General features: G+C 40.9%; 3 protein-coding genes and 1 long non-coding RNA gene across 6 annotated transcripts; 1 reads left to right on the forward strand and 3 right to left on the reverse strand.

The window, feature by feature from the left end:
• Positions 1 to 2,831: 2,831 nt before the first annotated feature.
• On the reverse strand, positions 2,832 to 7,680 carry LOC111586713 (uncharacterized). Its single transcript, XR_002748010.3, has 3 exons — positions 7,172 to 7,680; positions 6,213 to 6,708; positions 2,832 to 5,333 (listed from the first exon to the last, which is right to left on the reverse strand). It is a non-coding gene; the product is annotated as an uncharacterized LOC111586713 (long non-coding RNA).
• A 3,971-nt stretch (positions 7,681 to 11,651) lies between these two features.
• Positions 11,652 to 13,045, forward strand: zgc:153044 (uncharacterized protein LOC751678 homolog). The gene has a single exon (XM_023296495.3). It carries the CDS (start codon positions 11,754 to 11,756, stop codon positions 12,297 to 12,299), a length of 546 nt encoding a protein of 181 aa, XP_023152263.1. The 5' UTR covers positions 11,652 to 11,753; the 3' UTR covers positions 12,300 to 13,045.
• Positions 13,046 to 14,388: 1,343 nt separating this feature from the next.
• tgoln2 (trans-golgi network protein 2) lies at positions 14,389 to 20,585 on the reverse strand. Its single transcript, XM_023296493.3, has 4 exons — positions 20,384 to 20,585; positions 17,298 to 18,592; positions 16,379 to 16,462; positions 14,389 to 16,289 (listed from the first exon to the last, which is right to left on the reverse strand). The coding sequence occupies exons 1-4, from the start codon at positions 20,445 to 20,447 to the stop codon at positions 16,284 to 16,286; spliced, it is 1,449 nt and encodes a 482-aa protein (XP_023152261.2). The 5' UTR covers positions 20,448 to 20,585; the 3' UTR covers positions 14,389 to 16,283.
• A 6,068-nt stretch (positions 20,586 to 26,653) lies between these two features.
• tcf7l1b (transcription factor 7 like 1b) lies at positions 26,654 to 59,259 on the reverse strand. Of its 3 annotated transcripts, none has more exons than XM_023296492.3 (12): positions 58,351 to 59,255; positions 58,133 to 58,205; positions 57,892 to 58,019; positions 40,147 to 40,230; positions 32,393 to 32,528; positions 31,735 to 31,837; positions 31,075 to 31,158; positions 28,899 to 29,042; positions 28,604 to 28,766; positions 28,399 to 28,506; positions 28,167 to 28,218; positions 26,654 to 27,566 (listed from the first exon to the last, which is right to left on the reverse strand). In XM_023296492.3, the coding sequence occupies exons 1-12, from the start codon at positions 58,534 to 58,536 to the stop codon at positions 27,085 to 27,087; spliced, it is 1,743 nt and encodes a 580-aa protein (XP_023152260.2). In that variant the 5' UTR covers positions 58,537 to 59,255; the 3' UTR covers positions 26,654 to 27,084. The 3 variants fall into 3 exon arrangements, with proteins under 3 accessions (XP_023152260.2, XP_054867615.1, XP_054867616.1); XM_055011640.1 differs by having other exon boundaries at positions 28,604 to 28,763; positions 58,351 to 59,253; XM_055011641.1 differs by lacking the exon at positions 26,654 to 27,566 and adding an exon at positions 27,576 to 27,946 and having other exon boundaries at positions 58,351 to 59,259.
• Positions 59,260 to 72,089: the final 12,830 nt, after the last annotated feature.

Raw genomic sequence — 72,089 nt, forward strand, 5'->3', positions numbered from 1 at the left:
CACCAGCTGGTGGCTACAGTTTTTGATGAAATACATGTTTTGTGAGTTGCATCTCTGATAGAGAGATATAAACACTTTTTGGAGTGTTGTTTCAGTGGAGTTTGTAATGGTGTTTGCAGGTTTAATTTTGTATGGAGTTGTGTTTCTGACCTGTGTGGTGCTCTATATCTCTTCCCAGTGGTAACCAGTGGACATCCTTTGACATGAAATTACAGGTTTAAGTGTATTTGCAAACATATATACAGCATATACTCTTAAAAATGCCAGTATTGCACATATTGCAGGCCTAAAATCCAACTTGTTTCCGATAAATAGAAAACCTCAGCTATGTTACAATCACGTCTTCGTTGGAACTACACAAGCAGACACAAACAAACACATACTTGCAGGGAGAGCAATCTCTGTTCAGCCCTTCAACTATCGTTGAGTGGATTTACTATTTTAAACTCTCCGCTGATTACAGTGCCACAGAGAGAAATACTTCCCAAGCTCGGTTTTTCTTCTTCCTCGCCATCTTTTACAGCATAGAAACAATTCCATTGGCGGCACTGAGCTGTTATTCCTCCCTGTGATGGAGGCTCTGGTTACAGAGAGCTGCTTTTTGGATCACCCACACAATCACACTCATCCACTGTGCTCCGACATTCCTTATTTTACTGAAGGAAAGGGTCAAACAGAAACAGATAATTGGTAAAATCTCAAGAAATTCTGAGACAATGAGATAATTGTGGAATTGCGCTGTTTTGGCTCTACGTCTCGCTTTCGTCTCTTTCTCCGTGGTGTCCAAGTCCCTGCTAACCTGAGCGCTAGTGTGTTTTCCAAACTAACCATTCAGTAGAGGACATCATTAAGCCGATTAATGTTCTTCATCCCAACATACCTGCCTTTGAACTGTTTTTTTGTGTGATATTTAAGACTTTAAGTGGAGCCTCAACGTTCTGTGAGGGGTTTTGTGTGTGTTAAGACTCTGCTCTCTGAGCTCTGTGGTGAATTACAGCTGACCCATGAAGACCCCAGGCCCCGCTACTCCTAGCTTTGGAAAATCCCGTCATCTGGATCACATCGGGCTCAAATGGGGGGCAGAGCAGAGCCCCATCTGTCTGACAGGAGCAAAGGAGGAGGACGCTGGAATGAAGGTCCACTGCAGTGAGTGTGTTTCTCTCCATCGCACACATAAACCTGTTTGACATTTAGTTGGAGTATAACACAGCCAAAATTAATCAGGGATTTTTGTTATAAATGATGGAAAAACTTGTCACATTGGCTATCATTGTACATAAGAGGGGTCGCTTCGGTGGATCTAATGTCACTGGTGAATGCAGTCTAAGTAGCTTGCAATCCCCCAAAATACACAACAAAAATGACCAGAGCTTTGTATATCAACCAACAAGGGATGAAGCAGAAAGAAAATTGAAAAATTAATCTCATTGCAAACATATTGTATGTCATGCAATGTCTCATAGAGAACTGTCAAATACATGTACGCTACCAATCAAAAGTTTGGACACACCTTCTCATTCAATGTTTTTTATTTAATTATTTAATACATTGTAGATTAATACTGAAGACATCACAACTATAAATGAATACATATGGAATTATGTTATAAACAATGAGGTGTTAATCTTCAGTATTAATCTACAATGCAGAAAATAACACAAATAAATAAAAAACATTGAATGAGAAGGTGTGTCCAAACTTTTGACTGGTAGTGTACATCAAAACAGTGCCATCTTGTGACCCTTGGGATTAACTGTGGATATTTCACAAGAAAGACACTCTAATACTGAACTTGTACTCTGAAATGCCGATGATATCTTCCCATGGGCATTGCTAGACAGTGTATCACACCTCTATGTGGAAAAACACCTGTAAACACATAGAGCAATACTTTAAAACCCAGTCTGTTCCAAAAAATACGGTTTAAATTGAATCAGAAATAAGAGTTTTGATGGCAGTAAATGTACAAATAAACAGGAAACAGTTTGAAATTATTGCACCATCACAAACATTTGTCTCCCAGCTGGAAATATTAGCAAAACATCCAATAATCCAATGGTGGAGCTCAAATTGCATCGAAAAACATCAAATCCTCCAACCTGATGAGTTGCTGCCCCCTGCTGTAATTCTGCCTCCATGAAAACTTTGAAAACCTCCCATCAATGTGGCTACGAGTAGCAGGACAGCATCGTTTTAGAGTTTGTGTGGACTCAGGCTATTTTTTTTTTAGCTATAAACATGCATAACACTTAAATGCACTTTAAAAAAATGCTAACTCTTACAGCTGTGATGCCAAAACATCTTCATTGTTAATGAATCGCAGACATTTTGTGGATTCTTACTTTTCGTTCATTGAAAAATTCCTCCAAAATCATGACCTCTTTCCAAGGAAAACCATCATTGTCATTCTAGACCCAAACAGTTCAGGGACACAGTTCAGAATTTTGATACTAAATACAAATGGCTAGCCTCCCAAGAAAGCATATAATCCCCGTTATCACCCTCAAACTGTTTGTTATTAAAGCCTTGTAAATTGGTTAGGCGCCGACACAAACGTGTGTGTGTGTACCGGGGTGTGTGTTTTCAGTTGGTCACAGCTTGTAAACAGATACAGTAATCATGCTTCAGTATAATTACAGCAATCAGGAGTGGGAAGCTGTTGTCATTTACTTTATATCCCAATAGAAATGAAATACCTGGTAATTTTCTGGTTGAATGCAGAAAACAAGCTCCTGGACAGCATTTTGTTGCTTTAAATGCTTTCCTGCATCTTTAGTATCGAATGCTGGTTACAAACTTTACTGTAAAAGGCTCAGAAAAGAAACAGCATGTTAAAAAAAACAGGCTTTATTTCTATCTAAAAATTGTTTATAACAACAATAAAGACAACTGATAAATGAACAATTAAGTACAAAAATAGTCATGCACATTGATTTAAATGTTCTTTACATGTATATTTCCATACAGTTTGTCGTTTTTTACATATATCCCGAAGCTCACCAAAGCTGAAAGAATCTCTGAGGATAAACCTCTCTAAATATAACTGCACTGGTATGTAAATTATGGTTTATGAGCACAGATTCAGGTGGTCACTCAACCAGTTTGGAATTTGTTTCCATTCCCACTCCTATTCTGTACAAAGACACACACACGCCTCTCACTCACACACACATTCAAGCATAACTCCTATAAACTTAACCCTGTTAGTACATTCAGTAAGTGATGCAGCTGCTCAGACTCAGGGTGCCTCACTGATTCTGCCACTGAGCACAGAGTTAGTGATTCTAGTTAGTTTTTGTTAGATTATTAGTTTATTAGTAGGTTAGTTTGTTAGTTTTCAGAGAGCCGTTAGAAGCTCTTCGGGTTAGTAGCTGTTAATTTAACATTTTATATTCATGTATAAGGACTTCTACTGTTCTTAACAAGACTGCCCAGTGCTAAAAACAAACACACACTTGTGACACTAGAAGGTGTTTTTGGATGAAAGCTTCCATTGTAGTGTCATTGAATGAACATCACTGGTACAGTAAGGCATGCTTTGATCTACTTAACGCTCATCAAAGAACACAAAGATGTTAGTAAGAGCAACAGGTGGACCTCTGCAGCCTCACCACTGTTAGTATCCACACCATAAGGAGTTAGTATCGGAGCGTAGGTTTGCTTGGCTTCTGTCTCACTGAGCTACCTGTGGCGACAACAAGCCAGGCACTCACCTGCGAAGGTTGACCACACAGGACACACACAGACACAAAAAGCTGGTCTCTGAAGATGTGAATTTATCCTATGAAGTGCGGTGGGTCGAAATCAGATCATAATCAGTTTAGTAGAGATTCTTCTTCAGTGTGTGGTCAACCCAGTTTGACATCAGCAGCTCTTACCGCTCCTCTTTTCTTCTTGTGGTTAATAACTTTTTCCTCCCCAAAGTCCTGAAACCCTTCTTGACATGCACACAGGAACATTTTTCATTCATTTTCTTCTTGTATAATTGAACTAAATTGGGCATGTCTGAAAGAAGGATTGCAGGATCATGAGAGAGGAGTATGTGCATCAGACTGCGGCATAAAGCAGAGGGTTAGTTAGTGGGTTAGAAATGCCAGCCATCAGCATTCTCATTACAGGTTAGTAATCCTCCGACTGTTAGCAGACATTAGTACTGTTAGATATTAGTGAGATACGGTTAGTAGAATTCACACATGGGTAAAAAGCTATTTACACATAATTATTAGCATTTGCTGTAATTTACTTAAGTGTTAAATGACGGGGCTGTAGTCATCAGGGCAGCTTAATTTTTGCCAGCAGGCATCATTTAGAAAACTACACACCATTAATTTCCAGCACTATTCCTGTGATCTAAATCACAGGAATAACCGGCACTTCAATGAGGCTGTAACAAATGCTAAGAATCATTTGTAAATAATGTTTTATCCCTTATCTGGTACATCCAGAGGCTGAAAGAATGTATTTAAAGTTGGAAAGTATGAAAAAAAATCACTGTAAAAGCAGCTTATAGCTTCAGCTTCAGCTTCAGGCCCAATACAAATACATTTTATCAGACTGACATGATACACATGCACACATACTGGTACAAACACATACACAAATCAAGTACATGCAAAGAAACACATGCACTCCCACAGACATCCCCAACCCCACACACACACACACGCTCACACACTACAGTAAAAACACATGAGTTGTGAATAGTAATTTAAAAATAGTTGGCATCACACCCAGTCTTAAGAGGTTTCAAGACAAATGAAAGCATACTGTGTGAATCACACATTATTATAATGTGAGAAAACTACTCATTCTCACAGTTTTGCAGCTTTTTTTCCTCATTACAGGCTTCAAATATCAGAGCTTTCCAGGTTTGGATCTGGCAGACACAAGACAGCATTGTTAAAACAGCATTTCTAGTGAAACACGTCTTCCACAGACAGAAGTGATCAAAGTGTTAGAAGGAGTAACTAAGGTAACAGAGTGAAGAGGTCACTGCACTCAGCAGCTGAAGAAAACAAGTGTGAGAGGTGTTCTGTGGCTACAGTGTCTGCTTTTGATCAGCAAAAATAAAAGAAAAGGAGAGGGGGTGGATGTTAGTGTAACTCACAGCCAAGGAAAATATATATGTTTTAGAGGCGTAGGAACAAAACGCTGCAGCAAACGATTGTTGAACACCGCCTTCCTGCTAAATCTGACCACAATGACAGTGACTACAAAGCAGTGCAACTTTTAAGTTTTCACTGATACACAAAAGCAGCAGAAGTCGTCTCTTGTTGGGGAAACGTGGATTCTCTTCCTCTGACGGCAGCAGTAATGGCACCATGTGTCCGTCACTGCAAGAGAAATAACATTACAGGGAGTAAAGGAAAATGCAGTAAATACAGTGAATGATGACATGGTTTTTAGATTTTACTGAGTCCTACCTACCATCCTGTTGGTCTCTTTTACATCACATGCTGTTAAAAACATTCTGTCCCGCTCTGACAAACATGCAGATATTTCCTTTTCCAGGATTATCCTGCATAATGTTGAATAAATGAATCCGAGAAGCAGATTATGCTAATCTGATTTGGTCATGGTCTCCACTTTGAGGATGGTTTATCTCCCCTCTTAGCCATAATCCTGGAAAGGATAGTACAGTAGCATATAGCAAAAAAATATGCCAGTGATTTAACACATAACTAATCTGCCGTGTTCTATCTGTTCCTCATTTATCTGCACTCTCCACCAGCAAGGAAGCTTAGTACACATGCACAGGGACACATACTGTAAGTGGGCAATACTGAGTCCATAAAAACTGCATTTTATATTCATCTAGACCTATATAACGAGTGCTGAAGTTTGCTGTAGTGGGGCACTTATTATTATTATAAAACATTTTATACAGTTGGCCAGATAGTTTGGAGGGGACAGTATGTAAATACCAAATAAGGAATAGTGGTCAGTTTGCATATAGTTGCTAATTAATGACAAAGCGTACAAGAACAAAGAATAAAAGGTGATTGAATCAAAGGATCTGGCAAACAGTTGCAAAGAACAAAAGGTAAGAGAATTATGAATAGCAATGGTAACGGAATGAAGGAGTGACTCTAGAAGGTATCTGTGGCAATCGATGTTCTATTTCTTCACCACGAGTCACTGTGTCAAGCGTAAAAGTGAATATGAGGCAAATAAAAGTCACAGTGGTGTAAATCTACAGAGAGATCCTGTACCAGAGAGAGAGGCGGCATGGGAGAGGGCGATGGAGCGATGCCACCAGGAGCACAATGAGGTCCCGTCAAGCCCCGATCTGCTTTTTCGTCAGTGTAACTGGAGAGGAACACATAACACAAAGCAGCAGAAAAGTGGGACGCAACCCAACTGTCCTCCCAAAATACCCCGAGGATTGCTTGCTCTTTCATTTTATTGTTTCTCCTTACAGTTTTTTTTATTCAACCTGAGACAAATGAGACTCAAATACCCCCAAAGCTAAAAGATTTAAGTCACTTGAGATCAGCCTCATTTATATCAGTTATCAAACTAGCTGAGAAATGCTATTAAATTCTTCATCTGATCTGAAAATTACCCTCCCTGGTGATTGTAATAAAGATAATCCAGCCTGTACACATAACCTGTCCTGCTGTCGGCTCCCATTTGGATCCTCCCATGAGTCCTGGCTGGTGACATGGTGGATGAATCCGGTTCATGCAACACTGACCACAAGGTTACCTAAAAACCAAAACCACACTGAATGAGTTGCTGGTGTTACTTATAAGTTTTGCTTTAATTTTCTTTTGCAATGCATGGCATACTTTTCCTGATAAATACCTAGAAAATTAAAGAAATTCACAATATCTGACACACAAATGAGTACAAAAATAGCACAGTGGCTACATTTTGCACTGGATCTGCAGATGACAGACCATCTACTGCATGCAGCAATGCTGAAGCAACAAATCGTGTAAATAACCACTAAATAATAGCATTTCTATAAACATATCAATATTCATAAACCCTGCAAGGTTGAGGGGAGACAGTCTACTAGGCCCTATTTTTGCAGGATATTAAAACAGACAATGTTTACCAAATCTAACAACAGATCAATGCAATTTAACAAGTCTGACTACTAAATAAGGTTGAATGTAAAGGAAGAGCAGAATAATTGGAATTAATAGGGGTTTTGTCCTCCTACCAGTGATCTGCTGTTCCACATGCATCTGTCCTGCAGCATCGGATACATGGCTGTTTCTTCGCCTTTTTCTTCTTCCTCCTCCTCTTCTTCTTCTTCATGGTGATTTCAACCATCTCAGCCTGCACATCCCCGTCGTGTGAGTGCCAGTGATCTCGGCTGCAGCACCGACTCGCTCTACCGTACACGAGCCGCGTCCTGCAGCCTCCATGGCCGCCGAGCAGAGGAGGCAGATGTGGGAGTGCCAACAACAGCTGCGCACTGACGGGAGTCCAGTCCGGGCAAAACGGGATAAAGTGGAGACGGAAGCCTCGGGACAAAGACCGCGAACCGGAGGTATTAATGAGCACAGTGACTTCTTTGACTGCGCAGATCTGAATTAATCGGCGCTCTCGGTGTCCAGCTGCTGCTACAGGTTTATGCTCTTTTGTATGCGCACCCTTCATCCACCATCTGTGTTTCCTGGGCAACCAAGGGCTGTCTGCAGCCTCCACCAGCTAATGCACCGCAGCCACCCCCAATCCAGGAACATTACAGTAGTGTGCTCTATTTTTGCTTCCTGGAAGGATATTTTTTTCCCATCTTACTTATTCATTTTCTCCACATGCATAAACTGTTTTTTATTCTTTTTCTGCTCAAAGTGCCAAATCTTACCTTTAATTTGAATAAGTGTAGGTCAAAATTTAAAGAACAGAGGGAGATATAGCCCCTTCAAACACACAGTGGTTTACTGTTCAGCCGCTCAAAATAATTACAGTGGCTGAAGGTTTGTTTTGTGTCCTTTCAACATTACTTTCTGCACAAAAGAGCCGACACATGGCTCAGAGATGATTGAGGGATGATAAATTGAGTTGGAGAGAAAACGTGGCCATGTAAACAGAGATTATGCTGAATAACAACAAATCAACCACAGATACATTCTAATTTATGATAATAATGATTTGCATTAACAGCAGTGGCTTACTCATCAACATCACGACTAGAAACTCACAGTTTTCATCTCAAGATGTAAATCCCTGCTAGGGATGAAAAACCGAAAGGTGCAGCTTGAAAATACAGGCAAAAAGAAGCCAGTATTTCAGGAACACAGTTCTATGGTCTGATGGAACAAAATCAAGCTATATGAAAAGGATGGAAAGAGGAAAGTAGGGGGAAAATTAGAAAAACTCTTGAGCCAAAGCATCCTGCCTCATCTGTCAAACGGTGGTGGTTCTGTTATGGTTTGTGTGGCTGCCAGTGGAACTGACGCATTGGCATTTATTGTTGATTTCACTGCTGACAGAAGTAATGCAGATGTTCGGGTTAATGTACGCTAACATTTAGCCAAATGCGTCAAAACTCATTGGACAACATTTCATCATTCAGTCGGACAATGATCTTAAACACATGGCCAAAGCAACCAGAGAGTTTTTACTGGATGAGGAGGTGGAATACCTTCAACTGACCGAGGCAATGGTCTGATCTAAATCTGACTTACAAGGCAGACAGAAACCACAACGAGCAAGTTAAAGTGTCTGCTGAACAGTTAGTGGTTAACTGTTAGAGAGAATCACCAAGAAAGACACAGAGCGTTTGGTGTTGTCTGTCAAAGACTTTAGAATGCCATCGATTGCTCAAGGTTTACCACACAACATTAATAATTATAATTTTGTTGAATTTCACAAAACTTTGGTCACCCTGTGTTTTCTTCCCACGCAGTTCTTTCTACACTGACATACATCTATTCTAAGTAAAGCAAAAAATGGGTATTGAATGTAGTCTAAAATATTTTATTTTAAAATAAATATACTTAAGCAAAGAGCCTAAAGAATAAATGTGTAACTTTTGAAACATTTACAGTCTTGACTGTATTTTAACAGCAGGAAAATACACACTGACACTTTCTACATGTAGTTGTATTATGATGAGGGATTTACAATGCTGGTTTTCATTATTATCAGTGCGAAAATATCAATAAATGTTCACTGAAACATTTAGTTTCATACTTGATTGTTCATGTTGCAGATAATGTTAGCATTCTATTGACTTTTTAAATGTAATATTATTAATACTGACACATTTTGATCATGTATAAATCCAAACACAAACATAAACACCAATTGCACACACAGGCACACACACACACACACGCACTGGAGGGAAAACAAAGTGAATATAATAAATCAAGAACACTAAAGGTCACAGCGGCACATATCATCCACATGTGATTTATATTCTAACTGAAAATAAGATCATGCAAACATTTTCTGAAGCATAGAAGAAGTAGATTTGTTTTGAGGTTTCTTCTTATTTTTTGTTTGTTTCTTTGTTGTTGTTTTTTATGTGTTAGATGAGCTGAATAGTGAAAACTGGCCAAAATTAATCAACTGGAGGGTAGTTCCAAAATAAATGCAGCAATGTAGCATCATTTGATATACATTTATCACAGACTGGAGACACAGAGGTGTAAAATGTATCTAACATGACATTAAAATGATAAAAACGGTGAACTTTGAGCTGAATTAATCTGTGTCTGTTGTTTATTGAACAACTATTGAAAAAGGGGAAGTGCAGTCCATATTTTATCTGGCAGCACAGCACTGATTTCCCTTTTCTAAGCCATCTTCATACAGCTGACAGATACAGAATCCCTGGAAAAATAGTCACAAATTCGGTGGTAACTTCAAACTTGCTGGTGAGAGAAAGCAATTTCAAAAGAGGATGTCTCAAATGGGAGACATTTTTTAAGCTGCATATGAGAAAAAAAATAAAATAAAATGAGTGGGATAGATTGGACAATAATCTTAGCTGAACAAAAGATGTATACTTGTTAAACAAAACTTACTTCAGTTATTGTACACACTTGGTAGAAACTATGTGGTCCACACTTACCTGGTTTGATAGCAAATATAGGATTTGTAAAATAAATGTAAGACTGACAGTGAGGAATATGGTATAACTAAGGACATTGTGACATATTCAAACTATGTTCAGTTTTTGTTAACTAAAACTAGACTAATTAAATGACTAACATTAATATAAAAGTTAGTGAAAGGCCCAAGATTAGTGCTAAATAAAAACAGGTGGCCTACTATTAACATTGTATGTGTATCTGTACCATTAACATGAATGCAGACAGTGGGAAACAAGCTAGAATACTTGAAACAATAATAAGCATTTTAAAAATGACCTGATTATACAGACCATGTTAAATCTTAAATTGAAAGTATTATGAATTAACAATTTGTCTGTCTCAATATTATAAATATAATTAACATTACTGCCGGGATACACACACACACACACACACACACACATATACACACGGACGGACGGACAGATAGATATAAAGATATAAAGATATAAAGATATAGATATAGTTCTATCTTTAGGGAACACAAACAGGAATCTTAATTAGCACTACAACTATTTCTGTTACTGAACAAAATGCCTATTCTAATATTCTAAACAACTAAGGTGACAGTTTCAAATTGTTCTTGTCTCATCACTAAAAGTCCACATCTAAAGATAGGCAGTTTTATTAATGGAAAACAGAAAAATCAGCAACTCTCAGCATTGAAATATGGTGCTGGAAATATTTGACAATTTACTTTAAATAAAATGAAAATTAATTTCCCACTTCAACTGACAGGGGTCCTAAATCTAACACTGTATTCAACATTTAGCATCTGGCTACTGGACTGATAATGCAACCAATTAGTTTTGGCATTAGGCTACATTAAGGCCCCATCTACACAAATGACAGTCTAAAGTCTAAAATTACTCTGCTATTATTAGGTCCTATGGTTATGTAATCTGGGCTGCTTTAATGAGTCTGTAACACTAACTACAACACATGGCTGTCACTATAAATCAAAGATCACACTAAAAACGGATATTGAGAGAAATGTCTTTAACACTTAGATAAGTGGGTCAAAAATGACCCAGTGACGTTATTTTCTTGCAATATCTTGGTAATGATGATCATTTCATATTCCAGGTATTTTCAAAAAACATGTCTTTAATACCATTCCATTTAAATTTTTAGGTTACCTTTTGCACTTTTTAAGTAATATTTGTATTGCTACCCCAAGCTCTTAATCACTGATAATATCATACAAGAGGTGTTGCAGTGAACAAACTTGTGGGAAAAGAGTGGAAAAATGTCAACAAAATGGATGATGATGTTCTTCTTTTGCTGTTCTGTGTAATATTCTTTTTCAATTATCAAAATATTCAATCTGTTATAAGTGAAAAATAAAAAGATTTCAAACATGAAATCATTCTTATGTGGACAAAAATACAATACAAACAACAACACAAATTATTATTCTTAACTAAAACGACAAAAATGACATGAAAACACACTGATTCTTATAAGGGGCATTTTTGACCCACTTATGGAGGAGTGTAGGGTCCCATCACTCGTGCATCTAAGAGTTAAACATCCATGATGAAAACCCCATCCAGCTGGGGGCGGCACAGTGCGCACTCATACAGTTTTGTCCTTTCTGAGTTGCCGTATCAGTATAGCAAGCCGAGCCGCGGTTCCTCAACTTTCAGCATTTAGTTGGAGAACTGTGCATGTTTGAATTTCACAATATTTATGCATAAATCGAGTCCTGCGGGTCTGTCAGGCCTGTGCCGAGTCACCGACCATCTGTACCTGAGTAACCAGAGAGCGGCTAACGATGCCTCCCAGCTCACCGACAACAACATCACCTGCATCATCAACGTTACCGAGACCAGGACCAGCAGCTCCGCTCCTCCGGGGCTGGACTACATCCACATCCCCGTCCCGGACTCCCCGCTGTCTCCTCTCAGAGATCACTTTGACGAGGTGGCGGATAAAATCCACACCACCGCGGAGAGCAGCGGCCGGACCCTGGTTCACTGTAACGCCGGTGTGAGCCGCTCCCCCGCCCTGTGCATGGCCTACCTGGTGAAGCACCGCGGCCTGACGCTGCTGGAGGCCCACAGGTGGGTGAAGACCTGCCGCCCCGTGGCCAGGCCCAATAACGGCTTCTGGAGGCAGCTCGTCCAGTATGAGGTGGAGCTCCGTGGCTGCAGCTCCGTCCAGATGGTGTCCTCCTCCATGGGGGAGATACCAGACATCTATGAGGAGGAGGCCAAGAACATGGTGCCACTGTGAAGCTGCTCTGTGACATGTTTAGTCAAGGGTTCCCTCCGGGCTTCCGTAGTAATCACCAGTGGTAGAATTACATTTTTAAATACTATAAGTGCACTTAAAGATCTCTTTCAGCTATGTTTGAAAATATATCTAAAAAAAAAATATTGTATTGATTAATAATTTGTGTCTCACGTGTTGTTTTTTCAGTTTAAAAGAGAATAATTTGATTGGCTAAAAAGTATTTAAATTGCCTCTAAGTCTGCACCCTCTTTGAAATAAGATAAGATAAACTTCATTGATCCCACAGTGGGGAAAGTTCACCGTTACAGCAGCTCCAAAAGAGAAAAAGTGTAAAGGCAGTACAAGAATAAATTAGAAACACACAATGCAAAAACGTAGAGAACATTACATACACAGAAAGTGATTTTTTTTTTTAAAGAAGACTATATACATGAGGATGAAAGAGTTATTGCACATAAGTGGTATGCATATGTCAGGGGAAAAATGCAGCAGTAACAGAGGTACACCAGTTTATAAGGCAGCATTGTAAAGTCTGACAGATGTTGGAATGAAGACTCCTTCTTACACTTAGGGTGTAACAATCTGTCACTGAAGACGCTTCTTAACCCTCGTGTGGACCCGTTTTAAAGTTTGAAAATGTGGAAAAAAATATATATATTTTCACAGTGAAACTTCTGATGTCCACATTTTCAACATTTTTGGGAAATGTTTGAACTTTTTTTGGTGGAAAAAAATGTTAAAAATGTTTCTTAAGAACATTCACAAAAAAGTCAACCAAAATCCAGGTGGATTTTGGTTGATTTTTTTTGTGAATGTTCTTAAAGAAAATATTAGAAGTTTTACTGGTATATATGTAATCACTTTAAATATTTTTAGGACTTTTTTTTGGAAGATTTTTACTAATTTTTTGAAAATATTTACAAGAATTTTCTTGCCAAATTTGGGGGATTTTTTTTTTTTAAATAATACTTTTAAGGGAAACATTTAAGGAATTATTGGAATTTTCTTCCTGAAGATTTTGCAAATTTTCAGAAATTTGCGGAATTTTTTTTGCTGAATTTTTGGATTTTTTTTCAGACAAGGAAACAATATTTTTGGTGCCCATAAATGAAGACAGCAGGAGGGTTAAGGAGTTCACAGTCTGATGCATCTGGAAATAATGGATCACCAAACTCTGTTGCTTTAAACACCCCTGTTATGGAAATTCTGCAATTTTGAGAAGAATGAGGAGGCAGACTCAGATGGCTTAGGTTGAGAGTCAGGTTTACTGACGTCAGGAGAAGTGATACAACAAAGCAACACGTTCATGTAAGCATCGCCAGCATCAGTTCTGAGGATTCCCTTCCACCTTGGGTATATAAGGATTTGGAAGGAAAGCCATATTTAGACCACAGCTCAGTATGGAGACAATTTGTCTGCTCAAGAACATCAACTAGACAATATCTAATCATAACCAAGTCATGTTTTAGCACCGCATTTGTCTTCGCAGCATCTGCCTTTCTCAAGGCCATATTAAGGACAAAGAGCCTTAACATGCTTACAGCCTCAGTTTGGGAGAAGCAAATAGGAACAAGGGTCAAAAGTGATAACCTGTAGGATAATTTGAGGTGACCTATAGGATCTACAAGCTACAGCTACAAGGAAATACCTCAATGAGGGGAAAGAATAATTTTCTTTAACAATCCCCACCAGCTGAAATCAAGTTTTTTGTTTTGTTTTCTAAAATCTTGTTATGTTGATATGGTGTGTTTGATATGCTGCTGGACTGAGTGAAAAATGCAGTGTGGGATTATTTCCTCCCTCAAACTGCAGCCCACTGATGACAGTCTCAAAAACACAGAAGCAGACATGCTGGGTTTCATGTTACAAACCTGAAGAGTCAATCCTCTCCACTTACAGGGTGCGGCTTTCTGCATTATCATTATTCAGAACTGGGCTAAATGTGCATGGCTGAATTACTCCAATGTTAAAATGTACTATTCTGGATTATTTTTATATTGTTGTACTGATACTTTAAGTACCTTATGGGACTGTATATGACAGTCAAATCACTACAGCAACTGAAGGCAGTAAAGAAATCCAACTCGTATGAGGCGAGAAAGTACAAAAAGCCTTTATTTTTAGCTCTCAGCCAGATGTGCAATGATATATTTGAAGGACAGCAGTTCAGGTTTATGGACAGTCATTTTGAACAAAGTGAAATAAATACCTTACTCTGAGTTATTTAGCTCGATGGTCATGATGTTTTCGAATTGATTCTGGTGCCTAATTTCACTGAGAAAAACAGGGAATGTCTTGTAACAAAAATATATTATAAAAATGCTCAAATTTCTTCGCAGATTTTTCCATAAAAAATATATTTTTAAACCTAACATGAACTTGCTTCTTCCAAGAAACAACGGAGTTATTTTACTTTTTACAGAACCGTCTTTCTGTGACCACCACCGGCTACAAATGGGGTGTTAATTATTGAAAACAGGCACAATACAAGAGCAACACACTGAATCACAGTAAAACCATTCACTATTTGGCACAAGTCTGTCATCACTGAACAGAAGCACACATCTAGTCTAGAGGAAAGATGAACTCTTATGTATTAGTGGTCAAACCAGACACTCATTTTTTTCCCAACACTGCACTTCAGTCAAAACTATTGACCGTAGGCCATTTTCCGTAAAAAATGTAGGTTACCCCAACCAACAATTCAGACTAGAGTTGTTATGCAAAGCATCAAGTGGTACAAGCTACATATGTTCATCCAAAACAGGAATAACTGGCCACAAGTGTCAGGCAGCCACAAATTAAGAAGACTGACAGTTTTCATGAAATAGAACATTTCAGTAATTCTACCACAGACTTCATGACAGACAGTATGTAAAAATAAAAAAGTTTTACATGCGTAATCAACACCCTAAGAGAAGCTTAAATTCAACTATTTAGCTGTATTTTAAAGGAATATAAGAGATAAAACTCGTATATGTATGCTAAGTAGGAAGCTACAGCTAGCAGCCCATTAGCTTAGCAAAAAAGCTCACAGAAGCTTAAAGAAATGGTGCAGCACGTGACCCCTTGTGAAACTGCTTGTTGTTTTAAAACTTGTTTTTTAATGAGTTAAACCAAACGTATACTACATATTTATTACCGACATTTAGCGGTGCCAATTTTTGCTACCTTCTGACAGAGCCAGCTTAGCCGTTTACCTATTTCCAATCTCTGCTAGGCTAAGCTAGCTGGCAGCTGTTGTATTTGCCAGGCAAATATAAGTGGTGTTCTTTTTTTATTATTTAATTCTCAGCAAAAATTAAACAAACATGTTTTAAATTGTTAAACTACTAACTAAGCACAGATGTTACCAATTTAGTTCTTAAATAAACTCTTTAAGAAGCTGGAGTGGGTGGGCCCAGTGCTAGCTAACATCTCATTTGGAAAATAAAGGTTGCTATTACATTCATTAGACTACAACCATATGATTGTGAACAGGAGTAGAAACCCCACTATGATACTTCTGCACATCTAAATAGAATCTCGACACATTTTATAGACATTTAAATAACTTCAAAGAAACAGCACAGGGCCAGAATTTTACATATAGTCAAATGGCTTGTTTCAGTACAAAGTGCAATCTCTAATATATCCTACAAACAAGACTAGAATTTAACAGCTAATTTGCTACTTAAATATCCTGAGTCAGGACCTTAGTCAGGCCAAATTACAAGATTGCCTAAAAAGTGGAATAACGACACAAGTGCAAAAATAGCATGCTCATTTTACCCTCACTGCATCTCACTAATTCCGTCAATAAGGCAACAGTGTCATCTGCATAGTCATGCAATAAACATCTAAGGGTACAAAATAGAAGAAAGTCCATTTAACACAAGGTGAATTCAATGCAGAGTGCACCAATAAAATATTTAACCAGGATCCACTCTCTGTCTTCTTTCACACCGAACAGTGCATTTAGCTGCTCCAGGCAATGGCTTGAGATCACATCTGAAAGAAAATAAAGAATTCAACACATTAAGAACTAATTTGTCATGAAACACAATGAAGGAGATAATTTCTTTACATCAGCAACTTACATGCTGTTCCAACTTCTGGTAATCTCCAGATTTAGGTCGACGTGTGGATCTGGATCTCTTTCCTTCCAAAGCAAAGGCAATTATCTGGGAGGAAGAAAAAAAGAGAGGGAAAAGGAAATTGGAGAGTTTTCCACCAGTTAATTTGTTGTAGGAAGCCTGATCTACAAAACAAAGACTAATTAGATTAAACATGTAATCAATAAAAGGCCCATGCTAGAACTGAATGTACCACACAGTACTGGGCAATTAAGTAAAATATTTTGTAAAAGTGGCTTAAACAAACAGACATTTTGATAAATGTTTCTTTCTAGCCTGAAGTTAAATGAAAATAAAACCACAATGTGCTGTATTTACACTTCCTAGTAGGCTGAATTTGGCAATGGCTTTCCCCAACTTGCAGTCTTAAAGCTAAACTGAGGGAACCAGACATTGAATCTATCTTCTTTTCTTACCACACAGACAAATAAGCAACACTGATCTTCTCATTTAACTCTTGGTAACAAAACAATACCCAAACAACCTGTTCTTTTCAGGTGTCGTGTCTTTTCTTAAAACAGGAAATGTGCCTGCAGTTCACAAGCTGACCGTATATTCCAAATACTCACTGTGGGTACATGATGTGGTGTGAGCTGTTTTCTTTTTGATATGTTTTTGTACTGTTAGGCTGATGCAGAATTACTGTAAAGCTGCCTAGCAAATATTCATATACCTAAGTTACACAATACTTCAATCATCCCTCTGCACACTGGAGACCATACTGAAATGATCTACATCAGAACTTGTGCTGGAAATTCCACTTCCATCTGCATTTGGTGCAACAAGAACACACTAGACAAAGGTACAAGACATGAAACTCAATTATGTGTCAGTGGAAACAGGAAGTCAGTTTCAAAGTGGTCTTAGCAGCAAACAAAAGTACCTTGCGCTTGTTGTGGTAAGTTATGTAGAGGACTGCCACCAACACAGCCGTAGAGACAAGGTAGGCAAAGAAATGACTGCTTTCTGCTTCATCCTTTAGGCCAGACTGGTCATACTTCGTGTTCCGTCCTGTATTGCTTTCATTGTTATCGCTGTCTCCTTTCGTACCTTCATCTTTAGTATCCTGTCCTTCTGGATTTTCTTTTATAGCATCCTTTCCTTTTGTATTTTCTTTTTTATCATCCTTTTCTTCTGGATTTTCTTTTTCAGCATCATTTCCTTTGTTAAATTTGTCTTCAGCATTCTGTCCTTCAGCATTGTCTTCTTCAGCACCTTGTCCATGTGCATGTTCATCTCCTTTAGCATCCTCTCCATGTGCATGTTCATCTTCTTTAGGACCCTCTCCATGTGCATGTTCATCTTCTTTAGGACCCTCTCCATGTGCATGTTCATCTTCTTTAGGACCCTCTCCATGTGCATGTTCATCTTCTTTAGGAACCTCTCCATGTGCATGTTCATCTTCAGCATCCTTTGTTTTTACATGTTCTTTTTCAGGACCCTCTCCTATTGCATTGTCTTTTTTATCACCATTTACGTTTGCATTTTCTTCTACATTCTCTCCTGTATTTTCTTCTTTCTTTTTTTCATTGGCATCCTTTTCTTCTGCCTTTTTCTCTCCACCATCATTTTCTTTTGTTTTTTGTACTGTATTTTCCTCCTTGACATCATTTTTGTCATTGACGTCTATGGTGGATTTTTTTCCATCCAACTCCTTGGTGTCGGTTGGCTTTTCAGCCTTTCCATTATCTTGTGCCGTTTCTGGTTTGTGTACAGGATCCTGATCAGTGTTTTTCTTCTCTGTCTCCTCATTCTTCTCTTTCGTCACACTTGCTGGCTGTTTGTCAGTCAAACTTTCCTGCTCTTGATTCTCACTCTTTGATGTCTTTTCATTTCCATCCCCTGCCTGGCTTCCTTTGTCTAACTCCGCTGGTTTACCGTTTTCTGTTTTGTCTGCCTCCTTTTCGTTCTTGTTTTCGTCAGGTGGACTAGCTGGTTGGGCACCTTTTTGCTTCTTATCATGAATTTTGACAGCAGACTTGGGAGCAGCTTGCTCTGCAGGTTCACTCTTTGTTCCCTTCTCATTATTAACAGGTTTTGTGTCAGATGGAGCTGCTTGTCCATTTGCATCTGCTAATTTTGTTTTTTTCTCTGCTAAACTGGATTCTAGTGGTTGATGGTCTTTGTTAGTTTGCGGATCTGAGTTGGTTTGATCATTCTTGTCTGGAACTGGAACCCCTGTAAATAAAAGCAGTAATAGTATCAACAGTGAAGTAGAATTTAAATAACACAGAATAAAGTGTCATATAACAATTAATGCCATCATCATTGTGGCTCTGAATTCTGTATTAGTGACCTACAATAGACACATCTGCTTTTTTGTCCTCATTACTTTTTCTTCCTCTTCTGCAAATTTTAAAATACTAGTTTCTACATCTATTTCAGTTAATAACGTTTTCTGTGTTCTTCCCCAGCTTCCCCCATATGATTAAATTAACTCAGATTATTTGTTTAGACAATTAGATCATATGATGCAACAAGCATCATAAATAATGAGCTGTAACATTAAGGCAGGAAGCCCACACACACTGGAAAACTAATGTGGTACACAGGGTGAACAACAACAACTGAAATTCAGTCATTTTTGTGTTCTGTCTATCTGGTATGACACTTCATACCACAGAAGAGTAATACCACTCATTTTGTAAGCTTAAGTTACTAAATATTTATTGTTTAACATCATCTTGCTTTTTTAATCTCATTTAAATTATAAGGTCTTTCTGTGCAATGTAATGCAATTCCAATATTACCATTCTGCCTTCTCATCTACCTTAACAAAGCTTTCTGGTGGCACGCTCTGAAAATGTCAACAAAACATTATAAATTCCATAAATGTAATAAGAGTCATGGCATAGGTGTTGTACTAGACCGGATTTGATTGTAAAAGAGTACTTTTTGCCACTGAGTGTGTCAGTGTGTGTGTCAACCCATGTGACACAGAGTATACTATAATTAAGTCTAATACATCTACTCATCAAGGCCGGATTACCATCAAGGCAAAGCCAGGAACAGCCCCATGGACTTGGTAATGTGAAATTTGAAAATTTTAGGTTAATGCTTTCGATTACAGCCTGCGACTTACAGTGAAATGAATTCAAATTATCTGTGTATGGTTAGTGTTTAAGCACATAACATACCAATATATGCTTGTATGTATAAGGAAACAAGCTGGTTTGCCACTCTGCATTTGAACAATCAGTCAAAGACAAAGCAGATTATGTACCTACACGAGACCAATTTCGAAATTTGCGTTGTGGGAGTGGCGCAGAAATAACTCTTGGATGGACCAGTATTACAGGTTGGGAGAATTTTATGCACCAATTACAGGCACCGTTAAACGAGCTTCACAATTTAAAAACAGGATCTAAATAAGCATCCACCATAATCTATTAGTTAGAAACTTATACTATAAGTTTGGATTTTTTTTTTTTTAAATGAAAAAAACATGTATATGATCTAAAGAGTTGCCTTTATATCTGAAGAAGGGTTATTTTGTCACATTGAACATTGATTTTTGTCACAACTAACAGTTAATGTGGGGGAGACACTAAACAGACTGAGGCCTGTTAATTTATGACTTGTTCATTTTGTGCATATTCCTGACTAAACTGGAGAGTTCCCAAAATGTCAGACTTAAAATAGCAAAAACTAACAAGAAAAAACAGCAAATTAATTTTCTCACTTCACTTGTATATAGCTAACAGTCTAATACAAAAAGCATGTGCAGTGAAAGGCTATTTTTATATTGTTTAGACATCAGGGACATGGATTTTGTCAAGACTGGTATTCAGTGAGTCATAAACATATCAAATGAACTGATCTAATTTTCATTCAGTAAAGTTCAATCCAGTGCTTTGCCTTTCTTTTCCCAGTAAAAGGAAGTGTCGTTGTGCAATATGGGGATTTGCTACATTAGCTAACAACATTTGTGTACAAATGACCGTCTAAAGCAAATAAAACTGCACTCACCTGTGACCAGACAGCCACACAGAAACACTGTGATCAGCAGGAGAGAAGTCCGCGACATGTTCATAGTGTTTACACGCAGCAGCGAAACAGCAACGAAATCCGTCTAATTTAATCCGTCTCTTGATGCTCTCACCGCAATCCGCGTTGACAAATACAGCTCGACACAACGCAGGGCTCTGTTAAATCCTGTTCCTGCTTCCTAGTATGAAGTGGCCTGTTCTTCTTCTGCGCGTGTAAACACAGAGAGGGAGCCGTGCTGCCCCCTAGAGGTAGAGAGTTTACATTACATGCACAAATCTGTAAAAACATTTTTATGGGTCAATATATAATTGAGGGACTTTTGAAGTCCATGGTATATATCTTGCATGCATTTTTATTAAGTTTTTTAAAAATGCTTTTTGATGTTCATTATGATCATGTCTTTAAAATTCTATAATTGTTTATTATGGAAACAATCACTTATTAATAAAAAAAAAAAAGACTGGATATCTAAAATGTCAACTAAATAACCCTCCGAATTTAATAACAACCACCTTCTAATTGGCTAAACAATAATAAAATGAGCTTTTTCAAAAATTATTTTGATTGTGTTCTTTTTATTAAGTTGAGATAATCGTGACAGATATTTCTTTTTTGCCAATATATCAAATTTTATATGGAAAATAACAAATTGTATCTGTGTCCATGAAATCAGTTTCACCTCTCAAAGAAGTGTGTAAATTCCAAATCACATGACCTGCTCCACGTGATCTCATTTCCTCCTGAAGAAAAGACTGGATAGACTCCAAGGCTTTCTTAGTTGTCTAATATAAAGTAGTGTGTGAGTCAAGTGTGGATTCATTGCATGTCAACAGATTTACTACAATATCTTTATGAATGACTTTCAATTTCAATTTTACTCAATTCATTAATCAATATAATATTTTAGAAGAATCTTTCTCTAAAAATGTCATGTGGTGTTTGGTTATAGGTGGTCATGTTGATTTTTACTATGTTATAAAAAGTCCTGCAATTGTATCTTGACCCTTATACAGTCTGGATTTTTGTTGATGTGTATTTGTTAGAGCAACCAATGAAACTAGAGACATGTCTTTGTATGCATCACAGATTATCTGCTTGATTAATAGGGAACAATACTGCAGGGTCTCAGCCTTGGTATGTGTTCAAACCAGGTAAAGTAGTATTTCAAGAATCCTTTGCAGGATTTAATCACACCAAAACTCAAATGATCGGGCCTTGATCCCAGTATTTACACTTGTTTTCAGAACCTGTCACAACCCTCTTTACTGGATGACACTTTGACAGAACAACTGTACTTTAATAAAATAAAAATAATAATAATAATAAAAATAAAAATAATAATAATAATAATAATAATAATAATAATAATAATAATAATAATAATAATAATAATAATAATAATAATAATAATAATAATAATAATAATAATAATAATAATAATAATAATAATAATAATAATAATAATAATTGGATTTAGCTATTTCATCTTGTCATATTGCATGCTTAGGATCTCATTTATTTTTTGTGAATTTGTTTTCCAGATTTGTCTAATTTGACATTCATTTTATTGCAAAGCAGCTTGTAATTTGTTTTTGAAAAGTCTTGTATAAGTGAAGTTGTTATTTTTAGTAAGTACGTAATGCTTTAAAGGCAGTTCAATCGTCAGGTGCCCCTAAATCTATGCAAAGGTGTATGGTTAACCCTCAAATGGGAACAAGTTTGATAAGTCAAATTAAGTCAAGTCTTAGTCATCTATATAGCACATTTAAAACAACAGCCATTGAGCAAAAGTGGTTTCCAGTACGTTGTAAAAAGTGTATTTGAGCTGTACTTCAAGTAAAGTGCATTAGTGAATTTTTCTGTTTTAATTAACGCAATTTTCTTTTGAGTATTCTATCACATTGAATTAATATTATGTCCTTTTAAATTGGTACTCTAATTTCAGCAAAAAATGCGAAATAAAATTTTAAAAAAATGAAATAGGTTCAATACTTCTTTAGCATTATGCAACAGATGTCATGACATCCATGTTTTATTTTTTTTTTCCTGCTGCAACTCAAGTGGCATTTTTCTGAGTAGGTTTACAGAGTAAAGAAAAGTTAAGTCTAGTGGCAAAGTCATGTTTTATATTTTATGTTTGGGTAAAGCAAACACTTAAGTTGGAAAAACGTAAAATTTAAAATTAAAAAAATTCAGCTTCATGTTGCCAATTGACGTAATTCATTTAAGTTGGTTCAACAATTTTCTATTTTCACATTACAAATGTGCCTTAAAAGTTTCTATAGTATATGTATAAATTTCATATTTACCACAAAGTTAAGGTTGAAATAGGTCTAACAGATTGCTTGCCGACTTTAAAAATTAAGGCTAGGACCCTACAGCATAGCAAGGAAGAACTGAAAGAATCCAAGGAATTCCTAGGTGGAAGCATATTTGTGACAGTTCCCTTTAAACAGAAAGTGACCTCCGGCAGAACCAGGTTCAGGGACGGCAGTCATCTGCCTGAACCGGTTAGGGTTAAGGGGAAAGGGGAGCAATCAAAGGAAAGCAGTGACAAACAAACAATTAACATGATGACATAATGCTGCACAGGGTGGTGGGACTGGTAGCTGCAGATGTAGAAGTACCTGACTGGATGCCTGCAGGGAAGTGAAGGGAGAGAACGGATGAAGAATGAAGTATGAGAGGGAGACGACACAAAGCTGATACCATGAAATAGTCTATATAAATGCACCAAGGAGGTGACTAGAATCACAGAAACCTTTAATATAAACACGTGAAAAATGTCAAACTATGAAATAAAACTGATACAAAGCAATTAAAGCGAGTAAGAGTGAACATGAGCAATGCAGGTTCTTCGGTTGTGATTTTACATTGTCAATGCTGGGACAGGATTTAATTTGAACTGGGGGACTGTTCCTTGTCCTGGGTGCAGTAAAGATCCTTGTTACTTGTGATTTTCAGGCACAAATGAGGAACTGACAGGAGTAATCATCATGATGACCAGCTCAAGTGGGTGTGAGGCCTGAAATGGAAAGTACAGTTCACCTGTCTGTAATTCCTAATGGCTACACTGTCAATAGTTAGCCTCAACGTAATACTATTTCTTGCCCTGTGGCAGCTCATATTGTCTCCACGTGTTATTAAAATGCTCGATGTATGGGTCATTAAAACAGTGAAGATGCAAAGCGTCTTCTTCCCTTTTTCAGTATTTGTCATTTCCTTCACACATGCCTCACATTTAGCTATTTGTAAGTTTTTAAGGAACCTCAAGTATGAGTAAAATGAGGCATTTTTGCAACTTAGTTGAGCAATCTGTGTTGGTAAATCAATGCTATAGACAAGGCGAGGACTTCCATATCTGCATCAGTTGACTGGCACATGTGAAAACAAAGGGAGACATAAATATTTGGACCAGACTCATAGACAGAACCTCCTGTAGGGGAGGCTGACATCCTCCAATTGTTCATAAACCTCCCATTATATTCATCTGACCTGAAGCTGTTCTAATGAAGATTCAAAAGTTAAATTTACTATTATGAAAAATGTCTTTTTTTCATAATGATCCACCAGAGTGGGAGTGGAGAAAGTAACATTTGTGTCACTGCTGCCACCCACGGGTGAAGCGCTGACATGACGTGGATATTTCCTTCACATGTTGTGTCAGTATTTGACCTTATCAGCAGATGGCAGTATTGATATGCAGTGCAATTGAATAAAAAGAAAAGCACCAGATTACTTTCTCTGTGTTATTGTAAGCAGTTCCAAAAAAAAGCTATATCAGTTAGCCCATAACAACCTTGAAAGCTATGAAAGAGTTTTGAACAAACACCATTAAGTGAAGTCACTAAAACCTCACAGTCTTTCACCATGATTACTCCAGCAGCAGCATTATAGACATCACAATTGGAGGTGCGCTGCGGCTTTGGAGACGAGATAATGATCTAAATGTTAATTGGAGGTGTTTTACATCCCAGCTGGATGTGGCAGACCTGTGGGCTCTTGTAATGAATATGTCTTAATTGTGCCAGGCTATTTGACATTTGAAAAGTCCGATGATCCCTCTCATTCTTGACACCCATTTGCATTTCCATCTTTAAGGTCAAATGGGTATGAATAATACATTAAGGAGGTTCTTAAGCTCACAGTCAGCCATACCTGCCTTCACAAAGGCACCAGCTGAGTCTGGCTAAGCTCAGTGAATGTTACAGAAACAATCAATTAATATCACTTTGGGAAACCACATGTGACGCAAGCACAGCATCCTGTTATTATTGGGAATATAAGGTCACAGAGTCAATGGCAGATATAAGATCAACCTTTTTCTGATTATGTGGTTGTTAATCTGAACACAATGGCATCTGTGTCAATATTTATTGTGCGGATTTGGACTTAAGGATTCAGATTTTTTTATATATATAATTGAGGTGACTTCTCAAATAACAGATCTGGGAGCAATGCTACGCATGTGAACTATCAAATGGTTAACCTGGAATAAATTCAAGATCAAAGGAAGGCCCGAAAAAGAACCTTGGCAAGAGATTGGAAGAATTTAATGAGCAAAAATTAACATGTATTAAATCTGACCTCGTGCTTACATGGCAGATGTTGAGTGGAGCAGCATCCAGATACGTTATTAGAAATAAACAGCGGTATATTACCTTTTGAGTGGAGGATGGGAACTTTAGCATCACATTGCTTTTATTTAATTTCAAACAGATTTTGTGCTTGAATAAATAAAGTCTGTTGTAGCAGTTGTGTTCTACCAGCTTTCCTAGGATTTTCTTCACTTGAGTAAAACTGTTACAGGATAAAATTGAGCAGGCGCAGGTATGGAAATGCATTTGAAGTGATTCACATGGGGACTGAGTTTCATAATAGGGGTATTGTCTTAGGAGGATTGAACATTGCAGTGGATGTATGGCCTTGAGGAGACAGATTCGCTGGCTGTTTTGACAACTCATTACCTGGAATTTCACTGATGGATTGGTGAAGTGGCTCAGAGCAGGCAGCCGTGGCACCGGAGACGGTGTGGTTTGTGCCTGGAATGATGTAAGATAGAACAGCAAACAAGCAAAGACTTATTATGTCTAATGATTGCTTAAAACAGAGCAGGGAAGACTTGACAGTTTGGTGCCTCTATGGCAACCGAGTCAGTCCACCTGTCTGTACTTTAAGGATTCTGTCTGAATTAGAGGTGATTTTTGTCACAATGACCTCTGATTCTGTCACAATTAAACAGCAAATGGATGATAAATAATAGCTTTGCCTCAGTTCCATCCCAGTCAACACACAGCTCCCTGACAGGTTCATTTAAGTAGCATCTAGTGTATATGCTGTAAATCAGTTAACAAAGACTGCTCTGTTGATCTACTGTTGCAGTCATCTTAATTTATAATATGTATATACTGAATATTGAAAAGTAGCATTTGCCAGCTCTGTAGATCTCCCCGTAGGTAAGATCTTGTCTCCAGTAGTTGGGGGTTTATCAGTGGGCTCGTCCAGGCCAGCAGTCCCCCTCTGCTCCAACATAACTGGTCCATCCCTGGCACTACTCCTCATCTCCACAGCCACCAAAAACTGTAACCTACCTTGTGTATTTTTCACTAATTGAAATGCCTAATGAGGTCCCTAGGGCTCCATCCCGTTACCTCTGAGTTAATTAAAGCCTAAGCAGTGTGCCAAACGGTGAATAAAGATGCAGTAAAAGTGCAAAAGGAACAGGGAACCCGAGCAGGGTTCGCTGTGCTGGGATGGGGCTGACCTGCTTTTTTGTCATTGTTGTGGGATGCTGTTCTCCAAGATGGAGCAGATGTCTGTTATTTTTTTTATTTGTATTTATTTTGGGTCTGAAATTTTTGCTACCCTGTTTCAGGCACTCATTTTCCAGTGTGGTTAGCCTAATTCTGCTTTATGAAACATTAAAGTCTTTGCCACCATCAGCAAGGTTTTTCTAAAGATGCTACGTACAGAAAACTAAAGCAGAATGCAAGCATATAAAAATGACAGGTGTGTGATGTCCTTTTTCAATTTCTGTGTGGCTGTAATGAAATTACTCTGCTCATTAATCTACATTCGCAACACCTACAAAAGGCTAATATGAATTTGTTACGCACTGTGGCCACTATTATGAGAATATTAATCCTAACCACATTACCTTGTAAAAGAAATTTCTCCTTATTAAATGTTAAAAAAAAAAAAACAAAACACGGGCTGATAGAATGTGAATAGACAGACTGAGACAGTTCCTTTAAGAAACAGTTTCAAATGTTTATTTAACATGTCAAAGAAGGGGCACACACTCGTGAATTGAAAAGGGGGGCTGCAATTATTGGCCAGTACTAAGACTTAAACTTCATACTAACATTAATCAGGTTTTGGCTAAAAAGAAAATGTGTTTTTGTTTCTTTTTGCTTTTATAAAGAAACTTTATGTACATTGGTTCTTTTATACAAGAGGTTCATTGGATAAATGCATCAAAAAGAAACCAGTTCTGCAGTAAACTTTACAAAAAATACATTTTGTTTTCATTGAGAGATGTAGAAAAGGAGACAGTCAAATATTGACCAATAATATTTCTTCCTTTTCATTATTTAGAAAAAAAGTTGTTCTAATACCTATTTTAAAAGAAAAGCAATATACAGCACAATAAATGGGGGAAAATTTTGACTTTGTCGGACTCATTCGGTTGGTTTGGTAACCAAGGAGAGGGGCTGCGACTGGAACAGGGCATGATGGGAGTGAAGGGCTGCCTGGTGGAAGGGGGAAGGAGGGGAGAGCATGGAGGGGTGCAGAGAGGTGAACGGGATTGGCCGGGTGAGGATGGGTGTGTTCGACTGGCTACCTGAAGTACCAATGGGGATGGAGATGCTGGGTTGGGAGGAAGAGGAGGAGGAAGAGGAGGAGGAAGAGGAGGATGTGGATCCAGAAGCCTTCCCGGGTAGGGAGAAGTGGTGGTGCATGCGTCCCTCCGGTTTGGTGGTGAGCGATAGCGGCTGGGCCTGCTCGGAGTGAGTGGCGGCGGGGGCGGCGGGGGAGGCCAGCGCTGCAGAGGGGGTGGCTGGAGAGTCCAGCATGCTCCCGTGAGACGACGCAGGACTGTCGCACATCTTCTCCGAGGGCAGGTACTGCACGCACTGCTTCTTGCTTCTTATCGAGAAGTCTGGAGAAAACAACGGGAGAAGCGGAGAAGCTGAATTATGGATCAGCCGCTGGATTCGTATCTGGTTCATGTCCCTCAATGCTGCAGCTGACAGAAGTGTGTGAGCGATTATTTAAACAATGAATGTGATGTGAAACTTCTGAAATGTGACATTTTTCAAATCAACTTGGAAACATGTTACAACAGGGAGAGCGAAACAGGATGTTCACAGCATATCCAGATGTTATGCATGTATGATTCAAAAAAGGAACATGACACAGAATGAACACTAAAATGTGCACTGAAGAGTGGAGAGTTCTCTTATTTTGGGAAAGTTACAGTGGTCACATGGTTGCACAACAGCAGACATACCTGCCACTATTAGCACTGAACCTCATAAGCTGCTTGTCAAAGTATAGAAGCAGGGAAAGAAGTTAGTCGGTGCTAATGAAGGGACAGAATTCATGTTAAGAACAAAAATAACAGAATAAAGTTGCAGTTTCAGGCTACACTTCAGGCCTGCAAGAAAAGGACAGGCTCTTGAGGTTAGTTTCTACAGTTATTCCTTCTTCTCAACTGTGAAAACAGAAAAACAAATAACATGAAGAACAGGCCTCTTACCTTCTGGTTTTGAGTCTGGCTTATTCTCTCTCTTCCTCTTTTTCCGCTTTCCCTGCACAGATCAAACAATACGGTTAAAGAGTTTTTTTGGTAGTAAAAGCAAACCGCCTCAACGGTTTCACTTCATGAGATCAAAAGTGCAGCTACTATAATTAACTGATGCAGTCATACCGTACTAAAACTAATGGGAAATAAGCTGTTGTCCCATTGCTCACTGATATGTGCTACTCACATAGTTATCGCGTGCTGACCATCCTGGATACAGCTGGGAGTGGAGTTGCCTCTCTTTTCTGGCCAGCTCGTAGTATTTGGCTTGTTCCTCTCTTGACAGGGAATGCCACTGCAGACAAAGAAGACATCAAAGAGGTGTTAAATACATGTACACACACAGTATGCAATTATAAGCTCTCATGCATGTTTGTGTCTGCGCTGCTCACCCGTCTTCCAAGGATCTGGTTGATGGCAGCACTCTCCTTCAGAGTGCACTCTGCCACCACTTTGGCTCTCATCTCCTTCATATACAGCATGAAAGCATTCAGAGGCTTCTTGATATGAGGCTTCTTGTCCTCTTCTTTCTTGGGAGGAACGGGGGACTTCCTGCTAACCCGAAACATTGAAAAGATGCTGTTAATGAAGTGTGAACGGTGGAGAAGTACCGGTGAAGTTTAGCACACAAGATGAATGATTATGCAGCAACAATAGCTGGTTTTTGACGATTTCAGCCGTCCTTACGCGTGCATTGAAGGGCTGATGTTGTCACTGCTGGGCTCCTGCTTGATGGCCGGGGAGACGATGGCAGGATGGGGGATGCCAGTCTGGTGGAGGCTGTGTGGAGGTGGAGTCACCATGTGAGGGGAGAAACGGCTGGACACCAAGCTGGGAAAGGAAGGCGACATTTTAAGAGTCGGGTTTTAACAGTGAGCCTCTGTCAACTTGACGAGAAAAGGTTCAGCTAACTTGGCGCACAACTGCCCTGCCTTACCCTCCGGGGTGAAACTCGCGGTGCCTACTGCCTCTGTCTAGACTAAATGCAGACGCACAATGAGTAACATGCTTGCTTTTTTGTTCAAATAAAGACTTTTTCAAAAGCCCCTTTATTCACCAATGGCTGGAGAAAAGTGGAGTGTGTTGTTACCATGGCGACAGCATGGCCGTGACACCTGAAACCTCTTTCCTTACCACGTTCCAGACCATGGAGAGCGTTCTGACAGCCGTCCACACAGAACACCTTTGCAAAGTGTCTCTCTCAATTTCCAATTGTTAATACAAAGGAGCATTGTAGTGGACAAAGGGGGAATTTAAGCTGCATACCCCTGTATCGCTCACACTCTAGTTAATGTTGGATCGGAAAATTCCTCTATTTAAGGTGTTTTAACATGTTACACAGGCTGACATGAGAAACACATGCAGAATATAATATGTGCTTCACCTTATGATACACTGAGGGACGAACCAACCCAGCATTAACCTACATAACAAGCCCATTCCAATCATTTCTAACCATCAAACCCGACAACAAATGTGGTCCAGGCTGCAAATCTGCCCACAGAAAGTTAGTTAAAAGGCTATTTTGATTCATCATCCAACATCCACTATTAATATAAAATCTTACCTAAAGGAAGAAATGTGTGTAAATACATAAAGTTTAATAAAATATCTCCACTGGAGAGCAAATTCTCAAATCATGTTTTTTTCCCCTTTTTTTCTTTAATACACTTAATAATTTATACTGTATAAACAAGGAGGTTCCATATCATTCCCTCGATGCTAACAGACCTACACCAACTTATCTTTGTAAACATCATACTTTTCCCCCAATGAATAACTCAAGGCTGCTCCAAGTGATGGCATGCAGTCAAGCTCAATGTTTTGAAAAAAATATGCTCCCATTAGCATTAGTCTATATTGTTGCCATGCAAATTTATTCTTAACCTTTTACTGGCCTCTTTGGTTATATCTTATTAAGTCTGATTAACAGATTAAGTTGAAAATATGTCATGAGCTTCATTCACTCCAGCTTCTTGTACGCAGGTTTTTAAATGTGCAAGACATTTAAACATTATTTAAAAGCGGAAACTGTGCGGACTGGTGCAATATTTGGCATTCAATAAACGTGATGGATTAAATAGTGTGAAAACTTCCGTGAGGTAGGTTCTGATTGTTGTGAGTTCATCTCACGATGGAGCTACACATGCTATTGATCACAGAGGCCCCTCTGAATATTTCATCTCATACTAACACCGGAAGGCTCGCTACAAATCTTTCCAATTTTGACAGAGGGTCAGAGAGTTTAGTCTGATGGGACGTGTAGGTTCAGATGAGCTTTGATTTGTCCTAATCGATTCTCAGCCCTTTCATCTCTGCGATATGTGTGTGCGTGTGTGTGTGTGTGTGTGCGTGCGTGCGTGCGTGCGTGCGTGCGTGCGTGTGTGTGTATGCGTGTTGTAGAGTGGCTCAGAACACCAACTTGACCACAGAAGTTTAGCTCTGAGAAAAAAGACAGCAGAGGAGCGCTGAATGCCAATAACGCGTTCACTCTGTTTAACAAGCCGAAGCTGTCTCTGACAGACTTAGACCTCACATCCCTTTGTAGTCCTGAAACCACTCTGCCCGTCCGCGATTTGGCAATGTTTTGTCCAAGTGGAAGCAGGTTATTTAATTTTACTTTAGATCGAAAATTCGTGCGGTTTGAAAAATATCAAGCAACCACTATTAAAAATAACTCCATTGATTTAACGATATGTCCAACGTTGGTTTAAAACTGCACCCCGGCTATTTATTTTGTTACAGTGTAAATAGACGGGCAAAGAAAGGAGGGGAAATGTGATTACAGCATGTCATAGAAGCGGCAGATATTAGATGTCTCCCTTTGGGAGGGTGGGGGTGTTGCTGAACATGATCCACTCACCTGGACATGGATGCATTCATCGCTAGCGCTGGATAGGGGTGACGGAATCCCCCCGGAGGGATGGAGTACATGTGCTGGCCCTGCCTGGGAGACGGAGGGAGACGGAGTGAGCAAAAGCTCCAGTGTGAGGTGGATCAAACACAGCTGACAGCTAACCCACCAGCACTAATCCTCCACTCATCAACTCAAACCCCCTGCTTGTGGAACAGCACCGTTGCAATTGATTATAAGATCCATAGCAAAACCCATAAATGTTCATAAATTCCTCCTGGTAAACAGAAATGTTTTAATTTATCATTATTGTGATGTGTCGCAGCTGCACTTAAACTGTGCAGCACAAAACTCGGGACATGGCTCTCAACGAAAATTACTAAAATGCTGTAATTTTAATACTTGTCTTCATGCATGACTTGAACTTCAAAAAAACATGGTTGCGCTTCCCTGAATTTTACCTGCCTCCAAGTAGTTGTCTGAAGTTAATCAGTTAACATAATGGCTTTAACTGTAGCAGGGAAATATGCAACACGCCAAACAAGAGTGGAAGAAAGGGATTTGAGATGTTTGTCATTAACTCTGAGTATAGTTTTTGATAATAAGTTTGCACTTTTTCAAACAAAACACATCTGCCTGAGTGGACAGTTAATAAAAAAAGGAACTTACTGTGGCATGAGCCAGCTCAGAGGGTGAGCAATCGAACCGACAGCCCCAGGAGACAGGGGGTAGTATGGAGAGAGTTCTGATGGGTGAGGTGTCCGAGGAATACCTGCAGGTGCAACAGAAAATAGAGAAAAATTATATTTGACAATTTGCAAGTATTTGCTTACATCTAAACTATGCTCTTCATTCTTCACTGAAAATTAAATTCTTGAGTTCAAATTCGAATGGTAGCTGAATTGAATTTGTCATAAACCACAGGAGCTGTGGTGAATGCAGTCTGGTGATTTCAATAGCAATGAGGTTTTCAAGGTGGTAAAATAGTTTAAAAAGTCCATAGAAACGTACAAAATACATTGCAAACAGATTAGGTTTTTTTTTGCCGAAAAGGTGTTGAGACATTGTTTCCTTTTTAAAACCTCACAACCCTGTCAAGCTTGTTAGTGTGCATTCGTGCACATTAGATTTCCTGAATCCTGGCTAATGGAGATGTTTCAGTGCAGTCGCTATTTGACTTCATTGTAACTGACATGAATGTAAACTGACTAAAGCTTCAGAGCTGTGTAAGAGAAAACAAAACCGCAGTTTTTAACGCTAACTTTCGAAATTACAGATTTTACGGTGAATACTTCTACTGATGTGAATCAATGTCTGTCCATCATACCTGTCTTTGGGTCGAGGATCTCTGGAGAGAGGTGTGATGGTGGCGTGCCGGGGGAGAAGTGTTCATTGCTGTAGGTGATGAGAGGTGTCAGCGGGTGCACGTGGTGGGCATGCTGTACCACTGGGACTTTATTGGACTGAAGAAAAGACACAGAGATCCAAAGTTTTAGGTGACAAACAAGTATCCAGCATATGGCATTCAAAATAAAATGAGGCATTTTATTAAATTACTCTACTTAGGTTCATATTTTTGCATTTGCTGTGTTTGTTTCTGAGTGTTGGTAGCTGAAACACGTTACAACTCAAATGCGCAGTGCATGATACTACTGTCCATTAAAGGCATGGAGTAAAGAGGCCATCATCTGTGAATGCCCTCCATGGTAAACATCACAGTTTGTGCGTGTGACCGGCCCGGTGATGCAATCTGGACCGGCACCAAGCAGCACTAAAAAGCCTTGCAGCCGCATGCCAAGATCATTACGGTCGTTTAGTTGAGGAGAGAACTGTTTGTTCAGTCCAGCAAGAAAAACAACGGTGCCACCGAGTCCAAAAGTCGCACCAGCAAGCCACAAACAAACACAATCAAGCTCAGGTAAACTGAATACCCATAAACATGTAGCGACATCATCTCCCACTCTGTCCGACAGCAGTCATCACTATGGCTGGATTACACTGCCACGTTTTCTACAGTTTACTCCGATGTTGGAAAACCACTTAAAATTCTGTATAACTTCAGATAAGTGGTGAAGAACAGAGAGTCCACAGATGAAACTTCCTCTGACATGCAGTGTGTGTTTCTTTGCGTTTACCACAACGCTCAGCGCACACTGAAAACGGCATTACGGGTACGACGGGGACGGTGAAGACAACAACAATAATAACCAGCGTCTCTACTTTCATTAGGCAGCGCTCGGCCTGGCAGTCATTTCCCCTGGCTGCCGGGCTGAATGGAGCACTTGTTGGCTCAACTTGTCACATGGGAGGGTCAAGGGGTGGGAGGGGAGAAAGGAGTCTTGTTCCTCCAGGCTAACCTTTCTTCAATATCCCTCCCCACCCCCTTCTCAACCTCTGTCTCTCTCCAACGTGGTCTGCTGGGGAACAAGGTTTGCATTGAGACTTCTGTACACTCTCTTGCTTCACGCTGCTTAGAATTGTTCCAAATCTTTGCTTTTTTTTTTTTTCTTCCCTGCCACTTTTTTCTTTTTTCTGCAAAGGAAGGTCCAACCTTTTCCTCCTTTTAAATCTTTAGCAAATTGGTTTCTCCCATGTTTAAAGCACGCTTTGATTCCAGATGGAGTGAGGAAAATATTTACTAGTGTTAAACATGGCTATATTAGGACCACTTTGCTCAAGACTTTTTCAGCTTCTCCAGACACAGAGCACATAAGGTCAATGCCAACGATGAAACACAGTTTCACAGTGCACAGAAAAGGCTTTGATAAAGCTTCATGGCAAAAATAATGTTGACTTACTAGGTTAAAATCCCAGGTCCCACATGTCATGTATATTTGAGATGTGCTTTGTTGTTCTACTCCATGTACAATATGCCTGAATTTTCCCTATATTGTGAGGGTTGTTTGAGACCTCTAGACCTGAGTGCCAACACATTTTGGGAAGCAGTTCAGTGAGAATTTGAAATGACGCCTATTAATTATTCATATCCTGGAATACATGAATCGTGTGCTCTAAACATATTTCTAAGTTTGAAGGCACTAGTTTCGACTCCGGGCTGCCTTTCACTTCAGCAGCACGACAAAATGCGGAGGAAAAACGCAGCGTGACCTGTATCATACCTGCCAGAGTTTCTCCGCTACGAATAAAGATGGCTACTTCATCAAGCAAATTCCTCTCTTAGAATGGTGACATTTTTAAATTAAATTAATCAAAATCAGCATATTTTAAAAATTAATTCAAAATAATTAAGCTCTCTAGACCCTGGAGAGCATAAAATGTGAGTTTTATAAAACTGAAACACCAGACTAATGGCTCAAACTCCACTTAAAAGTGCACAGTGACGCATCAATGCCTTCTTTGACTTGGTTTATGTGTAGAGGTAATATTCCTGTAGCTTATGACAGCAACGTATGTCTGGTTTCATGATCCACAAGCAAAGTGTAATAAGAAAACCACAAGGAACATGAGCTGTGTTTTAAATATAAACAACACCTACGTGATAGAAGGAAAAGCAGATGGTATCTACACTGACAGACAGAAATCCTGCTCTTTACATGGATGTGCTGGTTGTAAACAGGTCTGCAGTGGTGCAGAACTCTCGGCTAGGAAGAAAAAAAACACCCAGAACCGGTCTTAGAGCAATTTGACATAGTAACAGGAAGGTTTAAAACACACACACACACACACACACACACACAGCAGAAAGTTGCTGAGCTGCAGCAGAGAAAAGATGTCTGTCTCTTAAGAGGGTTTGAAGCTAAAAAGGCCGAGGTGGCAGTACCTTGCTTGGCTGTCCAACTTGGAACGACGCTAAGAAAAGCACAGTCCTTGGTCAATGTGGGTGGAGGGGTGGATTTCATTCAAGCAAACATGTTTTTGGATCCTGCACATCTGAATTGAATTACTAGGCAAACAGCCGATGGGGAAGAGAGCTTAGAACAAACTGAATAACCCCACAGCTTTGTGTGTCTTTATGCTCGGCGATTCTGGGTGGGAGGCTCAGAGGCCTTTCAAAACTCCAGGAAAGACAGGGTGAAAAGAATGCCTGGCATGCTGAGAAATCCAAGCCTTGTTTGTCAACGCCAACAGGAAGCGGACGTGAGAGGGGACTGACCGTGTCATATGTCTTTAAAATCAACCACTCCGAAACTATGCCATTCATCACAGACAACGTGTGCTTTACGTCTGGTCATCGCCTGTGAAAAGGTCAATGGCAGTAATATTCTAGGTTAGAATAATATAGTGCGGAGTGGCGTCGGATTACTGGAGGGAATATCCCCAGTGGTCACTAAATAAATTAAGAGAGCCAGCAAAATCAGCAAAGCATATATAGACACAAACACGAGCAAATCTCACTGGGATCCTGCCTGGTGATAAATATTTGTAAATTGACAGACATATGGTTACATTTTCTGGTAAACCTGACACTAATAAACAGCATCTTGTGTAACTGGTGAACTCGCTCTGCAATACCAAATCTGAGCGTGTTCGGCTACAGAGTTTGACTGGAATCAAAGCACTTGCTCCTTATCACATTTCTGAAGAGGATCTTGTCTCTGCAGCGGCCCAGCAGGACCGCAGGCCTTAGATCAGTATTCAGTTCAGTCCTCCCAAAGCCTTTGATTTCATGATGGATCCCGGTTGTTCACTGCCTAATGCAAAACGAGAAAAATCTCACCGGACTCCCAGTCAAAGGTCTGTTGAAAGAATACGGGTCGAAAGCGAGTATATGTATCGCTTTAAGAAAAAAAAAAAAAGCCATCTTTTTCATTTAATATCGCTGCTTAAAATGTCGTACTGCTCTGAGAGTTGAAGATTGCACCAGACACACGCAGGCAGACAAAAGGCATCCCCGGAATGCTGTTGGAGACCTCGCCACTTCAATTCATTTAAACAATTCAGTGACTAAGTGGCTTATGATGCGCTGACAGGACCGGGTCCCTCTGTGCCTTGATTACTCTCGGCACTAATACAATATTGAAACAAAGAGTGTGATTCTTGTGCCCCTGTCAAGTGTAGATCAGCCCCATATTTGAGCACTGAGCGCACCGTGGACACTCTGGTCAGTTCTACCTCATTAGAGAGTCACTCCTCCTTCTAATCCAGAATAACAGCGCGAGTCAGTGTAGTCCGTAACGACACAGAGAACAGGCCTGATGGACAAATTACCGCAAGTGACTCAATGACCTCAGTGAGGGAAGTACGCAGCCTTGACATCATTATCAGCAGCGTGTTAATGAGTGTGAATCCCTACATTGTGGAGGATGAGCATGAGACGACTGCCACCTCACCTCACCTCTCCTCTCCTCTCCTCTCCTCTCCTCTCCTCTCCTCACCTCTCCTCTTCTCTCCTCTCTGGTCCATCTCGGTCACTACTGATGGGCTGACAAGTTCCCCATACTGCATCACCTGGCCCTGCAGCGCCTTTGATGTATTATTCATGACGAAGCAACCCTCTGAACACAGGAGCTGATATGGAGGTTTTGGGGGTTCAGGACGTGCATGCATATACACAAGTGTGTGTATATGCATGGCTGGGTGTGGTATGCTCATATATAAGCTTGTTCCCTTCTTCCCCCAGTCCTCTCACCACCTCCACCACTACTACCAAAAGCAATACCAGCTGAATGCTAAACAAACCTGTCTGTTGAATAATTGAGGATCTCGGGCCAAAGTGGGCTCCGATTAGCATATAGGCCTTATGGACCCAATCTACGCGGTGACAACATGGTTTTTCCGTAGACTTTTCCCATCCGCTGAATGTTCTGATTTATATTTTACAGCCACATTTCTCGTCTCACATTAGCAGAAATGTCAAAGTAATTGCAGTTTCCGCAGCAATAATTGCATCGATCTCCACAGGAAGAGGTAGGAATTCGAGATATTATTGTTCATCAACACGTGGCGGCTCGCAAATGGATGATTTTTTTAATCTGCAGAGGGGCTTGACTGAGCAGGCTTTCATAGACTACAGGAACCTCATCAGTAAACTAACATTATACTTAGTTGACATGCAAATCTTAAAATGTAAGATATAAATCCGCCCACGAGCAGGTCTCAACAGATAATGCAAACCATACCGTTCCATCCACAAAAAAGAAATTCAACAATGTCTAATGTAACACAGCTCTGCTTCAGGAGTCCCTGCTGGTGTCTCCTCAGCGCCTCTCCTCGGGTCTCACTCCCTGCTCCTCTTGGCCCTGGGCAGTAATCCTCGGCCCCCTGTGTGCCCATCCGCTCCCCCTGCTCTCATTAGTGCAGTGTTGGGGCCTGGGGAGCCTGCAGGCCTGGGGAGCCAGCCTGCTGCTCCCCTCCCACTCTCCTTCTCTCTCCTCGGCTGGAGTAATGAGCACATAATCAGCCTGGCTCCCTGTCAGTAGCAGCACACCAGAGGGGCATGTGGGCACTTGGCCCAGAGTGGGGGGTAAGGGCACAGCGGGGTGTTTCGCTTTCTATCCTCTGTGCCCAGGGTACGCCGTACCCAGTATTAGAGCTTCCCACCCCACATCAAATGACCTTCTGGTCACAGGAAACTGAATATAGCATTTCAACTTCCTCTTTTGGTTCACATAATGATAGCTACAAATTGAAGTTCACAATGATAGTTGAACTTCCTACCTTTTGCACTGCTTTAGAGCAAAAGTGTAGTTCTAAGATAATATTGATGTCTTGTATTCTTTTGTATTCTATTGTATTTAAGTCTTTCACTTGAGATATTTAGCCTTGGATTTCCCATTTATCAGAGCTGTGCCATTCAGGTGCTAAGAAAAAAGTAAAATGAACAGAACGTGTCATCACTTATCTTAAAATTTTCAAGAACACATATGGATGTGAGTCAGGAGATAATTCTAAATCCCTAGGTACATATAGAAGAAATCATATTTAAAATTTTCAAAACTTTACAAAAGTACATATGTAAGTATTTAAAAAAGTGAAGGGCGCTTATTATTCAGACAATGCAAACATTTCTGTCAGAAATGTGTTTGATTTCTCCCATTCTCCCTCTTCTTCATTGTTCCTGCCTGTATTGACTTTTCTGACTTAATGGCATGAAAAAGATGAAGGCCAAACAGCACAACAGAGAGCCACATAAAAAGTAGCACCAACCGCTGAAGGACAGAATAGAAACAACCACAATCATAGAACTAAACCTCAGTCAGCAAACTACAATTTCCTTTAATTCATTTACCATTACTGCACTCCTTGTTTGGACCTTTTCTCCTCATTCTGTGTCCCTGCAATTGTGAATCCATGCATTTCTTATATTGGCTAAATGGCTGAAATCAGTTAACAACAAGAAAACTTCACACAGTAGCTCCTGTGTTCCAGAGAAAAATCACCAGGGTCACCGATGGGTCGCATTTATTCTAATAAAATATACTGAATTGGTTTCCACTGAGACATAAATCAGCGCTGGATTCCCATGAGCAAACTCCGTCCACTTCACAATTTCCCATTGACTGTGTTCAATGAGGACTTTGTCGTATGCACCAGTGTGATTATAGAATCCAGCGACTCAACCACAAACTCAGCGAGCGCGTCTAGTCAGGATTTGTAAGGTCAAGAGGCTGAGTCACAACGGCTCGTTATGGCTTGAACATAGTGACAGTGGCGTTCTGCTCCACGCACCATTTAAAAAGGACTTCCTGAATCAGAAAAACGCCCAGATACAATCACACAGGTGAGATGCCAGATAGATGCTCTAGGCTCCGCGTTATCTCATGTTTTCATTCCCCAACACACATCTCACAGCGAAGCCACAAACCAAACAGGTCTGCTGAGGCCCCGCATTGTCTAACCAGAGTGAGACTCCATGATGACTAGTTCACACCTGTGTGGGAAAGTTCCTGAATGGCAAGGAGGATCAAACCTGAGAGATTTACGGTGGGGACTGAGTTATTGTGGCCGAGACAGGCGGACAGAGTGTTCAGCAGCTGGCCTGAGGGCTAAGTTAGGGCTGCGGTGGGAAGCTGTGCTTGCAGGGATGGGAACCCGGGGATTTGCATGCACACTGTAACTCGATTATTGTGAATAACCCGCATCATCGTGATAGTTTGATGAAAGCATTTCTATGGTTCGCAGCAAACAAATTCCCCCAATAAGTTTACATGATTCGTTTGATAATTGAGTTAATGGCCTGTAGAATATAACTTGAAGGAAGCATCTTATTAGTGCCACTAAATAACTGTGGGACCCTGCTGGTGTAGATTGTGTTTTTATGTCACTCTTCAACCAAGCCACTTATTTGTGAAACAAGGTTTTATTTTGAAGATAACAGACTGCAGTGAGCGCATACAGAAATCTGAAATGTTCATGAATCATCAGTAACAATACAGATCCTCCAGATTTTGACCCAACTCCAATGTGGCTAAACCCTCTGAACTCTTTCTAGGTGTTTTTTTCCACTGTAATATAAAGTCCTGCACTTCTATGGAAACTGAACAATGATGGGTAGAAGCAGAGAGAACTAAAAAATGTCTTTTGTGCAGCATAATACAGACTGAGTTTGAATTTTCTCTTTTATTCTTTTTTAGAAAAATTTAACAAAACACTCAAATCAACATGTACAACTTTTTTCCAAGTGCCCATAGCTGTTACCAATAGTGGGAAAAAAATGACTGTACATACAATATCTATTTTACTACTTACATTCAGATTAGTTTCCATAGTGGTCTCTTATTTTGTAAACAACCTGTAGGTCAGCTGAGAAGTCCCTAAACTTAGTCGCAGTAGAGTTTGTCATGGTTGTAAGAAGTGCAGAATTTATTGTTTTTTAACAGAATCTCTTTAGTCTAAATTATTGATTAAATGAGATGTAGAATAAAGCAACTTGGATGAAATATGACAATTTTTTTTTTTGATCGAATGGCACATCACAGATGAGTATTTCAAGCTCAGAAAGTTGAAAATGCACCAATTATTAAGGTTTTTTTTAAGTTCCTCACTCTAATGAATGTGTATTTTGATGATTTTTTTTTAAAGACGACGCACCTGTCAGACCTGTGACTTTTAATGCTCTCTGACTGGATCTTGACATAATTCAGTTTTTGTTGTTTGTTTTGAGAGTTAGTGTGTACTTACTAAATGCCCTGGTGTTGGAGAACGTGAGTCCTTAAGGCCTGCAGATCCGGGAACATCCAAAAGAGGCCATTTCATCTGCAGGTACTGTGGGGGAGAGAAAAGGAGCGGAGTTATAGACACATGCAAACGTACAGGGCTTTAACAAAAGGCATTAAAAAATCTAAAATCCCGATGCGCAAAAATCACTCTCTAATTTGAGAGTAGGCGTTCCATCTTTTCCTAGAGCGTGCAAAAGTGGTACGGATGGTGTCAAACCAGCTCCAGCAAACACCTGTAGGAGACCCACATTGCTGCTGGAGTCAGACAGTGTGTTCTGGCACAGGGGAGAGTAGGAAGAGTGATGTGAACACAGCGGACTGGTGGAGGACTGTGAAATTGCCGTTTGTCAAGGAAAAACAAGAGGCCAGCTGTGGGCGCCCATCGCTGAGCGGGTGGGAAGAGACAGCTGGAAGGAAGCCCCGTCCACAGATCAGGCTGAGCTGCAGACGCGAAGCTCGCTGACGATCCGCTTCAATTCGTTTGGCCTTTTGACCCGAACGTAGCCCCTCCTCCTTTCGGTATCGCTATTTTTCTCACGCGTATCAAAGTTATTATAAAGGACTGTGTGTTCTCTTTGCCTCTTTTTTGTCGTATATCACAAAGATTTCCAACACTGTTTGTCTAATGGTTACCGCTGCCAGTCCCTTTGCTGCTGTGCCATCGAGTCAGAGCTGTGTACCAGAGGAGCGGGTTTTGTGTGATTTACTGCTCGATGCAACAAGCTGACCATTTTTTGCTCCTCTGTTTCTTTCTTTTTTTTTTTTTTCTCTTGTCCTCCAGCAATGGAGATAGCATGAAGCCAAAGCTCCAAAACCACAGCTCAACCATCTGGTTTGTGAATCAGTTTAAATACCGGATACAGCAGCTTGTCATGCATGTGGATTTTCTCCCTGGTACAATTTCAAATCAATTAAAAGGGATTTATATTATAGGTAATGTTTTGCTCATCCAGGCCCATGTTGCGCAGACGCATGAGGATATTGCACTTCATTACTTAAGTTGCCTTTCGGGCATAAAAGTTTATTATGAGTTATGAATTCAGTCAGAGGGGAATTGCACAATCTTAACAAGCATCCACTGTTATCACCCCGCTTTGTGTACTATCGTTGTTATTTACATAGCTTTGCACTTTTGAATTCCTACGCACAAACACGTTTGACGTCTACCCACTGCAAACATCTGGTGAATGGAAAAGACAATAAAGAGTGTCTGACACTTTTTAAAAAATGACAGACAAGTCCAGCTAAAGAATATATGCAAAGCTTTGTCTACTTTTCAGAAGTTGGTGCAGGATAAATGATGACAAACAAGCAAACTGGAGGAGTCATGCATTCAGGTTCTGATTTTTAAAACTTCATTCATCACTCGGGGGTTTGTAAGGAGGAAGGAAGCTTGGATGGCTGTGGGTTAAAAATGGAAAAGACATTATAGCAGGAGGGGGAAAAGGGAGAGGAGAGAGAAAAAAAAAACATTTTCAGGAATGAGTTTGTCGGAGCAGGCAGAGGGTATTGTTTCCTGACAGCTGGGGTCCAACAGAGCACCGAGGCAGGGGGAAGGGGACCCTTTTTCCCTTCGAAAAGGGGGGGAATTCTTGGAGTTGACATCAGCCCTCTTCATTTTCACTATACTGCTCAAGGCTGAATCGTAGGTTCCAACTAATGGGCCCAAGTCCATACAACTGTCAGGAGGCAGTTGCTTTTAGAGGCTGCTAGCTCTCTATTGAAACTTTACTCTGCTGTGTGCATGGTGCCTAATGAATGCTACTCTCCGGAGAGAAAATCCAAAACAATGCAGTTTTCTCTGTCTAATCTATGTCAATCATGAGTCCTTCCACAAATGAAACAAGCACCATTGTGAGCGTTTGGTCTAGCCCGGCCGTGCCCACCCCGGTTCTCCCACCCAATCCATCCCTTATTTGACAGCTTCTGCCAGGACTGAGGAACATGCCCCCAGGCGCTTTTTTTTCTGAGCACCTACTTTTCTTTTAATTGCCACTGTGCCCCATGTAGCAACTGTTCACACACTCTGCGAAACATCCAGCCAGGTAATGCCAGCCGCACACTGTCACATTAGCTCCAGTCCAGACTCGAGCAACACACCACTCACTAACACATGAGAGGGAGAGAGAGGGAGGGTGTTTGGGTCTGTGAGTTGTTTCAGGAAACAAAAGGAAAAGGAATTGTGGACCGTGCTGCTCAGCAAAAACTTTCTCGTTGTTACGGTGAAAAAAAAAACACACAAGGTAAGCGTCAGAGAAAAGTTAAGACTGAGGAATAGGAGCCAACATTTGAAATGATTCATATAGTTATACCATGGCTTAAGTGATGTTAGATGTTTATAAAAGATTGAAAAAGGAGATAAACTAATATGAATGTAACTGCAAGACATTTAGTAATACTTAAAACGTGCCCTTATTTTATTAGAAACAAATACAGGCATATGGTCGGGGCTCATAGCAATGCCTGTTTCCGCATGGGAGCTGGAAGCTTTGCTAAATACACTCGGACAGAGTACTGAAAGAAATGTGTAACTAAAGTGAAGTTTAGCTGATCCATTTTCGTAGCTCTCTAATTGTCTTCCAGCCTTCCCTGCTGCCTCCAACACTCAGAATAGACATCAGTAGAATGTGCTACTTTTACAGGACCCAGATGCGACAAAGGTGGCAGTGATGCCACTGAATTTTTCCAAAAAGCTACACTGGAGCCCTTTGGTTTTTTGAACAGAGAGAATACAACATATGCTCTGGGGCATGTGGCCTGCCAGAGCTGGGTTCTAATTGTTACATTGCTCTCACAGAGCAGAGGAAAACACAGCCAAGAGTCTTTGTCATCTCTGAAGTGTGTGTTGCCATACTGCAGTCCAACATCAGAGCACGGAGAAGAGACAGATGTCTGGACATTTGCTGTCAAACTAAGTCAGACACTCTGCCAAAGGGACAGAAAAATATTCCAAACTTTGCAAGTAACTATCTGTCAACTTAAAGGCTGCGCTGAGAAGTCATATTGACTCTCATTCTGACAAAAAGTAAAGTCAAATGTAATGTTAAGAATTACACAATTCGGATTTGACTTTGGAAAAACAAGATATTGTTATCTAAAACGGATTACATGTTATTGCATGTTATGCCCAATTGGATTAAGTCAACCAAACAATCAGACAAGCAACAAATAAAAGAGCATATGCATGAAGCGACAGCTCAGACGAGGCCTGGTACTTGTGAAATGGCTTCGCCCAACTTGTGGTGAATAGCAGAGCAGCAGGAATGCCTCCACGGATCGCCCCAGCAGATAATGTCAATCACCTACTGTGTGGAGAACCCCTCCCCATTGTTTTCTTTTACCCCCCAACAGAAAACAAATGGGCCACACAGCTTGCTGTTTGGCTGAGGTGTTAATTACCGTCCCCAGCCCACATGAACAGCGACTTCAGACAATAACCCTGTCAGGCCCCCTGCACTACGGTCCCTCACCAGTTTGCTCCGCCGATATCACCTGCTCATGCGGGGCCTTTGACACCTCAACCTGATCTATGCATGAAACACAATTAAAAGCTTACAGGACAAAGGCGGCATGATAAGTAGCCCCCGCCTTGTCTCAGAGTTTGCATTAAGCCTCATTGTTTGCCAACATTAGCGGCAATTACATTGACAATTCTTAAGCAAACCTCAGCAGTCATTGTGCTAATTAGTGTGTAATTGATGGGGAAACGACAAGCAGCTCAGCTGGTCTGACCTGCAATGTATGACTGGGCTGCTGCTAAGTTTTATGAACTGTGATCTATTATATTCAGTCCACTTTGAGCTATAGTTAAGAGGGAATTTATGTCTTAAAGTAAGCTCCAAAGTGAAAGAACCCACTAAAATATTCATGTGAGTGTGTAAATGACAGATATTAGCCATCTTCATCCATCTTGACTGCATGGATTTTCATTTTTGACATTTTATCAGTGCAGATGAGCTTCTAACCGAATTAAGATGAGGCAGAAAAATCAGGCACCCATTAAAATATTATTACTACTTTTACCCCTTGTTCAGCTCATCACTTGAATTACATTTAAACTTTCGTCTCTCGGTTTGCTTTATTATTATTAAACCTGCGATGCCCGTGATGCTGCAGTGGAAACAGCCTTCTGCTAATGGCCAGCACATTTGAAGTGTCCATTAGCCCACAGAGGAATGAAGTTAAGTGACTATGACAGGGGCACTCCCTCAGTTTGCCGGGCTTCTATTGTGACCTGGTTGGTCGTCCTACACTCTTATTCACAGCCGGTAGAAAAACTGGGTCAAAGGTCAGACATCCAGAGTGCTGTGGTTTCTATGGTGACGTGGCCTATTAAGGCCAGGCTCATTGGCCTCTTAACATGCTCTTGTACACAAAAGAACTATTAGTGCAAAGAGGGAGAGAGGGGAGTGAAGAGGGGAGGCATCGCTGGGGAGGCCCTAACAACACAGCGTCAAGGTTTTTCCAAGATTTCCAACATGGTTGCCTGCAGCTTCATGTCTATGCAGCACATGTAGAGTTTCAGTAGCCCACTATAGAGCAGATACAGTAGTAGATGTAGGGTAATTTATTATCCCACAATCTGAAAATACACACTTGTTGTGCTGATAGATTTCCAAGATTCAACTTTAAAATCCTCAATGAGCGATGGTGTCATATGACTTCCTCATGTATATTCTGCACAAGGCCAAACTGGCCAGCAAATCGGGTTTATTTGAAAAGTCCTTGAAGTGAATTTACTGCTGTTTCAGTAATAAAACAGCATTAAGAGAGCACAAGGCCAAGATAAACCCTCCTAAAAAGCTTCTTTAGCATTCTATCCCAGCGAGTGAGCTGCGACTTCAGCAGCCGTTTGCATTTTTGCAACTCAAGCAATTATTTGTTTCAGAGGTTATTTTCTTTTCTTCCTTTGGCATGACACCGACCCGAGTTATTGCTTCCTGCATCTAGAGTGTTACCATGGAGCAAACACGGGCGCCTAAATGAAGCTTCTTAGTCCGTCCCGTTGGCTTTCAGGTAATTTTAATCAGACACTCTAAGGAAAGTGAGGTTACAGTTAGGAATAAGTGAGTAATTTTGTTACACAGCACAACAGCAAATCACATAAAACTCACTGTGTAATTAGACGCAGGAGAAAATAATTATGCATCTGGTAAGAGCGAGGCCATCTCATAAAGACAGAGAGTAGGGTGCAAAGCTATTCAAGTCAATTATGTGAAGTCAGTTATGTGGTTTCCCGTACCTGTGAGATCTGCTTTCAATTGTCACAAACCGCTTCCCTTAATGTCAGTGTGCTCTGGTGTCAAGACGGGCTACACCTCAAATGTCAAAGATATCGTCCTCTTCCATGTCCCCTGGCATTGTTTGCTCCCTCGCGCAGGAACACAACTTTTTATTGTTTGGGGAGTAGCCTCGTTTCATTGAAATTCACAGCTGTAAACGTCCGTATAATTAACTCCAGAACACGAGGTGGTTACCAGCACTTGGCTGGATGTTTGCTGTAAAGCTCCACTAAGAAATCAAATGTGTGCGTAGGTCTAGGAGTGTGTGTGTGTGTGTGTGTGTGTGTCAAGTCTACGCCAATGACACACAAGTGAGACCTGAATTTTTCATTTATGACCAAACACAAATTGACTGGAGACAGCATGGGTTACCAATATAATGCAGTGCTTTCTTGCCAAGGCATTTAGGAGGCAATAATAAGTCCAGCATGCACCCCTCACGTGGAAGAGGGTAAATACCACAGCGCGGTAATCACTCCAAACGCACAGTGAAAAACATAAAAATATTCTCTCTCTCTCTTTCTTTTTTCCATAAGTTGCAGATAAATATTTACCCCGACCCTCCGAGAGTAAATCTGAGTTCGTCTGCTAAAAGCGTCTTTTTTTCTGAAGGGGGCACAGTGAGTGATTGTTTTTCTATCTTTTTTTTTTTTTTTAGCTTTCCGAGGGTCTTTTTTTAAACTTCCTAAGAGCAGCAGACAGAGGCAGGAGAGGCAATGAAGCATCTTGCAGGGAAAAAAGTCAGTTTTGAAAAACTGAGGTGGGCATAAGTGGGTGTAGCGGAGAAGGCAAGAGGGAGAAAAAAAAAGAGCCTAAATTAAACACATTTGTTTCTGCTCTCACATACCACAAGTCTTATGAAAACAGAGGGCTGATTGTGTTCACTCCGTGAGTCCACCCCCCTCTCTTCACCACCACCCAACACCACCACCGCCACCCAGCTCCACTCCCCCAACCCCCTGTCCTGAGCAGCAGCAGCAGCAGCAGCCCCCCCCACCCCCTCACACACACACACACACACACACACACACACACACACACACACACACACACACACACACACACGCACACACACACACACACACACACACACACACACACAGCTGCCTGCAGATGCCTCCTGTGTTTGCTCTCCGAGTGCAAAGGCGCAAATCTCCAGGCCCCGCAGACTCCTGGGCCCTGCCTCATCTCAGTTTTTACTACCTGACATCCCTATCACCCCACTGCTAACCCCACTCACTCCACTCTCTGTCTCCCGCAGCTCCGTCCTGCTCAAACACACACACATTCAAATGCCACAGGTATGTTTCAGTATGTTTCTGGGACACAGAAAGGGACTGTTGGAAACGAAATCCGCTAAATTAACCAACAGTTATGAAACATTTACGGAGACACTTCGGATTTAATCAACCGGCTTAGAAGGAAAATATTCCAGCAGACTAAATCAGACAAGCTAACGAATAACATAATTATTTCAGGGACTGAAAATCAACTAATTTGCCAATTAATATACTGTATCATAAGTATGACTAAATTGAATTTAAAAAGTATTTTGAAAATTAGTCTCAAATCTCCCCAATGTGTGACACAGCAAAATTACCATGACATTCCCCAGGATTAGTTATGCGTATTGTCAGCCCACTGCAGGGAGGTCTGGAAGGCTGCCAGCACATTTTTATACCTGAAACATTCGTAAAAGTCATTTCCTTGCAATCTACAGGCTTCATTTTCATCCTGCTGTGCACACCGATATTGAGTGCTAAACCATGATTTAGTGATAGGCCTGGCTATAAAATCAATTCACATGTAGGGCTCTCCTTACATGTCTGAAACTTTGTAAAGAATAAATTTTTCAGACAAAACATGTGTCTTCGGGGTGGGAGGAAAAGTCTATAGAGAAATCACAAGGCGGGATGAGGTTGGGTCATAAGGTCCTCTACCTCTTCGAGGTTCATCAGGTCTCTTGAGAGCAAAACAATGAAGAAGGAACATGAGCAAGGGACCCCCAGTTGCTTGAGATTCTATATTTTTTGCTATGTGAGGGTTGAAAAAATAAGTTTTTATTCATTAAAAGTATTTTTTGGGGAGCTTACATTGAGTTACATAGGCTGTTACAGTGTTAAAAAATGCCTTGTTGACATTAACCAGACCACTGAGACCTCCAGGCTGGACAGTTAAAACAATATATACAGCTGCTGCTATCTTTCAGTTTCAATACAATCTAATGAGAGTGGCAAGGTGATTACGATCAGGGGCTGCGGTAAATATCAGATTCCCAGGGACAGAGTTTAGGAGAGGCCCCTTACAATTACACAGTATTCAGGAATGCAGAGCATGAACCACAGGAACATGGAGCTCAAGACAAAATGCTCACATCCCATTTTGAAAGTTCAGCTCACACCACGCGACAGAGAAGGTTTTACAAACAGCGTTACAACAAAAAAAAAAAAAGCAGGAAAGTTTATCTTTCATAAAGAGCTGTTTCTGCGAGCCCAAATTCTGTGCCACAATGCAACAAACTTCCACTCAATCCAAACTGCACACTTCTGCAAACAATTAAATGTTAACCCAAGGACTGTAAGCTGCTCAGAGAGGGAGAGAGAGAGAGAGAGAGAGAGAGAGGAGGGGGGAGACTGGAGAAAGAGAGGGGTGCTTGTGCACAATTACAGCAGGGATTTATGGCCTGAGAAACAATTTATAAATCACAGCGCCTGAGCTAATGTGCTCCAGATTGTTCTCCATGCAGCTGCAATTTTGGTCTGCGTGAAACGGCATAATAAACCTGGCTGGAGGACATGTTTGGGTGGTGGTGGTGGTGGGGCAGGGAGAAAAGTTGAGATTGTGGGTGGGGGCTGAAAGTTTCGAGGTGTTTTGAACAAAGAAAGCGAGAATTTTTTTTTTTCTGCGTGTGTGAGATTTTTTGCTGAGGTGCGATTTTTGATGTCGACAGAAGATAGGACGAGAAGGTCCTAACAGAAATGTGTATTCTCAAATTATGCACATAATGCCAATTAAAAGATGTTTTGTGGTAATTGTGGACCAACGCAGTAGCTGGACAGCAACAGCAGAAAACTGTAACTGAATAATTACACAAGTTTCCACTGAGTAACAATTTAAAGTTTCGAGCCCGACGTCGAGCCAGTTTTATGAGCTCACTGTGAAACTGTGAAGTATACCCTTATAATTACGCTCTTGAGATAAGTCAAAAATAATTTTAGGTTATAATAAGAAGAGACAAATGTTGCAAACTGATCCCTTCATTGTGGCTGCAGGGTGTGGAAGAAGAGATCGGATGTGCTGAGGGGAAGCCTGGGCTTTTGTGGCCACTCAGCCAACTGGCCCTGAACCTTGACCTCTAACCCTTCACCCAGGGGGGCAAACAAAGCTCTGAGTGACATCTGAAACTAGACACTCTGTGGGGAGAGAGTGTCTGGACAGGACTCAAATAACCCCATTAACTCTGCAGAAAAGATTTATGGCTATTTATTCTCCCCCTGCAAATTTCGAAAGCTGAAGAGTCACACAGATCTGTCAAAAATAATCAAGCAATTAGACGCGAGCACCAAGTTTCATCTCCTTTACTTGCCAATATCTCCATCTTGCAAGAAGAGAGGCAAAAAAAATGCTCCATAATTAACAGCTCTGGTTAGAGCTGTGATTAGCAGTGGTACACACATATGCCAACAGTTAGCGTGTAGCAAAATAAATTCTGCTTAATATGAACAACATGGGTCTATCTTCAGGCGGTTTAAAGAGAGTCACTGATGCATGCTCACCAGCACCTCCGATGGATCCTATACAATGGATTACATAAACAAGTCTGGCATTAGTATACTGTAAACAAAAACAGAGAGAAAAGTTGATGGTAAATGTGCTGCGGTGAATGCGAGCCTCCATCGCCAGAATGCTGAAAGCCACTGTAGTATTTAAATCAGGCAAGGAGGGAGGAAGACTGGGCCAAGCATTCTGTAGCTCAGCTGTGAGGCTCTAAGCCGTTGCCCTAGGGTCTTTGTCCTGCCTTTCAGGGCAAGTCTGAGGTAGTCAAAGACCCTATTCATGACCGGCGCTCCCCCTGCCAACACACCCATACAGCCCCAGTCAAGTCAGCCGAGAGCTATAGAGCCTTCCCATTTCACACGAGAATCAGACCTGCCCCTAAAGCCTGCTTCAGGGATTTCCAATAGCCAGCCCCTCCAACCCATGTACAAATCAAACAAAAGGGCTCCTTGGCCTACTCCATGTCATATAGGCTTGATTAGATCTTTTTTTTCCTAATGTCGCTACTCTAAATCTGAAGCAAATAAGTTGGTCACATTTGTCGGGATTTGCGATCCAGTAAATGGAAGCAGGGATTATATCAGTGAAGGTGCTGAGCTGCCATCTGACCCTGCCCCGTCCATCACTACCGTCTCACACAAGATTCCTCCCCTGAACTTCTCAAAACAAGTCGCACCAACAGCCCAACCTGAGTGTATCACATGATGAAATCTCAGAACAAAGAAACCTAATCATGCTGATTATCAGAGGGCAGACACAAGGGGAATCCCGCTATCAGTGAAGAGTGTCTTATGTCTGCTGAGCACAAGACCCTCAATCACAGCCATTACTCACAACTAATCAACAACATTACCTCATAATTTTAAATTGAGCAGATAAGGTCAGGAAGGAGTGATATCCTGTGGCTGAAGTAAAAAAAACTCAGCCCATCAGAAGTTCCTGCTGTCGCTGCTGTTTATTCTGACAGGATCCAAAAATCCTGCTTGCGGATAAGGAGGCCACACAAATTTCGATCACTTGGTGCCTTCGCTGAGCTTTAATCGAATTTGATGCTCTGCGGAACATTGTGACTTCTTAACAAGTACAATTGGTTTATGAGGGTAACTGGGGGAAGAAAGGGGCACACAGAGGTTAAGTTAATATCAATATTAGGACAAGCAGCCAGATCTCGTGGGAAAATCGTTTGTGTGTGATATAAACCAAATAATTACATGCAGTCATCTGGGCTGTTTTTCATATAAGTCATTGATTTCAAAATTCTTTACTATTAAACTATGTCAATTTTCTAGAATATGATAAGAAAATAGAAACACACAAGTTTATTACAATCATGCATTAAATAACATAAATACCACTTCTTACACAAACCAATCATGTGGTGTAGATGCAAGAACAAACTTACAAACTTTTCACTTCATTCCCTCCTTTTAAGCTCATCTCTTTCCTTCATATTTAAGGCCAGTTTAGTAACTTCAGAGTTACATGTGTCCCACTTTAGTAAATGCATTTTAAATTCCCGAGGCTCCCTGTAAGATTTATGAAGTCAAACATAGGATCCATTACATACACTACTTGTTTTTAGAGTCGGAGCTAAATTCAGATTGCAGATGGCGCGTCACTCTCATCAGCTACTTCATTAGTCACAGCTATAAGTCTGTGGTATACATAAGGTTTTATTTTTTAATATTATGGAGTGACAGAAATATCTGTGCAGCAACTTACAATACGAAACAAAAAGAGAAAGAGACAGATTTGCACCACTGGTGTAAGTTAAAGCTACACCAATCAAGCTTTGACTTACACACAGAGATCATACCTGATGGTGTCTGTGTACAGTAGGTCGCACATGTACGCAGGTTGCAATGTGTTGAAGTGACGTGTCTGTCAGGCGATCCAAGCCGCCCCAGCAGTCCAAACCTGCTCCGCCATTACAGGGACGAACTCGGTGGGAAGCAGCAAAGTTGATTTATAACTTCAACAAGAAGAACAGCTGCTCCGCTTGCTGTCAACTAACCTCATCCTGGAAGGATATCCATCCACTTCTTAATTTAGTATGACCACTACAACCACACTGATGCAACACACACAGACTGTATGACATGGCCTTTAACAGGAGCGAGCGCTTCTCTGCCCCGCATGTGAACCGAAGCGAGGCCTGATGTAAATCTTAGCAGCACTGATGCTACATGTGCGTGATCTGATATCCTCCTGCTGTTTGCTGATTAGGCTGCGACTGTAAGGGAATGGCGAGGCATTGTGGTCTACGGAGGAGAAGCTGTACTCTGTGGGAGACAGAATCCCCCAGATAAGTGAGTGCCTCAAGGTCTGGAAGCCGGCCCACCTCGGGATAACAGGCAAAAGGAATAGCAGCACCCGTATCTGCCCCAGTTTATGCTCCCACCACCGCATCTCATCAACAATCTCTCCTCCTGCCTGCTCTCTCTCTCCCTCTCCTGCTGCCTGCAGTGCTTAAACTGAAAACAGCTGCTTAGAATACCAGACTGATGAAACCCTGTTTAGAGCGTTTTCTTTCTCTTCCTGCTGTACAATCACGTTTTATTAGCATGGAGCGAAGCGTTTAAGGTACAATTATAGAGGGAAAACATTTCTTTATGTGAGCTAAACAGTAGTGGTTACGGGTATGAACAGGCCACATACACTTATATGGGACTGTCCAACAGGCAGTTAGCTGTCACCCCACCTCCCCCCCGCCTACCACTCAGACACAAGTATGGCTACAAGGAAGGACAATTTTCAAGATCATCTAAGAGTTTGACTGGAGTGAAATTCATACAGTTGAAAAGAGTAGTCAAGTAACTGATCAGCTGATCAAACATAAAATGAAAAGTGACCAAACAAAAAGACATCTGTGGGAATTTGTTGGTTTCTTTTGTCACATTTAACTGTAACCTCAATATCTTTAGGCTGTTTATCACACACAATGAGCCACGTAAATGTCATGTTGTGCTCTGCAAAAAGCCTTTTTTAACTATGCTTTGACATTTAAAACCCTAACAGTTAAATAATTAGTCACTTACCCAACTAACTGGATCACAAAAATAACAATTATGAATCGTAGGCACATCTTGAAAGATTATAATTAGTCTGACTAACAGACCAGAAGGTAAAATATACTTAACTTATGACATGGTCAAAGAAGGTGTGTCAGGTTTGGGTTTAAGGAATCTTTTAGTGGATGAGTTAAATAGACTATTAATGCTGACAAAAGGAGTTTGAGATCTGTGGTCAACTCGAGTGTGACTCTGTTCCTGAGGCCCACCTCCCTTCCCCCCTTTGCACCAGGACTCCAGGTTAATACCTCCGAACAGACATGACTAAGCCAGTATTCACAAAACACATGATACACGTCTCCACCTCCCTCTCCTCCGTCTCCCAGAGCCTTAATTCACTGCAAAGACTTTTAATTTTTTTGATAATTAGCAGCTGCGGAGCCAAGTTTTGGTTTTCCTTTAACCTCAACTATCTTTCAGTGTCAGAATAGCGAAATCCTGCAGAGATCACCCTCCTGAGGACTGCAATTGTTCGACAGTAGACCGAGGACATGTGCAGACACGATGAGCAGCTTTCCTCTATGAGCAGCTACACAGATTTGCTGTTTTTTAAAGCTCCTTAATATTTAACTCCGCAACAGGAATATTTTTTGGCAAGGTTGTTGAACACACACGGTCAATAACACATCTCAAATGTGTTTCAGAGCAAGAAAACCTGACATTTTGTTGTGAACTCAGGTGTGTTAGATGTACACCTCTGGCCAAAATGTCTCGAACACAATTTCACCCAAATTTTCAACAAGGAAAAGCAATGTAGCAAACCGCGCGGTAGCTGTGGCCAAACATAGCAAATGAGAAAAACACATAAATTGATTATAAAAAAAAAAAAAAAGAAAAAAAAATAACATTTGCACACATATTCATCTTGGCACATCAAAGGGATTCATTGATGTCACTGAACATGGGGAGTCTGCGGCTGGAGAGGGGAGATGTTGGTTATCCTTCCCTCAAAGGGTGCTGAGATGCTCCTGATGGGCCCTGCGCTCGAGAAGCCAGAGAGCGCTATAAACAGAATTTCTAATGTCTGGCGGGCGAGTGGGTGGGTTAGGTAGAGAACTAGCAGGCTATGGGGTAGCGGGAGGAATTGACGCCAGCTCATGCTTTCCACAGAGACCAGAGAGGGAATGATACAGACCAGGACTGACACCATTTCACGGAGTTCTATGCAAGCGATTTTAGGAAGCGAGCATGAGCATCCGTGGCGTGAAAAGAAAATGCTAATGCCAGATTTATGATCCCATAAAACCCCTAAAAAGAAAGACTGCATGTGAAACTGCTGCAGCTACTAAAAATTCATGACATCTGATTTGTTGTTTCTTTTTTTTTTGTTTGTGAGTAGTTTATATGTTTAAATCCAATGTTAAGTGGAACATTTGTAACCTATTAAGGGTGATATAATCACCACTCTAAACTGGTTTGGGTTGTGTTCCACTAATTACACCTGACCTTGATTACCCCTGTGCAACAGAAAAGTAGCTGCTGAGACACACAGTTGATGAAATTTATGCTGTAATCAGATTCGATTTTGAAAACCAAATCATGATTAATTGAACTTTTTAAAGCTTTTTACATCTTTTTTTGCCAAATTTAATTGAATTTCCTCAGAGTTCTTTATCGGAATTAATCACTCCGCACAAGAACCCTCAGGCAGCGATGGCATTTCTGCGGTCGCTGGCAATCTGTTTCTAATTGAACAGTGCCACCAAATTGATGTAGATGTGTTTGCCTTTGAAGGAAAAATCTTTTAAAAACTATAAACCTAGTCGAAAAATGTTGGCTCTGTTGACACAGTGCTTGGCTGAAAAAATATTTGCGCGCCAGCGTTCAGGAATACAACACTGAGGGTTGTCAGAATGTGAGCGCCGCACACTGTTCCCTCTGTTGCAAAATATCCACACAGCCTCACCTGAACACCCCCCTTCCTCCTCACCCCTCCTCCTCCTCCCTCCCCCCACTCGACCCGCCGACACTCAGGCTTTCGCGCAGACAAACGTGCAGCACGCATGGTTGCATGTTTGCTCGTTTATACACACACACACACGCACGCACACACACGCACACACACACGTGCAGCAAGGTGAGTGAAATGCCAAATGAGCCACCTGATGAAAAGACACCTCCACACAAACAGGCTTTGCTTTTGCAGGGAGAGGCCCTTTTATTCAGCGGGACAATGTCTGTGTTGACTTTTCTTTGTCTGCACATTTTTAAGCACCAAAAGCAGCAGAAAGAATGGAGGAAAAAAAAAAGAAGTCAGAGAGGCATGCAATGGTAGCTGCTGACATGTTCAGACTTATACAAGCTCTCCATTCATATCTCAATCTCAAACCATTTCCCTATTCAACAATCATGCTCGGGAGTCTGAGTGTCCCACTGAGTATTTGATGAAGATATGTTTGAGCGGCTAACCTCGCTCTCGCTTACTCGCCACCTCTCACACACAAGAGGCATTTCACTCTTTAGTGACGATGATGATGATGTACTAGCAGAGTTATCTAAAAGTGCTGATGAAGCTGACAAGAGGTGGCGTCAAGCAGAGTGTGTTCGACAATTAAATCTGGCGCTACAGTCGGCCTCCACAGGAACAACGCAAATCGGTGCATTGACAAACAATGAGTTGGATTTGTCGAGCTGACTTCGTCGGGGAAAGAGAAAAAAAAAAAAAGAACGCTCTGGCCCTGCACCCCACAGCAGGCAGAAGTCTGGTGGAACATCTCTGCAAACATAAAACCTCCTCCTCAGCTCTCGGTGGATTACAGCGGAATGTCAGCGCTGAGCAGGCTTTAAATCAGTTATGCTTGGCCCTCAGGGGAACTCTGTGCTGATCCCATGTAGGCCTGTCTCTCATTGCTCATGATAGGGTTGCCACATCCAAATTTTTCTTAAAGTTCGCGACTCAAATCCTCCATCATGTAGCACATTGCGGAGTAAAATTACTGCATGATAACTCTTGAGCAACATGTAATATCTCCTATATGCGGGTTATACTGCTTCAGATAGTTTATTGTTACACAAAAGTGCGTTGGTGTCACACCAGAAGGGGGAGTTGTACATAGATACATGCAGGAAATGCAAAAATGAATGCCTTTCATATATGTGTAGCTAAAGAAATATTTACATTACGCTTACGAGTTAAGTAACTGCAGCTCTCCGTGTAGAAATAAAAATAGGGGATTTTGTTGCCTGGTATCAATCATTATGATCTGTTAGTGTTTCAGAGACATAACTTTAATGTGCCTCACGCAGCATAAGTACAACCACATACCACTCCACGCTTATAAAACAAATCTGTCAGTCCCAGCAGAGCTTTCCAAGCCACACAATGTCACAAAGTGTTTGCAGGCACCAGGATTGTTTGCATCTCCAGACAAGAGAGGTGGCAGCATAAATTCTGTTACCCTGTGGCCATATTTTAGTGCCTATCAGCATTTTCTGCACAACGATGATGCAAGATAAATGTAACCATAGAGCTCATTTGTTAAACTAAGTTGCTGGTCAGACGTCGTGCAGGCCGCTGGTAAATATCAGTCAGTCAAATCTAACTGCACTGAACTTCATCCACAGGTGTAAACAAACCAAACTCCCAGAATGAGAAGCCTAAAAAGGGACTTTTAAAGTTGAGGCTCTCATCAATCACATTCAGTGCAGGCACACGGAGCCATGAGCACAGAGCAATATGGAGACCTTAAGGCGACTGCTAAGTATGCCAGCCATTGTCTGGCTGCTTGTTTTCTGCCACAGTGATGATTGACACAGTCAGCTCTCGCTGTCCCATTGACCCCATTCTTCTCTTTTCTTTTCCAGATATGGAGGATTATACCTCCCAATTTAAAATCCCCTCCAAATATTCGTTGCTTTTCCTCAAGAGACAAGAGCCGGCGTTTTAATTTTCAACTTTGTTTTCATGGATGAAAGCACAAGGAAGTGAGAGTTTTTCATAGCAAAGACTTAAGACAGAACAAAGCAGACACAAGATAACAAAGTAGATTTCAGTTGATTACTTTTTTACTATTAGGTTTGTTACTTAACTGCAACAGAAACATCTACCTGCAAAAATCCTTTAGAAAAAAAACACACAAAATACCACGACTAAAGCGTGTTTATCTCTTCCTGATCACATTGTTCCTGCGAAATTCAAAAAAACGAGACAGATGAACTACAAGGTGGCATGAATCGGGTAGTGTGAGGAGAGTAGCCATTTAGTTAATGAGCCCCAATGGAGACCTCCAATGAAGCCATCAAGACTGCTCAGAATAACAATGGTCAACTAACGCCTTTCTAATTGAATGGAAGGTACAGGGGAGGCGAGGGGAGTGGGTTTGGAACAGTGAAAAGGAGACAGAAAGGGGGGTAGGTGGGAGAGGAGGGGGGTCTTTTCAGTCAGATGCCTGCCAGGCCTTAACGAAAGTACTTGTTTTTTTGGTGGTGTTGGTGGTGGTGGGGTGACAAGGCTTGGGGGATGGACGAGCTCGGAGGAACACAGCTCTCCAGCAGGGATTATTTCAAGGAAGTTTACGCAGGCCCATGTAAACTGCGTTGAATACTTGCAAATATTGTTGGTTCAAATTGACTGGTCACTGCCACCGCATGTAACAAGTTCTTTAAACATCACATTCGCTGGTGATCTGCGTACATTGGTAACTAATGTGAAAATATAGCTTTCAGCGCTTCTTTAAACCACTACAATGTCAAAAAAATGTGGTATTTATGGCCACAAAACAGGTAAAGTGGAAAAATATGAACGCAACAGAAGCAAACAAACCAATGCAACATTTGTTATTTAACACTCTAAGCCAACTTTGCCAACAACCAGTCTGAGCCACCATGCAACAAGTAAATGCACGACTGCAAACTCTGCATCAACAACACTTGCTTGAGACTGTCAACCTTATCTAAAAGTCTCTGGATAACGTCTGTCATGGACACGGCAGCGAAATGCCTCCCGTGTGTGTGTCACAGCGAGGTATTACATTGTTGTTGCAGTAGGATATGACTTCAGGAACAGCCTTTTACCCTCCTTATGCAGACTAACTGAGCATGTGGGGTTTAAAATACACCCAGAGGAGAGTTAGCGGCCTGCATACGAAAGAAATGCCACACTGTGTACAAAACGGAAAGCAATCCAGAGGGAGTAGGCCTTCTTTAAAATACTAAAAGTGCATTTAAGCTTCTATACAGTGAAATTTAAGCCCCTATAGGAGAATCATTGTGAAAGGAAATCAGCTTTAGTGAGACGAGGTCACTACAAAGTGAAGATACACTCTGAGCACTGCAGTGTGTTTTTCCGTAAGGATTTGACATAAATTAATCCAAATATTAGAAGAATAACTGAGTTTTGTGCCAAATGGGAAATTGCCACATGCAGGGCTTTGCACAGGGGTGGGTGGCAGGGAGAAATTTATATCCCCAAAAAGAACAAAGAAGTAGTTAGTACTCCTTGAGAGGCCACTCGGAGGGAATATGGCGGTCTGGCAGTGCACAAGGAACTTTTACGCACGGCCAAAGTTTTCTGCAGAGTGTGACAGAATAAAGAAAAAGGAAAGCAGAGAGAGTGGACACATCCACGGGGACACTTACTGTTCTTGCACTGGGAGACAGTGAACCGTTGGATAGATACGGATTGGTGAGGTCTGGGATCATAAGAAACGGGTAGCCTGGATAGTGAGGACTCTTAAAAAAGCCACCATCTTGCTGTCTTCTCAGTGCTGCAGGCGTAAAAGGAAAAAAAGTCGTTGATCAGAGTTCATTTAAAGCAGCAAAGCGACATTATTCCTAGTATTTAAAAACACTGAGGATGTGTTTGTTTGTTTGTTTTTACCTTCGCTGAAGTAGTCTCTTGTTTTCTCATAACTTTCTGAGTCTGGTCTGGTTTGGGGGCGCCTCTCTGTTTGCTACAAGGGAGAATGAACACACAACACGGAGGGGGAAGAAACTATTGAAACTTTCAACACCATTAAATTACATTTACGTTAATGCTGCGCACCGTGGAGAGCGTGTGTTGGGGTTTTTTTGTACCAAATGTTGCAGCGTGCTTACCTCCGAGTCTGACGAGCTGCTGTTGTTTTCCGACTCGTTCACTAAGGAGGATTTCACATCATCCAAATCCCTTTCCGCGGATACATTCTCGGATATTTTTTCCTCCTGTTCCCCCTCGTCTTTGAACGAGATCATTTCATCGTTGGCCCCCAAATCGTCCCCACCACCTCCGTTCAACTGAGGCATTTTCGCAGAGCAAGTGGATAGAATCGAAGAGAAAGGGGGAAAAAATTACGCACGAACAAACGAGTTTTGTTGTTTTTTTTTTTTTTATCAGATCAGTGTAGTCCAAAACGAGCCACTTGGAGCAGGAAACTAACTACAAGGAAACGTTCATGTTTCAAAACTCATATTTTCTCATCCTCTCATCTCCTGGTCCATGGCGTTAATAATCCACAGTTTACAAGTTGCGACGCTGGGGGAAGAAAAATATCGATGAATATTTTGGCGTCAGCGGCCGGATGCGCAGCAACTTGGCAAAGTTTCGCCTCCTTCGCAGCTTGTGGACAACTTGTGGTCCCTGTGTGTCTCTACTTTTTCGTGCTGCTGAGGAATGGGGGACTTTCTCTCCTCCTACAACAGCCAGGAGACCACAGAAAACTACAGCCCAGGCCAGCCGAGAGGTTACTCAACAACAAGCAACATGTTGGATTTCATCTCCTAATATCCATGTGTGAGAAAACAATGGCTCAAGTTGCGGAAAAAAAAAAGAGGAGGAAAAAAAACCAAAACGGTTTCCCACCAGAGCCGACGATCTGTTGTCTTCTTCAGCAAACGCAAAGTTCATAACTATAAAACAAAACAAAAGAGGAAGAAAAAACACAGTGCAATAAAAAGTATAAAAATGATCAGCTGCTCGGCCTTTCCCTCCACATTGCTGCCGGGGAATGCGCTCTGAAAACTACTTGGTTGTTCAAGTGGAAGAAAAGCGCAGCCCGTCCGTAGAGGAGGAGTTTGCGCTGAAAACCGACACTTCATTCAGCAGCATGTAGATCAGCTATTCTTAACCCTCGAGCCACCGCAGCCACCGTACAGACCGTGCTATTAAATGTCGGAGGGCGTTTTAGCAGCAAAAGAAGAGGCACTCCAAAAAATACAGATCAATTAGCGGCATTGTTTACGCGCGATTGTTGTTGTTTGCTGCGTTCGTGATCAAAAACAGTCACTCCATCTACCGCCGACTGCGAAGGCACAGCGCAATTAACACAATAAGCACAAATTATCTGCCTCCCTAATTATGTTTTATTAGTTTAACTAAACTTGAGCAGCAGGCTGTCATGTGGCGAGACCAGCTGATATTTCCAGTATTGTCAGTGCGGGCACCAGAGACCACACTGCCTCCATCTGGGTGGAAATGACAGGCCAGGATTTAGTGACAAAGTCGTAATTACACACTTCTATGCAAATTGCACGTCTGTGTGTCCTGAAACAATACGCTGGGAAAGACAAAGCGCAATAACACCTGGGATCAGCATGGGCTATTATGGCACAACTATAGGCGACAAGACTGAACATCCAGGCCTCCACTGACAGGACATGCCTGGCCCACTGCTCTCCCTCCCTCTCTCTCTCTGTACACTGAAGTACATTGGCCCATTGTTGATTTGAGGAACAGGATTGGAGGCCTGCTTCTGCAAGCAGTCTTGGAAGAACAAGGGAAGTGGTTACAACAGTTTTTTTTCTTTCTTTTTTAGTTCCTGCAATGCAACCTGCACATAAATATTAATAATAACCCTGATGCAAACGTGCGTTTTAAATCCTTTTGAAAGAAATGCAGCGTTTGTCCACCAAAGCATTGAGAGATGTAACTCACATGAGTTTTATTCTTTTACAGCATTTCTCTTCTTCTCTATCCTATCTTCACCTTTCTCTGTCCAAGTCCAATGGACTTCAGACTTTTCTTTAGTTTCTGATGCAATTCGACAGGCTTCCCTTATTTGAGAAAAGAAGTCATTGATGTTGTTGACTGCGTGTCAGCAGGCTGAGGGTTGACTGACAATTCAGCAGTGTCTCCACGGGCCTCATTAGATCCCCAGATTCCTACTGGGTGTTTGTGTGTGCACTTGTCAGTGTGTGTATTTGTATTCAGTTAAAAGCACCATATACTGTAGTTGCATACCGCATCTTCTATGAAATGCATGCAGCGTAGTTACTGATATTGTGGGTTTCTTGTACACGCAAATACACATTATTGCACTTGGATGTACACACACCAGGTGAATATTTGCCCTCAGGGCTACACATCATTGTGGGTTTTTTTGCTGAGGGGTGGGAGCGCCTACAGTATGCAGAGAATGTAACAACGAGTGTGTTTTCCAAATGATGCTCAGACTGCTTGTTGAGTTTGTTCATTCAAATCTATGATGCAACCCTTTAGTTTGACACTGACCTGAGATATTGTTTTCCATACCCAAAACAAACACAAAACAGAAAAAAAACCTCTATCTTTTTCCAAACGTATTACATATCAGAGACGTAACGCACCGTGCATGTCCCAGCAGGTGTAATTACAATTATTCAGTGCTCATGCACCATAGCCGTATGAATGATTAATAAAGAAATCAAATATTAAAACAAGTCAACACAGAAAAATAATAACGACTTGCATAAACAGTTGCTCAACAGGAATATCTTTTAAATAATGACATTTCTCACACACAAGTTTCAGCAATGGTGCTGTTTGGCACCGCTGGCATGCAGAAAGTAGACAGTTGTTCGCAGTAAGCTGCAAAAGCACAGTCAGATGTAACACTTATATGAAAGTTTAAAAAAAATACAGCGTGTCTGAAATGTTTGATTGTGATGTGACAAAGCAAACAGATGCTGTCGTGATCCTAGAGCTCATTAATTAGTTGATTTTTGCCTATAAAACAGAGTTTTTTCTGTGTGTAGAATCTAGTATGTTAAGAAGATGATATATTTCAGGTATCTAGGATGCATTCCGTGTTAGTGCAAGGAGCTACACTTTTGCTTTTATAGAAAATCTGACAGTCCAGCATTTGCTGAACAATAATTTCCCCACACTTTTTACACATGAAAGAAGATTTTGTCTCCTTTATATTTACCTACACAGCCTTCCTTCTCGCCATGACTGCCTTGTTCAAATGGGATTGGTTTTAACTGGGAGCTGATGAGGGGTCAGGAGAGATGCGAACAGCCACAATCTTAGCCTGGGGGCAGATCGACTGGTGGCCAGAAAATTTATTCAGAGGGTGCTGTCCCTGCATCTGCCTTACTTTGAAGTTGCTCTCTCAACTCTGGCATGTCGTACGTGACTGTGTTCATTTTTTTTTTTTCTCACTGAAGAGAGTGTGAAAAAGCAAAGATGGAGCAGTCGTGTGTGCCAGTACACATGTGTGCGTTTCTCTGCGTGATGTGTGTTTCTAGCAGCGTGTGCTCGACGCATGTGTGTTTGTGCGGTGCTGTGTGTGTGTGTTGTGTGCGTGTGTGTGTGCGTTTGATAGACGGTGAGAGTGGCGGAGAGAAAGCGGGAGAAGGGAGGAGAGAGAGGGAGCGTGCCAATCCATACTCGCTTTGGAGAATTCAAGGTCATCCTTTCATGTTTTGCCAACCATCGGTCAATCAGTTTCCAATCAAAGTGGTGCTTAATTCAGCAGTAATTCCCATCTCCTCATCACGTTTTCCCCTCACTGTTTCCGAGGTGTTAAAGCAGCTCCCTTGTCTTCTCTCTGATCTGCTGCACTGTGTCCAACATGTCTTGCCAGGCCAAACCCACTCTGTCAAGTTCTCTAATAATACTAGTTCAAGTGTGCGGAGGACATGTCAGATCACACAATGTGCTACTGTTGCTTCCATCTATCTCACTTCGGGAGATTCAGGTCTCCCTTTATTGTCTCTGAAGTGTGCCTTAGTCATGTTCTTTCATTAATCCGAAGAGCCCCTCCAGAAAGTCTCCATTTCCTTTTTTTTTTATAGCTTGCGAATATGGAGTAAAGAATATTGTGCACCACGAATCTGGAGCAAATATAATAGATGTGGTCTCATATCTTAATTCTGCAAATCATATAAAGATGTACAGTCTGTAAACATGTTGCTTCACATCTGCCCCCCCCACTTCAGCATATTTAAATATTTAAACATTTCTTGTTTGTGTTGATTTACCCATTGTGTGATATAACCCCTAACATGTAAACATCAAGCATGTACTAACTGTCCTGCAGACATGACCGAAGACAGAAAACTAAACATTTCAACCAAAGGGCAGGATCCATTAGAGATGAACTTACACAACTCCTTTTTGCATCACTACTGTGCCATATTAGCTCACCTCCTCAGTCATCACACTAAGTCTGGATGGGAGTGCCTCATGCAATCATGGATCTCACAAAAATAACCTCATATCCGTTTTAATCCACAGAAAGGTCCCCTTTCCAGGCTGGTATGGGCGTATATGGCATTTAAGACTGTGTGAGGATATGATTAGATGACAGTTTTTACTGCCTAAAGGGTGTAACTGAAACTCTAAACTGTGCAGAGAAGGGAAAATAAAAGACTGTGTTGCAAAGTTTTATTCTTGCTTTTCTCCTTCGCTCGGGTGTTTTGTTGCATTTGTTGTATCCTTTTCATGCCGAGTCCTGTTTTCAAGGCAAGAAAGTGATTGTGTGCCAAAAAAAGGAGAAAAAAACTCAACAATCTTGGAATAATAAAAATGAGTGTTGACTGTGTTTACGTCTATGTGATCAAATAAAATGATGACAATGCTTAATTCAATGAGACTGATTTAACATATTTCTGTAGTAAAGATAATAAATGAATGACGGACTGACACAAGGGCTGTAATATTATAAGACTTAAAAATACATCAAACAGGTCCAAATGTTCCAGTGCAGATTTACATGCTTCCTAAAAAGTGCTCACTCACACCTCTGGTCTGAAATACATGTTCATGTTTTCCTGTATTGCAGAGGATGCTTTTAAGGAGCATTATTTCTGCGAACTTCAAAGCCTGCCAAAAGCACTCTCCTTTTGGAGTGTGCAGCAGCTTGAAAATGTACTTATATTTTCCAAATGGACAGGAAGAGGCCCTCACTGGTATTGAGGTGATGCTAATGCAGTGTGGCGCTAGTTTTTCAGTGTAACACAGTTTACAGCACAAAAAATACAGCCTGTATTAAATAGGAATAGTCTTTTACAGGCTTACTTTTATATCAACTTTAATTTCCCATAACTTTAATAACAAGAAGACAAATATACTTTTTTGTTCTACAGTGTATGTATGGAAATCTGGCTTTTATGGTTAAAGGAAAGAAAACAAGCAGAGCCAACAATGCCAACAGGTCCTCCTGGACACTATTTACTGCACTGCTCTACAATCTAACTGCCGTAATTGTCTAGAAAGCCTGAGTCAGACTCTTTCCAGATGCTGCATCCACGTTTTCTGATATTCCCTGTTTTTTTATTGATCCAGTTAACATTATCGCTCGCAAGGTCACAGTCGTCAACTGTCTGTGTTTTCTCAGCTGAGGACGGCTCCTCGGAGGGCTGGAGATTAGTTCCCGTGATGTAAACCCTGCCCAAGTACGAGGCTGTTGACTTTATTTAATATCTCCGCCAGATTTTTATGATTGCATTACGCAAATGAAATGGTTTGCATTATGTGTGAACCATACGTTCCACAGAGGCATGCATGGCAGCAGACAGCTGGAAGTAACTTGAGAGCCTCGGTCACTTATCAGCCCTGGCATCCCTGCCATTTCCCATAGCCATCTTCAAGCCAGGAGAATCCAGCCATTGTTTTCATCTCTGTGGACCCTGTGTTAACTCAGCAGCCCCTCGCTGATTGTTGCAGAGATATTAAAGAAAATGGTAGATTTGTCTTTGTCCATATAACCCTGTCTTGTGACATCCAAGCTCTGTGTGTATGTGCGTGTTTGTGTGTTCAGGGGTTCTACTTGATGCAGTAGCAGAGAGCAGCTGCACCTGCCCTGTATGTCAACAACAGGGTCTGGAGCAGACACTCAAGAAGAGAGGTGGCTTTCACACCACTGGCCTCGCTGGAGCTGCTTACTTTCCAAAGACAACAATGCCCATGCTGCTGTGCTGGGCCACGGCGCTTTTAGGCTCTATAGGCTTGGCGCCTGGTCTGTGTGGCCTCAAGATTATCTCCCGACTGAGCCCTCTACATACAAGCTTATTGGACTTCCTCACGTCCCCTTGTTTTTGTGCCTCTAAAGTTTCCAGGATGCTTTTTGACTGTCTGTTTTACACATAGAGACAGGATCCCCCGTGGGGGTTGTTAGGAGGTTACAGGGGGGTAGTAAAGGGGTCAGGGAGAAACTGTCAGTCTATTTCCTTTCTCTGGCCTTGGGAAACTGCACCACAAGTCTTTTGCATATTTTTAGCGTCCTTGCTGGTTTTTGTCTTCAAGTATCCACAGGAGGAGATAAAGTTATTCCCAGTTCACAAGGACTTTTGTTTTTCACATGGATTACTTATTATTAGTGTTGTCTTTTAGGTTCGGTTTTTTTTTTTTTTTTTTTTAACAACCTACAGAATGACCACATCCAGCACACAATCTGTCAGAATAATGCACAGGGTCTGGAAACCATCATCATCATGTACTGGTCTGTAAATCTCTCTTCCATAGTATTACTGCACAACACTCTGCCGGTGGTTGCCTCATACTTGAATATCAACAGCTGCTAATGTGTGTGTGTGTGTGTGTGTGTGTGTGTGTGTGTGTGTGTGTGTGTGTGTGTGTGTGTGTGTGTGTGTGTTTTGAGCGTATGCATGCACATACACAGTCAGTAGAGACAAAGTTGTTATTGCAAAATTATATTTTTGCGTTAATAAAAAAAAAAGTCACGCTCAAATGAGGGGATTGAGAAATTCCACATCCAAGAGTTGTTTACATCTATGTTGGTTCGGGTTCAAATGATGGCATGAATAGATTAGATCATCTGTGTTTCTCTGGGGGCAATTTTTTTTCTCGATTGTAAGTTGTGAGAGAGTAAAACACTGTGTGTGGAAAGTAACGATGTACAGAATGGGTGACATATTAAAGGAACATCCTGAACCCTTGACCCCTGCGGTGAGGGGATTAGGCGGCTCGTTATGCTGTGTGTGGGGTGTTTCACTGGGATTGTTTGGGTTCAATGTTTCCCTTAAAGGGAGGAGTCACTGCTAATCAATGCAAAGTTGTTCTGAGGGATCCCCTTTATCCTGTGGTGAAACATTTCTACGTCGATGGGAGTTGTGTCTTTGAGAATGATAACGGTGCACGAGGGGTCACTGTGGACGCTTTGATGAAAATGATGTGACTCATATGCTGTGGCCTTCACCATCACCAGACCTCAACCCAATGGGAGATTTTGAACCAACGTGTTAGACAGCGCTCTCCAACAACATCATCAAAATGCCCAAATGAGGGAATATCTTTTGGACGAGTGGTGTTTAGACCCTCCACTAGAGTTCCACTGACTTGCAGAATCAATACCAAAGTGCACTGAAGCTGTTCTGGTCGTCCAGTATCCATACAGATTCACCTTATGTTGCTCTTTCCTGTAATTTGCCTCCCATCTGTATTTCCCTGGCGCTCTGAATGTAGTTGCTAATACACGGGGTAAAATGGGTTCAGTGTACTGTTCGAGAGAAATCGAATCATGCTGACCAGATTCATCTGAACTTTTGAATCCTAAAAATTAAAATGATTGTAGAGAACTGTTTGTGCTAAAAGAGCACTGCAAGTGAAATGGCATGAGATAGGTTGGATAATTAAACAAAGAGCACAGCCCGGCTCTCTGCCTTCTTTGGCAACCTTTGCTCCAAGGTCGGGCCAGGTATTGAATGATTGCATTCAACTGAGAGAGTGAGCTTCTATAAACCTGCTGGGCAGTCATGCTCATTTACATTCAGACAGCATTTGCAGAGAACCACCTGAACGGCCCAGATAATATTGCTCACAGACATGTCTTACCTGCTGCACCACATTTCTTCCTGTGTTATCTGCAAGTGCATCAACACCAGTCTCTCTCTCTCTCTCTCTCTCTCTCTCTCTCTCTCTCTCTCTCTCTCTCTCTCGCGCTCTGCATTGTCAATGACTTGATGTTCATCTGTGCTTGTTGAAATAGCTGAAGTGTCCGTGTAAAATAATTCCAGCCTAACAGAAACAGCCGCAAATGTTGCTCGGTAGAGTTTACAGCACCTTGCATGGCATAGCGTAGCATGGAGTTATTAACATTCTTTGTATTCTGGCGACAGTCGATGTTTGTGTTGTCACTCATGTGCTTCATAATACGGTACACGCAGTTAGTACAGCATGTCTTGTGAAACAGACTGTGGCGAGAAAGGAGAATTGAGCTGTGAGAAAAAGGGCTACTGTAAAATACAAGATAATCGCCTTGAAGATGTAACAGAAAGCATGTTTAACCATATTAAAATGATCTTAACCAGACTGGAGTTCTTGCTTTCTAATTCCACAATGCAATTATCACTCGGTGAATATGAAGGTACATGCCAATAAAAATAAGTCATTTCTGTCTTGCTTTGGCCCACCTCGCTGTAATGCTTGACACTGCAGCTGCACTGTGCACTGTGGAAAACAAACAGTGAAGTGCAGCTGGGCTCCTCAAGACAGCGAAAGGGGAATTTTAATCCCATTTTTTTTTCTTTGGCACCAGTCAGATTTATTTGGTCATAAAGAAAGGAAAAGCACCCCACCATCTGAGAAGGATTGGGAAGTGAGAACGCAAATTATGCCAGAACCCCAGTTGCAGACTTAGAAACACAACAGGCCAGGAAATGAATCCCCAACAGGTCAAAGTGCCCAAAACACAGAGGAGGCCAATTAAGCCAGATAGTGACACATTACTGGGATACCTGGACAGCTCGGGATCAGCCTGACATCCTTACAGAAAACACTAGAAACCAACTAAATATGCTGCAGTGCAGATTTTTACAGTGATATCATTCACAGTAACAGTTTTATCACCATGAGGCACATAAGCACTACAGCCAAAGGCGAACCTACACGTGTCTCTCATCCAGCCCTGCAGCGTGCTCTGAAAACAAACTGTCCAGAGAGCCTCAAACCATTTCCAGCTGTCACGTCCCTGCTCCAGCAGAAGTCCTAACCTGATATGACGGGGCAAGGCCAGGTGAGGGTCAGGCCTCGAGGAGGATTCATAACATGGAACTCAAACTATGAGCATTATATTCATAATTGCCTGTGGTTGAAAAATGAAGACGGCCATGTGTTGCTCCTATTGTCTCTCAGGTTACCTTTATTACTTTCTCATCTTTCATCAGACGCTAAAAGTCTTCACACAAACAATAGCAAGGCAGAGAACAATGATATACCACAAATATGTAGCGGCAGATTGCAAGTGACTCAAGTACTGTACTTAACTATTTAAGTTGTAAATATACTCCAAAATAATGTCTGGGCTCAATTTTTTAAAAAAAATAAATCACACAGCAGTTTTCATCAGTCTTTTTGAATTAGGACAACTTCTAATTCAATTAAGTTTAACCACCAGACTACACTGAGCTGGGGAATTAGCTCTTCCTCTGCAGTCAAAGGTGTTGTTACTTTACACTGACTTAATAACTGGTGGTATAAACACAGGTGAATGATTCATAATAATGAAGCTGTTTCAAGTAGTATTTCCACATTTTTAAAAGGGATTTTTTTTTTTAGGTGTTATAAACTTAATTACCATAACTATGAATACAAGTTTTTTAAGCAGGCAAAATTTAAAAATTGTAGTGCTCCAATTTTTAGTAGATGGAGTAGAGGACTTGAAATCCTGACGTCAAGGCGAAGAAAAAGTTTTCTTTATCAAGTTACCTCAACTTGAATTTAGTTTAAAAATAAAGTAGTGCAGAAATGCTTGTCTAAATTACACCTAATTTTAAGCTACTACAATTACTAACACTAGTATGTCACCCCAACACGTCAAAATAATGTTTGCAACTTAAAAGGTTTAACTAAATCTTTAAGTTTGAGTTTTTATCTTGCAATTGTACATTTATAATCAGTGGTTGGAATAGGTCCCTGAATTACTTTTTAGAGTGCACAGGTTCCACTAACAGATTAAGATACAAACGTTTTGCTGAATAACATTTTAAATCCAATGAATAACATTGTTTAAGATTAAACTAACTAGTAGTGTATAAAATTATCATTAGTTTGACAAAGTAGCAGTGAAATACAATAAAATCAGTATGAATAAATCAATAACATAACATGTAAAGACATTTGTCAACATAATAAATACTATGGAGTATTTTCATGCTATCATATTGCTACTTTGCTTAAAGTAAAAGATTTGAAGGCATCTCTTCTTATGCAACTGCAATTATATTTAATAGTGCTTAAAATAATAAGCCATTTTTATCAGTGACTGTGAGGCACAGTGTGTCAGGCTGTCTATGAATTGTTTGTCCCATACATTAAATTTTGCAAATAGCACATCTTTAAAAATAAACCTTTTCAGTTTGGGAACAAATCCAAATATGGAGAGTCACTGCCTTTTTGCTTCTGGTTACATGTTGCAGATTGCAATACAAGTAATACAGGGAAAAAAGCTAATAAAAAGGAATGCAACAATCATCTGGAATACTGCTCAAAGCTCCAGTTAGCTTAGCTCTATAAAAAAGATGAATGTGTCCCTGCGAATGTCCAGGGAATAGCACGTCAACTCATCCCATTCCTCTACTACGCTGAGGCAGAGGACAGGCTGCAGGCCCTAGAGCTCTTTCTTTCAATGTGCAATAAAAAAAATAGACTATGCTGCTCAAAAGTCTTAAAAAATAAGCGTCTGTGAAATATGAACATGAACTCAAACAGATACACACCTTCAATCCTTGCTGACAGTTTGTACTCTGTGTAGCCGCAAGAAAGGTACAAGAAGTTTCCATCCCGGTTTTACTGCCATACACTATAAGTAACATATTTAATTGGGGCTGCAAAAGCAGTATTTATCTGGCTCTTTATGTGTAAAAGGTCACTGCAATCAGTAGCATCTATCTGCTCCATAGTCGCAGCCAGTGTTTAGGCTCCGTCTGTGGTTAAAGTATAACATTTGTGTGGTGGAAACGCTACAATACAACAACCCCTTTCTTGGCAGATTTTTTTCTTTAATGATATGCCTCACCCTCTGTTAGCTGCTTAGATTGAATTTCCCATTTTTGGATGGGAAAGCATGTGGACTATCCATTGAAGATATGCAGAGAACGCACTCGAGGAACAGAGCTCCAAACATGTACTAAAGGCACTCAGGATGTTCAATATGAAAAAGTCAGTTGGAGCATTGTCCTGATTTCATTTCCTGAATCTCTTGATAATGACTGGCGTTTGAATGAAAGACGGTGTGACAAGAGAAGCGGTGAAAAGAGGCAATTTTAAGGTTTTTTTGTTTTTAAATGGGTGTTTGTACGTGTATGTGGGTAGTTCTTTATCAAGCCTCACTATCCAACCTCTTACCTCTCCTTTTGGGCCTTTAGGAGCATCCTGTGACCTCCGACCTCCCGGACAATAGAGGCCAGGACGTTTCCCAGTGAGCGGCGATGGAGCCAACAACAGGAACATGAGGGGTGCTCCTGGGAAACAAACTGTTTATTGTGCAGCAGGATGGACAGCCCCCCATGTCCCAGTCACTTGCTTTCACACACAATCACAGACACCAGCTACACACCTCTGCACAGTAAAAATCCTGTCAAACAACAGGTGGCTGCTTTAAAAGCTCGACTATGTAGCAGCAGTAATACTCAAATGTCCCATATCTTGTGGGGGAAAAAAGAGGTGTGCATGTGCGACTGTGTGTGCTTGGGTGTAAGAAAAGTACAAAGATAACAAGGATAGTTCCCTTTCACCCAAGTCACAAAATATTACCACATGTTGCAACTATAGAGATATTTTCTCTCTGCTTCTTTTGTCTTTTTTTTGTTGTCCCACAAATCAACTCATAGTGTTCCAGCATGCAGTCAATAGAAAGACTGTGCACGGTGTTTGAGCTGCTTTTCTCTTTCATTTCTGCACTGGCTCAGATGGCTGCAGATAGTAAGTTTATATTTAGTCAGACTTTCTATTTGATAACAGTACCAAGCCATTTGTTGGTGCTGCCACTGCCTGTCTGTTTCAGAGGAAATCCCTCCTTTGTCTCTCAAGGAAGCTCAGCAAACTGGGAAAACCTGAATTTGTCATCAGAACTCAAACAGCTGGAACACATTTGATTAGGGAGAGTCATCGCTAAATGTATTAGTCAACACTCCAGACCAGTTATTACCTATGCTCTTGAGACTACTCATTGCAAGAGCAGCACAGTAAAACAGTTTCCAGAGCTGTCAATCACCGTGCCAGAAGTGTGGTGCAACACAGAGACACAGAGGGCCCTGGGGACGACTCTATAAGTGCTTAACCCCAACGGATTACTGCTTCTTTGTGACTATATGTGTGGTTTGTGTCTGTGCTCCACATGATGTACATCTGATAAGGGTGGATCAGAGGGGATAGTCACGGGGGACTGGATCTGAGATCATTCTTTTTGCTCTCTGGAGAGACATTAAATCATGATAATCAGAGAGGAATAAGACATAAATCATTTTGTAGAAGGAATCCGTAACACAGGCTTGCTGGCTTTTGAGAGGCACAACAAAACACGGTTGTTGTGATGGCAAGAATGTTTTCATATCAATATCTCCGAATGTTGTTCAGCGCTATAGTTTTTATCCAGTTGTGGAAAGAAATCTGGACAAGAACATTACAATTTGTACTTTTTCCCGTCTACTTAGTGCACATCTGCCACATTTGATTTACAACACTTCTCAGGTCACTGTATTTATTTTCCCACTTACTGTGTGATGCTACAGGCAAAACACATAAAACGCTTTAAGCACCACTCTTCACAATCAATGTTTGTATTCTTGACACTTCTTGAAAAAAATATAAAACTCTTATTCAGCAAACAAGTCATCTGTCAGCATGCTACTTTAACCAGGTACGGCCTGTGAAACCACTAAAATGAAGTAATGTTTTTGTGCTAGAACGCCTGCTTGTAAATGAGAAATCTCATGCAATGAAACCTGCAGAGTACTCTACTGCCACAGTTATAGCATATAATGCCATTTAATAAGCACATCCTTGAAGCTATAAATGTTTATGTGCTTGCATCATGTAAACCCTGTAAGCCAAAAAAAACAAGCCGTCTTGTGCCAGCTTGTTTTTTAATGTCCGTGAAGAACACAAGAGGAAGCAACGGACAGCTCTTTTAATGGACTTTTATTTATTGATCCAGGTTGTAAAACGCACTAATACTGATACCAATGAAAGCAAAAGGAGGATTTGAGGAGTAATTTGGAGATTTTCCAGGTCAAAGGCCACCTTAACACCGACAAGCAAAATCAAATCACAGCTAAGGAAATGAGCCATGAAACACTGATTGCTCCATACATAATGACCCTTTTTCCAGTTGCTTAGCTCAAGAATTATTTGATTGTGCAGAGTGCTGACTTCACTGCAAACATGAGCACTGCTTGCACATATTGCCTGAGTGCATAATCAAATCAAGACCATTGATACAAGGAGTGAACAAATATCTCTTAGTATGTGGGAACAATGGATCTTTGTTCTATAAGAGAGCCCTCAGAAAGCTAATAGACTGACCGAAGGTAGAACACCTCTGGGGACTGTGAGCCCAGCTTGTGCTCAGCATTAATTGGTGGCGCTTTTATTGGATAATTTAGACATTAGCAAGAGTCATTTAAGTTAATTCTGAAAA

The sequence above is a fragment of the Amphiprion ocellaris genome, chromosome 6, assembly GCF_022539595.1.
Source record: "Amphiprion ocellaris isolate individual 3 ecotype Okinawa chromosome 6, ASM2253959v1, whole genome shotgun sequence".
Classification (NCBI taxonomy): domain Eukaryota; kingdom Metazoa; phylum Chordata; class Actinopteri; family Pomacentridae; genus Amphiprion; species Amphiprion ocellaris.

Bases quoted from the DNA above. Each gene is read 5' to 3' on its own strand.
- zgc:153044 (XM_023296495.3), top strand. From the start codon at position 11,754: ATGCATAAATCGAGTCCTGCGGGTCTGTCAGGCCTGTGCCGAGTCACC.
- tgoln2 (XM_023296493.3), bottom strand. From the start codon at position 20,447: ATGAACATGTCGCGGACTTCTCTCCTGCTGATCACAGTGTTTCTGTGT. The intron at 18,593-20,383 runs GTGAGTGCAGTT...TTTTATTTACAG, and splicing joins GTGTGGCTGTCTGGTCACAG to GGGTTCCAGTTCCAGACAAG. The intron at 16,463-17,297 runs GTACTTTTGTTT...TCTTCCTCCCAG, and splicing joins CTTACCACAACAAGCGCAAG to ATAATTGCCTTTGCTTTGGA.
- tcf7l1b (XM_023296492.3), bottom strand. From the start codon at position 58,536: ATGCCTCAGTTGAACGGAGGTGGTGGGGACGATTTGGGGGCCAACGAT. The intron at 58,020-58,132 runs GTAAAAACAAAC...TTACGCCTGCAG, and splicing joins AAGAGACTACTTCAGCGAAG to CACTGAGAAGACAGCAAGAT. The intron at 28,219-28,398 runs GTGAGTAGCACA...TGATCTGTGCAG, and splicing joins GGTCAGCACGCGATAACTAT to GGAAAGCGGAAAAAGAGGAA.